The following is a 71,043-nucleotide window of genomic DNA, read 5'->3' as shown; positions in this document are numbered from 1 at the left end:
CCCAGCAGCTGCTCTCAAATACTTCTTAAACATCACAAAAATGAAAAGGTGATTTTTTTTGAGAGATCCGCTTAAAAGCTGTCGGTGTATTTAACGGCATTAAATCAATTCAGGGAGAAGAGACTATGACATTCCAATCTGAGGAGCATGAGCCCGCAATTTGAGGACTAGTCCCCCTATTTAAAAGCGAGGAGATGAAACCAGTGAAAGGCTGAGTCCCTGAGGAGAAAATAGGGAAATGCAAAAAAAAAAAAAACCAACCCAGCCCGTGGGGAAAGCCAGAGCCTGAGGCGAGGCTGTGGGAAGGTGTGTCCTATGGACCCTCTCCAGCCTGAAACGAGGAAAGGCAATGGGAATGAAAGATTTGGGAGGGAGTTAAAGGACAGAGAGGGGAGAGGGGCAGAGCACTGCCAGGCTGGAGACCGTCAGCGAAAGCCTGTCCCAAGGTAGAAGGTAGCAACACAAAGATTGCGTGGGATCTTGCTTTTCATCTGCAGAGAAACCTCTATCCTTTCATATACAAAACCAGGTTTTACAAATATTTTGGGGTGGGCTCTCATTGAATTTATTTAAGTTGCATACATATTTTCTTATGGAAATAAGAAAAGATGTACCTGTTTAATATCCCACATGACTGGTCCTTTCAATTAAACCGACATTACGCGATAACTAATGTATCCAGTGTTAAAAAAGCAGCCAGTGTGTGCTCAATTACTTAATGTCATATACAGTTCAATAACAAAGTCGTCAGAGAGCACCGCAGGATGCCCCGTAGCAGGTAAACCCTCATCTAGTTGTTTCCCAGCATAATGGCATTACTTTTTCACCATCAGGAAACCCAAGTATCACTGTGACAATAAAATAATTCAACCGATAAAACCTGGGGAGTGGTGGACCCTGAGCCCCAACCTGAGGCACCTGAATGAGGCTTTAGGAAATGCGTTTTTTGAGCCAGACCCGCCATGCTGAGCCTAAATGTCTTCCGATTTACCTAGAAAGCTACCTAAGTTGAACTTACAGCCCTCCCAGGTCTTCTACCTTCGTTTTGAATCTCGGTGAGCATCCAGGGGCTCAGCAGCGAGGCGCCCGAGCCCGAAAGGCCAGCTCTCTGCCTTGGCTCGGAGGCATTTAGCCTGGCAGGGAGGGCGAAAGCTGCGCTTAAAATCCGCCCGCCAGATGAGGGCTGTGTCGGGAACGCTCTTTTCAATTATGGCGGTACGTTGCAAGATTTATGTCTGACATGAAAGCAAGCAAGCGCAAGCCCTTGGGGTGCGGCTGCTGTCACGCCGCCGCTAGTTTGGCTTCTTGTCGCTATTCTTATGCCCAGGAGGGCTGTAAACCCCCTCGGGGGCCACAGAGCTGCCCCTCCAGCTCTGACGGCGCGGAGAAGCTTTTATGCCAAAATACAATACACAGAAGGATCATAAACACATGTTATTATGGCAAGGTGCTGCCATGGAAACCACCCCCAGGTTTTCCACTTCATCCGAAGAGGTGCTTTCCCATCCTGCATCCCCCGGTCCACTTCCAGGTTCACTGTAATTGTCTCTGGAGCCGTCGGCTGATTTTCCGATGCTCTGGGGGAGCCGCAGCTCCGGTTGAGGCTGGGACCTCCCATCACCTCCAAAAATCAGTCTTCTGAGAGAAAAGAGGGAAATAAAAGAAAAAAAGGGAAAGAGGGAAATAAACTCTTTCAAGTTTCGAGGGAGAAAAGAGGGAAATGAACTGTCTTGGCCGCATTCCCAAGAAAAATCGGGACGTGGGTGAATGGGTTAGGTAACAAATTGGTAGGTACGGTTAGGTGACCAGCCCAGCCTCTCTGGCTCATCCTTTGCCAGCACTGCCCTGCTTCCCACTCCCCGCCTTCCCCCGCTCGGGCCCATCTCCTTCGAGGGCACCTCCAGCCGAGCCCAGCCGTGCCGGCCCTGGACACCAGGGAAGGTTTGGCTTGCGTGGCTCCCATCCCAAACTCCACGCTCGGCCACAGGAAAAACCTTCTCCCCCCCCTTCCCCGTCCCCCCCGCCTCCATCTTCCAACTCTGTGCGTGCTTTTTCCCACAGTTGTTCCCGTTGCCGTAGACCCAGCAGGATGGGGGGGATGCTCCCGCTAACAGGGTCTGTACCTGGGATGGAAGGAACTACCTCCAGGATGACGAACCTGGCAAGAAGCAGCGTCCCTCCTCGAGGACCGTAGAGGGAGCATCCCAGTGCTGAGCCACCCGAGACGTCCCTCCCGCTCCTGCGTGGCTCGCCATCGAGAGAGGGGAAGCGCATCCCATCCATCCCGGCCTTTTGAAGAGCTGAAGGCACCTACTCCAGCGCTTCTTAAAAGCGGGAGAGAAACCGGGAAGGACAATGAGACCCGACCAGAAAAGACAGAGAGGGCGAGCGAGGCGCTAGCCTTCTTTTTTGGCATTCCTGGAGTTTAATCATTAAAAGGGGTCGTTAAAAGAGAGCGAGAGTGAAAAACCCGCTCCCGACGGGCTGCCCCACACACTGCCAGCGGATTGAAAGGCTCCCTCTTGTTTTGTTCCTTCTGGCCCGTGGCAGATTTGGGGGGACACAGCTTCATCTTGCTGGCCACATCAAAGCAGTGATTATGCAAATGCGCCCACTTTTTTTTAAGGAATTATTTATCACACAATAACCCCCCTGCCAGGGGGGGAAACAATAGATCAGGCTAGATAGCGCTGCTCGCCCGAGGCTGCGGGGCCGGGGGGGCGAACCCCCGCACGTTTTATTGGCCTAACCTAATTTCACTAATTCTCTTTTCACACGTTTTGTTGGTTTTTTTTTTTTCCCCTCTTCCCCCCCCCTCCCCGCTCCTTTCGGGGACGTCGCTCCAAGGGCCGGGTTTCACGCTCCCAGGATCCGGGGGGCACCGGGCGGGATTCATGTGCCGCACATTTTATTTAATTAATACATTCAGGCGCCTCCGCTGGTTTTTTAATGATTTCCAGGTGTTTGTACCCAGAAGTCACAAAGTGCTCCCGGGCGCGCGGGGGCGATGATTGAAGGGCCTCGGCGGTCTCCAGCATCCCCCCTCCGTGGTGACGTCCTTGGCCGCGTGCTGTTGGTACCCGCGCTGTGCACGGGTCCCCTGGGAGAGCCGAGGGGTGCTCTGAGCCATTGACCCGCACCCCCTGGACTTGCCTGTGACTTGGGTTTCATCCGTCCCTCGGAGAGACAGAGAAAGGAAATTCTTCGTCTTCAAACCCGTGCCTTTTTTTCCTCAGCAACGTTTATTTCCTACGGCCTCCTCTGCGAAATCCGGGAGCCACCAGCCTGAAGAAGCGCGATAAGCAGTTCATCCATCCATCACGCGTTTGCTGCGCAGCGTCTTCTGTACCGAGAGGCAAAAGTAAATGATGGGTAAACTTCCACCGAACTTAGAGAGAGAGAGAGAGACTGTGCTTAATGCTGTTTTCCTTCGCGACGTTATCAGCCGCACGAGGAACCCAAGACCAGAAATGAAACGCCACGAAGAGAGGCGGAGGCCGAGTTGCGCGTGTGTTGCTGATGGTGCCCGTCCCCTCTAGAACCGGTCTGAGGCTTTACTGGGCTGGGAGAACAGAAGTGGATCCACAAAAAGAAATGGATCCAAACCAATTTTTCTTGTTTTGGATCCACTTCTCCCCAAGCAGCTTTACACCCAGAGAGTGCCCCACTCCTCACCCCCCAGCCCCACTTTGGGGCTCAGCTGACATCCCCAAGAGTTTAATCTTATTCTGCAGAAAAAAAGGAGTTGTCTTTTAAGAAGTAAAGAGGAAATTTGGCGTCTCTGAACCCCGCGGGCACACCCGCGCCCTGCTGCGGTTTTACCGGGAGAAGAAGCTGTTGCCCGCCTACCCGGTGTCAGCGGCGTTTGTCACCGTAAGGCCCTACGTGCGCCGGCAGCTCCCGCCGGGACCCGGTTTCACCGGAGGCGAGGACAGGCGCTGACCACCCCCCCTGTCCCGTAATTCCCGGCAGACGGCACGTAAACCAGAAAAAGCAGCAACTCAGAAGTTACGAAAATTAGAGATTTTTATTTATATTTTATCACAAGAACAATCCCTTTGCTCTTCAGCTGTAAATACATACTAGAATAAACTCTGTAAATTATACAAAAAAATACATCTTTTCCATGAAATCTTTCTTTATAATAAATAAATGTGAACACGTGTGTGGCTGATCGCTGTAATGTTCCGTGTCTGTTTAGGTTTTCAGTCTGTTGATTTATTTTTAATCTCCTGAAAGAAGGGGGGAGTTCCTTGTCCCCTAAAGGTCGAAATAAATAATGCATGAGGAGGTCCTCCCTCCCCATTTCCCCCCCCCCATGTTTTTTTTCTTTTGATAGAGAGTTCAGCCTAAATTTCCACGCTTGCATTCAGCCCTCACAAAGCCTACAAATTATACAATGACTTCTAACCTGGACCCCTAACAAAACAATTTACTTTTTTCCCCTTTCTTCCCCCCCCCCCGGCCTATAAATCATAAAGGACAGATGGCAAAGGGGGGGGGGGGACGGGGAGAGGAGGGGGACACACGCACACACACACACGACAAAAGCCCTGGTGACAGATCTGGGAAACTGGACAAAGTGCACATCGGAGAGAGAGAGAGAGAGTGAAAGTTTGGTTTGGCAGGTGACGTTCCCACAGCCCTCCGTGGGAAGCGGGCAGATGCCACCGCCCCGGGGAGGGCGGGGGGAGGTGGGGGGGGAAGAGCCCCGGGACCGCCGGGCCGGGCTAGAGGCAACGGCGGGAAAGCGGCGGCAGCGGGGCTTGAGGAGGCGGCGGGACGAAACGACCCGGCGGGGGCGGCCAGTGCTCGGCGTCCGAGGCGGAGCCGGTGGGGCTGGCGGGCGATAAAGTGCAGGCGTAAGGGGAGGCGGAGGGCGCGGGGCTGGCGGCGCCGCCGCTCCAAGAGGAAGCGGGAGAGGGGCTGCCCTCGGCGGTGCCCCCCCCCGCCGCCGCCGCCGCCGCCGCCGCCTCGGGGCCGAGCCGCGCCGCCCCGGCCAGCCGCAGGGTCTCGGTGAGCGCCCAGATGTAGTTGTGAGCGAAGCGGAGCGTCTCGATCTTGGTGAGCTTGGCGTCCTCGGGGAAGGTGGGCAGCACGTCGCGGAGGGCGTCCAGCGCCGCGTTCAGGTTGTGCATGCGGTTGCGCTCCCGGTTGTTGGCCTTCAGCCGCCGGCTCCGCTTGATGCGCTGCGCCGTCTCCGCCGTCCGAGCCGTCCGCGGGTTGCCGCGGGACCGTCCCGGCCGCCGCTTCCCCTCCGGCCGCCGTAACCCCCGGGCGCCCGGCGCCTCGACGGGCCGCGCCGGCGAGGCGTCTCGCAGCTCCTCCTCCTCCTCTTCCTCCTCCTCCTCCTCCTCCTCGGCGCTGGACGGCAGCGAGGGCGAAGGGGCGGGCGAGGCCAGGCCCAGCAGCAGCAGCTCGTCCTCGGCCGGCGGCGCCAGGCCCTCCGCCTTCACCAGCATCCTGCGGGGCGGCGGGACGGGACGGGACGCGACGGCCGCGCTCCCCTCGCCTCACGGCCGAGCCGGGGGCGACGGTTGGGCGGCGGTTTAACGGTTCGGCGGTTTGACAGGGCGGCCGGGAGGAGGGAGGGGGTGGTGGTGATGAGGGGGGGGGGAAGGGGGGGGAAGGGTGTGTGTGTGGGGGAAGAAGCGCGGGGGGGCGCGGCGCTGGCACGCGCCCCGGGGCGGCGGCAGCGGCGGCGGAGCGGCCCGGGGCCCGGCGGCTGCGTGTCTGGCACACGACCCTCCTTAACACCCCTTATATACCCCGCGGGGAACAATCAAACCTACCCCCGGGGCCCCCGCCGCCCCGCCCGCGCCTCCCGCTTTTCTTTTCAGGGCGCCGCCGCCCCCGACACCCCCCCCCCCCCCCCAACTCCCCCCCCCCCCCGGGGGCCGGGGCCGGGCCGGGGCCGCCGCCGCGCCATTGGTGCCTCGCGCTCGGCTGGAGCGTGCCGCTAATTTATTAATGAATGGGGAGGAGGGGGGCGGGGGGGGAGAGGAGGGGGGGGGTCGCGAGGCGCAGCTGGCCAATCAGGGCGCCCCGCGCGCCACGCGCGCCGGAGCCGGCTCCCTTTCAGCCGCTCATTAAGGGGCAGCGGCAGCGGCGGCGGCCGGGAAGGAGGGGGGCATCCCCTTCGCTGCCCCCCCCCCCCGCCCTGTTCCCGGGAGGGCATCGCCTTTTTTTGGGGGGGGTGGAGGTCAAGGGAAATAACGTCTTCTGCTGGGAGCACGTCTGCCGTGGTTTACAGCCCCGAGGGAAGGCGGAGGTGGGTGCTGGAGGGAGACCCCCGAGGTGTGTGTGGGGGGGACACGACAGAGCGGTGCGCGGGAGAGGAGCTGTGGTAAGGGCACACAATTAATACAGAGCTTGCGGGGCGGGGGGGGGGGGCGGCGGGAAAGCCGCCCTTAGTGGCCGCGAGCAGTGATACCGGGCTCCCCTGGAGGCAGCGTGTCCCGGGGATGAATCTGCTCCCCAAGGCCGGGTGCTGAAGCACGGCCAGTCCGCCGGCGCCTGGGCTGGCCTTGCCTTTTTTTCCCCTCCGTGTTCAGGAGGTTTTGCAAGGAGCAGAGCAAGCCCGAGGAGGGAAGAGCCACGCGCCTCTTGACATCTGTGTTTTGGCAGTCGGGAGAGCCGCAGTCCCGGCGCACGGGCTGCGATCCTCGCTCAGTGCTGTCAACTACAGCTCTGGGATGCAACACAGGCTGAAGAAGACTTTTAAAAAAACCCCCACAACTTGTCAATCCACCAGGAAAGCCTTCCCCCCGCCTCCCAGCCCCCGCTTCTCTTCCAGACCACCCTCTGGGGCAGAAAGCCCCAGTGAATAGCTAGGCCTGGCGACATGCCCCCGGGGTCAGCAGGCTCGCTCTGCCTGACAGACCCACGGGGAAGGAGTGACGGTGAGGACGTACAAAACGAAAAGCATAGCGCGGTGTCCTCCCCGCGCGGAAACTCCGTCACCGAGGCACTTTGGTGGAGTCGGGCTTTGAAACAGAATTTTATGTGCAACCGGCAGAAAAAGCCCAAAACGGATGAAAGAGCTAAAATCTCAGCAAACGTCTCGCCGAGCACACCGCAAACACGCACACGATTCAGTCCCCTGCTCTTGCTGCCCGCTGAGTTTGTGGCCCCTGTCTCACTCCCTGCGAGAGCGATCGTGGCCGGGTGGCTGCCTCAAACGGCGTTCGGTGTACTCGAGCGTAGGCTTTCACAGTCCGGCTCCACGTCGTCCTCCCCTCTGCCGCTCCGCAGCCGAGGGCTGTGACTGCATACGTCCTCCTCTAAGATCAGTGACTACCCACTCATTATGATTTAGCTGATCTATTGGAAAATCTCTGTGACTTTACCAAGAGATTTTAACACACCCCTCACCTCCTTTTGAAAAATGGGACATCCGTAGGTCCCCTTGGCATCCCGGGAGAGTGACACAAAGGGATCTTCTTTCTTTTTCAGCACCTTAAAGTGTGGAGCAGAGTCACCTGTGACTGGGCCAGCCCCGTCCCTCCATCCCCACCCAGTCTACTGAGATTTCTGTCCTTCCATCCCTGACGTGAACGCAATGGAGAGGTTAGGCGGAGGCGGGGAAGGCGGCTGCGGTGCTGGGGGGGCGGCAGGAGGGCGCAAGCCCAGCTTTTGCCAGAGCCGGGGCATGTAACCCCTCGGGGCGCCTTTTCAGGGTTCGGCCCGATATCCTGCCGCTGGCCCCCCCCGATGCAGCGGTTTTCTCCGCAGCGTTGAGCACAAGGTGATCGAGGACGAGTCGGCTACCGAGTCCTCGCAACCCTCCCGGCGCGGCAGGTCCAAGAGGCGCTTGTGTGGTCTGCAGCCGGCCCCGGCAGAGCGAGGGCCGAGCTGCTCTGCCGAAAGCCGTGGGGCCGAGAGCGGCGGGGAGAGGGGGCGGCGGGGGGCGAGGGAGCGCTGCTGCTGCTGCTGCCCACCGCCTGAACTGTCCTCCAAGGGTCAAACTGTTCAACTTCAGCCCCTTTGCCAGACTCAATCCTACTTTACGGGAACAAAAGCCCAAAGTAGGCGACGATCAAGAAATGGGAGCACAATGATTTAAGCTTATCACACAGCCCAGAAATAAAGGACACTGAGCTTGTGTGCGGGAGAGGGGGAGACCTTCAGAAAGGCTTTGTTTGCTGTAAGAAGATTGAACTCTCAGGCGACCCAATAGCCCTAAAAGTTTAGGGTCTGTGTTGCTGAGAGACCTTTGGATACAGCCCATCCACACTTCGACCTCACAAGTTGTGAGCCAGCATTAATGGCTTGCCTGCCCCAGGTGAATGGGGTGCGATGCCCCCCGGGGAAAGGGGGGGCACAAAGCTCTGCCTCCCTCATACCCACCAGGCCCGAGGCCCCCCCACGGCTCCCCTGAGGGTTTGCGGGACCAGGGCTGCCCACACCAGGGTACCCCCTGCACCCCAAATCCTGGGGTGCCCAGCCCTACGGCAGCACCCACAAACCCCGCGAGTGGGATGGTTCTGCTTTTAAACTGGGGGTCAGAATACGTCCCCACCCAGCAGGGTACCGGGATGCTCTGTGGAGGGGAGAAATCAGAGGCTGCTGCGGTGTGTCCCCCCCACTCCCGAGCCAGGTCTTTCCCAAACCCCCCAGGGCACGCTGCAGCAAAAAGTGCTGCAGGGAGGGACGGGATGGGGACCAGCCCGCCCCCCCCCCCCCGACTCCCAAACCACACTAGCAAGTTTGGGGTTCGTTTTGGGATCAAGGCGAGGAGGGGTCCCCAACTCAGAGCACTGCCCCGGCATCCTTCCCTGGAGCCCCCCTGCCCCGGGCGGACGAGCCCCTCGTTGGGGGCTGATTGTTCCCCGACAGATTTGCATGGCAGGTGCAGGCCTGCGGAGCGATTTTGCCGTCCCGAGCCCCGCCTGGGCCCCCCCCCCCCCCAAGAGGGTTTTGCCTCCCCCCCTTGTGAAAAAAGGCCGCCGGTGCCTTCCTTTCCCATGAAGAAGAGAAGAAGCTTGAGGATCGCGTGAACACGCTTCAGTTTTCTTATTCTTTTCTATAGATGTGGGGAAAAGAACAGCCGATTGTGTGAAAAACCCAGTGCCTGCAAAAAGGGACATTGGCCATCCAGGCGAAGGTGCGCGAGGGAGAGCACTAATCGCTGAACCAGGAGACAAATACGATTACCAGCTCCGAGCCTTGAGTCAGAAAGTCTCATAGACTTTAAGATGTTAATCCCCAACATAATCCTTCCTTTGGCGTGTAGGAATAGTGCAGCCACAAGAGTTGTTTTGTTATTTATATTGGCGTTTAATAAAACTCAGCCAGTGGTGAATGGGCTGCCCACTCTCCAATGGTAATTAATTCCCTATTTCAGTGACCCAATTGTGCTGGGATAGAGCAGTGGGACAGTCCCACTGCCCCAACCCGCCTTTGTGCAGCTACACGGCTCTCGTGCTTCAACAGCTATGGAAACTCATTCTTTTGATGTCATTCAATGAGTTTTCCTTGGGCATCTTCTAAACTTCAAGGACCCTTTTCTTTCTCGAACGCCTGAAAAGCAGGACTAGCTTGACCACCTCTGTAGAATTTAATGATTTGGTGAAAGGGCCTTTTTGGGGGTTTGTGTAAGGAAAGAGAGAAAGAAAATTTGGCAGGCTGCTATCAAACGGGGGGCTATCCAAACTCGAGCGCGCCGAACTCATTCAGCTCCTAATTTATACAGGTCTTAAAAGCCACTCTTCCTTACTCAAAATACTTCGGGGCTTCTCTTAGCCAAGGCATTTCTAGAAGGGATTTGCTAGTAAGCAGATATGCTGTTTCACACACGCCACAAATTGAAACCAGGCTGCGGATGAGTATAAGCAAAACAAACCATGTTTTAAGAAGGCATTTCCATCCACCAAAGGGAAAAATGACAAGATCCCCGGAATCGGTTGTGTTATTGTTAAAAAGCGTGTCTGGGGCTTTATCTTTTGGCTCTTAGGCAGAGCGGTAGCGGTGAAGTGGCTGCAGGAGGAGTGTGTGAAACGAACACGTGAAGAACATGTAGTAACCCTGCAAAGCTGCCCTGGTACAGGCAGCCTCTTCTATGTCTTTATACACACTTCCAAAAAAAAAAACCACCCCCCCCCAAAAAACCCCTTCGCAAGTCACAAACAATTCAGGATTCAACTAAGAAAACACAGGGTGAACCATATGGCCGGGGTGGCTCGAGTTGGCTGCATTTTCCCCCAGACAAAGAAGGGATTGAGAGTTGAAGGAAAGGAGAAAAAAACCAACTTTCCGGCTGATGAAGCTGTTGTCTGGAGGCAATGATCCCAAATCTCAAGGCTTTATTCCAGGCTCCGACTGAGACGTGATATGTCATATGATTAGCATCTTTCATATTTACAAGAGTGGTACGGGCTGCCAGTCTTTAGAGAAAGGTGAGAGAAAGAAGGGGCATATGCTGAAATGGATTTAGCATTTGAAAGAGAGAAAAGAGAGCGGATAAATACACTTAAACGAGGATTTAGTTTTACTCCCGTTGAGTTCTAATGGGTTGTTGATTGAGATTTTAGGGAGCTGTAACAGAGGTGTCAGCAGTAATTTAAAGGCGCTATTCAACCCGCCGCTGCTCCTTCTTTTTTTCCCGCTTCGCTTCTCCGCGCCCAAGCGCCCGGACTTCTCCAGAGCGAGGAGCGGTGCTGCGGCCCAGAGCCGCCGGCTGCCGCCGCCCCCCCCCGGGGTCCCTCCCGGAGTCCCTCCCGGTGCCGAAATCCCTCCCGGGGTCCCTCCCGGTGCCCAGGTCCCTCCTCCGGGAGTCCCTCCCGGTGCCGGTGTACCTCCCGGTGCCGAGGTCCCTCTCGGGGTCCCTCTCGGGGTCCCTCCCGGTGGCGGTGTCCCTCCGCGGGCTCCGCCGGGCGGGCGGCGCCACCTGGCGGCGGCGGCGGGGGGAAGCGGCCAGCTCCCGCCGCGCCCCGAGCCGGTTGGAGAGTCACCGGGCAACGTTAAAATCGATGGTTTTCACCCGTCAGCAGGGACACCTTCCCCTAAGGGTCAGGTTGCTCAGAGCCCCCTCCAACCTGGCCTTGGACACTTGCAGGGATGGGGCATCCACAGCCTCTCTGGGCAACCCGTGCCAGTGCCTCACCACCCCTCAGCGTAAAAAAAATTTCTACCTTCTATCTAGTCTGAATCTGCCTTCTTTTAGTTTAAAACCATTAGGCCCTGCTAAAAAGCCTGTCCCCATCTTTCTTATAAGGCCCCTTTAAGTAGTGAAAGGCCGCAATAAGGTCTCCCCGGAGCCTTCTCTTCTCTAGGCTGAACAACCCCAACTCTCCAAGCCTGTCCTCATAGGAGAGGTGCTCCATCCCTCTGATCATCCTCATGGCCTCCTCTGGACTTGCTCCAACAGGTCCATGTCCTTCTTATGTTGGGGGTTCCACAGCTGGATGCAGTACTCTGGTGAGACACCCCCACAGAGCAGAGTCAAGGGGCAAAATCACCTCCCTGGCCCTGCTGCTATCCTGGGCTGCATCTGAAGCAGCGTGGGCCACAGTTGGCTTTCTTTTTTTTAGGGTTAATCTAATAAAATAGGAGCGTAAAGCAATGGGCTGTGTTTGTCAAAGGCAGCCTCTGCAAAAGCACCTGGGCAACAGTCTGAAAAAGCTGTCTTAGACTGACGGCTACGAGTGCAGATAGGGTTTCAGGCGGATACTAAACAATACGTTTTGCCTTTGTTTCCAAACACAGCAATGAGGTGGTTTAGGGTTTTTACACAACTGTTAGCCATTGCAGATAGTAGGTATGAAATTAATGCAGAGAAGGTGACACACAACAGTCCTCTTGTTCCTGCAGATGATGATTTTTCTTCCGGTTGGTGGGACTTGCTGTTCAGCGTGAGCTGCGGCTTCTCAGGGACAGGAACGCTGGGTTACAGCTCATTATGAAGGGTAAATGCCACACTGGGGAAGGTAAGTTCTGCAAGAACTGTGGCCCTTCTGGCAAACACCAAGAAGGTGTCAGTTTATGGCTGGAAGAATACACTCGCATGTCACAGGCATAAACTATTTTTTTTTTTCAAGGTAGGTACCACCGAATCCCTAGGAAACAACTACCGTCTAGGATCAAAACCATAACCTATCTAAAATCCAGTATCCTCTCGCTCAGCCGAGAACCATCAAAACAACGTTAAAAGAAACAATTAAGAAACTCCAGAAGAGGATATATAACTGGTCCCTCAGCAAGACTGTTCCTTGCCCCCTCATAGCGAGGCAGCAGTAGCTGTCGCTGTCCTTCCCAAAGGCTGCCTGAGCACCCACTGCTAGAGCTACAGCACGGACCCTCGCCTCCAGAGGGTGAGCCAGGGCAGCTAAATAAGATTCCTGGTCCAATTCACTCCCAACCCACACACGTTTACTTCCATAGCAAGAACCTCAATTAGCTCCCTTAAAATAAGCTTTCCTTCTTTCCTCCTTATCCCCTCTCCTTACGTCATCCTGGGCTAACCAGTCCCATCGTCAGCTCACATGCTGCAAGTGTTCTGAAGTTCAGTGTTTCCCACAATTCTGCTTTCCTTCCGGGGACAACTGCATCACTGAATGCAACAAAGCTCCTCACCAGGTGATTTATTTCAAAGCTGTGTAAAAAGAAAGCAAAAGATTACTTCGAATAACTTCAGTGCTGTAGGGATGGCTGGCTTTATGGCAGGCTCTCCGGCGTGCCTCAGAGTCTTCTCTGGAAGAAGTTGAACAGCGTGGCAGCATCTAGAAATTTTACAATGTCCATGCTTAGCCCACTTCTCCCCACCGTTCGTACATTAACCGCTGAGCCTCCTCTATATGCCTTTGCGACAGCCTACGGGCAAAGTTTTGCCATGGTAAAGATGATGAACTTTTTTTCTTGTTGGAGAGTTTCTGACACAACAGCACTCTTTTCCAAACCAAAATCATTTAGCTTTTTTGTAGTTTCGAAACACAGCTGAGTGATCTTATCCTAAAACCTGTAAAACATCTAGATACAGGTCAATCCATTCTCATTTTGTTTTGTTGACATCCGACAATTTAATAGACCAAGGACATGTAATTTTTCTTTGAAGAAATTACTCAATGTTTTATTTATCCTTTTAATTGTTTTAGCCATGCTCCTTCCTAGATGTCACCGATTCATAAATATGATGTTACGTGTATCTGAAGAATAATGAAACACTAATATGCAATTAGGTACTTTGTAAGCATCAAAGGATTTCAGTTACCAAGCAGACAAAGTTACTTTATACATTTTTACTCACACAAACAAGGGGTCAAAACAGAAGTGTCAGTGCACTGAGATACAAACAAAAATTTTCCACATTAAATATAAATACTAGATTTGCAATCATTCTGATCATTTTTATAGAGACGCAATTCATATTTTCTTCATAAAATAGGCACACATTTTATTTTTCCTTTTTCTTACTCTGTTCCTCTTCCTTCTGTTTCTCCAAATAACACTTAAGAATGTTGTTTAGCTGCTGCTCGCACTGGCTTACATGTTGTAATCCATTTTCCCATCCTAAAAGCAGCAATAAACAGGATAATTACATCTCCCTTTAGAGCATCCATCATGTAATCAGTCTGTGGTGACGCGAACATCTATTTCCCCAAGCCTATCAAATGGCGACTTTGAAAATTGTTCTTCTTCGGAGTTCAACTTTGATGCCAACCAAGTAGGTAAAGAAAATAATTACTCTTTTGGTACCTATTCTTGCAGTGATTCGTTATCGAATCGTTGCTTTAGAGGCTGAGCACTCCCTTTGTAGTATCTGCTAAGGTAAGGGAAGAAACAGCAAAGGGAGAAACTATGACCTGTCTTTCCAAAGTATGCATACCGCAAAGAGGAAAGAGATACACAGAACTAAGGGGCTGTTCAGGCATGTGAAACACCTTCTAGCAGAGCTGCAAGGGGTGGAGACAGGCATCATAAGGTTTTTTGGTTTGTTTTTTTTTAAGCAGGATTAGCTTTCAAATATGTAAGTACTCGGTTGCAGTAAACGTCACAACAAATATGTGGAAACTGTAAAAAAACTGATTTTCAAAAACTGCATTTCCCTCTGTGGTCCAATAAAACAAACACATGTATTCACAAGACAGTGACCTATAAACAAAGCAATCGGGAATTACTTGGTAGAGTTAGCTGATCTCCAACAGCATTGGTTTTTTTCTAGCAGCTCAAAATTTATCTTCCAAAACCAATGAGCCCCTAGTTGCCTTTTTCTATGCATTTTTCTTTCCTTTATTTAAGTACTATCTATTCAGAAATATTGCTGTATAGAAGAATTTGTTTGTAACTTGTTTCTGCCTGGGTCTACTGTGTGAAAGCAAACTGGGAAAGGACTAGAAATGCAGCAATGGGTTTCAGCTCTCCTTACTAGCATGCTCTTTGTGTAGCTATCTGGTGGCATCAAAAGAAGAAGTCGTCGTCCCATCACTGGATAACAAATACCCTTCAAGTATAAAACCAATTTGCAGATAAAACTGCAAGCATGCAACTTGCACGCTTGCAAATACTTGCAGTTTCCTGCAATATACTATATTTTATATGTAATAAATATACTGGTTTATATAGTATGCATACTATATATATTATATAGGATGTATAGTGTATATATACACTATAATATATAAAGTGTATTATACATAGTTTAATTAAAGAAGATGAGCTGCATGGTTTCAAAAATACAGGAATATTACCTTTGCAGTGATGAATTACTTGTCCCCACAGTCTGTTCCTACTTAAACAGGCCAGATTTCCAACAATCAACAAATGCCTCTTTGCTCTCGTTAGTGCAACGTTCATCCTCTTTTCTGAGTCTATGAACCCAATTTGTCTTGTTCTTACACACGACAAAACAATGATCTCCTTCTCAGCTCCTTGGAATGCGTCTACAGTGGACACCTGGACAGCTTTAGTTTCAAAAGCCTCAGAGTGTACGCCACTCAGCAAATTCTGAATCTGTAGACAAAGGAGTATGGATAGTGATGAGTTATGCTACTCACAGTCAATCACTTGTCTTGAGCAAACACACTCAACAAGTCTGAGTCTACACAAGATGCGAACTAAGAAACTAGAGAATGCAATGACAGTAAAACCTCAGCTAATCACAGGGAAGTACTACGCAACGAACCTCTATTTGACAGAACACTGGTGCATTCAGTGTGGCAAGCAGTGCTTTTGCTTACTAGTCACAGCAGCCCATGTCATGCCTTGGATGACTGGGTGAGGTACAACTCCAGCCTCGCTAAGCAGAGGCCTCTGTTACCTGTCCTTGTCACACATACCAGTTTGTAACAGCCCCTAAAATAGTACATAATTTTCATAAATGAATTAATTTGCCATTTTTCTGAGTGTGCATGTAGAAGAAAAACAAATGGAAAGGTTTTTTTAATCATATGTTGAATTAAAAGATTTTGACTAGTTTTAGAGGGAAAAAAATATAGATTTTTTTTTTTTTTTTTTAAATAAGAAAGAGAAATTACGGTAAACTCTAGTTTACCTATCCAGCATTTGTTTCTCACTTCTAGTTGACTCTTCCTAGTTGAAATGGAGCCTATGTTTAGAATAAACAAATACATTTAAGAAAACGGTTTTATTGATGATAGAGTATACAAACCTTACACATCTGTGATTTATAAAGAGTAATCACACCAATTGCAGATCCTTCTATTCCACTTGCAATCAGAGACTGGATGAGCTTGACTGTAAAATGAACTTCTGCCATGTTATAAAAGCTGTTGTCTCTTTCAATCTGGAAATAGGGAAGAAGATTTCCAATTTAGCTCTCACAAACAGCAGAATGCAAAAAGAAATAGAATGGAGAAAAAAGTACAATATTGACTTTTTATGTAAGAAGTGTTTAAAAACTTACTTGCTCTACCCCATTAACACTATAAAAACATAGTGTTGGAAGCCAATCCAGTAAAGGACTTCTGTCTTTCTCGGAAACACCATCTATCAGATTTCCTTCATAGAACAGCTCGTTGGCTATGGCACTAATAGCAGGGTGACATCGGTATTGTGTCCGAAGAAGTATTGGTTTATGTCCCTAAAGAATTATGATACAGAAAGTGTGACTAGGAAAAAGAACTAAATATTTTGCAATGCCAGCTAGGTAAAACAAGAAGTATGTGGGAACAATTCCTGCAGTAAGCTGGCTTAACCTTCATACATTCACTTCAGCAAAAGTTAGAACAAATACTGTAGCCCCTGATTCTTCTACCTGGATTGAAAACTGCACAAAAAGATCAGAAGGCAGAATCTGTCATCGTTTTTCAATCCATTCGTGTTTTACATTTGTTATGCTTACAAATTTCTGTGCACTGTGAAAGTCACATTTACAGAGAAATGCACTAGAATGGAATCTGCTTAATTAAAAAAAAAAAAACAGGCTGAAACACAAGATCTGACATCTAAACCAGAACTCTTTTAGTGACCTCAGTGGACCTACAATTTCACCCTCCATCTTTTCTAAAGATGTGGTTAGTAGTACATACCATCAAGCAAAGCCGGTCAAAAAGAGTCTGCTCCAATCCCTTTTCATGAACACTCTCAGACCCTTGAATAGTTGGCGGTAATTGCTTAGGGTCTCCAACAAGGACTAGCTTTTCACACTGAAACCTAAATAAGAATGTTAAAAAATAAGAAAAAAAGTTCTAAAAAGAATGTCAAACTAGTCATAACAAAAGCGTGTGCTGTGTTTATATATCACAGATTGTTTTCCATCAGGCTCCCTTCTCCATCGCCCTCTTTCCACAGTTAAAATAACATGGTAACTCAAGGAAGACACCTAAGAGCAGGCCTCACTTTAAAATTACTCTTCTTGTTTTCTGAGGTGAGACCTCGGAGTTCATGTTCTTAAAAAGACGTGCAAGTTTGGCAATTATTTGAGGTTGCGTCACTGCTAACTAGAAGTTATTTCTCTGCTGAAACACAAAAGGAAGGCTGTACCTTGCGATGGGAAGGAGAGAAGCAGGTTCAGTCATCTGACTGCACTCATCCAGCATCACTACAGGAAACTTAAGAGTATTCAGACAAGGGAACGGGCAGGCAGCACAGGTCACTCCAACCACTTTTACCTTTGTTATTAGTGAGGGGAAAATGGGTAGACAAAAAGTTAAGATCATTTAATAGTTAATCTCTGTGCAGTACATAACTATAGCTTTGGCAGTAACATACACCTAAATTAATTTTTAGCAGTTCTCCTGCATGCTGTGTCATACTCACTGGGTCTCAAAAAATTAGATTCTAACTTCCAGTAAAAGGCACTGTGTACGCACAGAGATGGATCCAATGTTACCATTTCTTATGCTTGGGGTGTTTATACATTAGAATCATTCAGAGATTCATGTATTTTAAGACCTGGTATTCTAATCTGGTCTCGTAGAAAGAGAGTTCAGATTACACAATCCTCCAAAACCGTCTGAGCCCCAGCAGCAATGACCACTAGGAATAAGCACAGGAAACAAATTGCTCGGATCTGCTTTGTTACAATTGCTGTACAACAAGCTAGGGTTTTTCGTCTAGGACTGAGGAGAAAAGGCAAGTAACTGGAACGACCAGAAATTGAGAAGATTTTTCTACAGGAAGTAGTAATCTTAAAAGGTAATACCTTGATGAAAAGTTACTTAAAATATATTTGAAGTCTCCTTGGCAGTTGATACTCAACTCTAGGATAGATTTAGCTCAATCCTTATCTTTTACCTTTATGACTATATAAATTTTAATTTCAAGGTGACAGTGCAGACTAGCTGTGCTCAGAAATTTTTCTCTCCCCATCTTGGAAACTAGATTGATAATATTAAATCAGATTGCAATAAAGTTCAAAAAGGGTTTCTGTCTCATAATATATAACTAAACAGGAACTGCAAGTTCAACTCGGAGAAGTCATACACAGGTAAGACACTAAGCTATACCTGCGGTATCAAACCTGTCCTTGTCCTAACATTAGTTTTATTTTTCAAAACTAGGAGCTTGGCAGGGGTGAGAGGGGATTCCCAGTTGCCATTTGCTGGGCCTTGTGGATAACACATAGCAAATCCCCACTTTCCCATCCCATCACTTTGACTGTACCTGTTGCAGTATAGTTTTATTGGTCCCCAGTTTATGTTGCTCAATACTCTTCCTTACGTATATTTTTTCAACTGGAGTTAAATCTTCTTTCATGAGAGCAAGCAGCTCTTTTAACTGCTCATTTTCATTTCCTGAGCCAGCATGTAAACTTCAAAAAGATTTTATAACGTGCATTACAATGATTGAAAATAACAGTGCTTTCAGTGTTCGGTGAACACCCAATATCGAAAAAGAATCATACTTTATACATAACAGTACTTTACAACAATGTACTAACCTATCCCGAATCCGGCTGAGATAGACTAGTATAATACCTGTTTTAAAACAGACCTTCATCCCAGCAGCTCAGACCTTGCCACCCCAGCCAGAGACATACATGTAGTAAATGACTTCTGCAAGTACACGGCTGATTTCAGAGTGGAGCAGAACTGAGGAGGTTTTTCATTCTTATACCATTTTATACCCTTGGTATGCTACTGACACCAAGGAATGGAAATTTAATCTTTATTCATCTTGAACTTTACTTTGTTCTCTCAAATTGTGTTGAAAGTACTATGTAGATTGCTTGCTTTTAAGTAGTTAAAGGACAAACCCCAGAACACTATAGCAAAGATAACTTGGGTAAGTAGTACAGAATTCATGAGTTGTTAATTAATTCTCTGAATATTAAATTTATGATTACTTCCTCCTAGTTCTTATCACTACAGCAGTACATACCTATTTCAAGTCTGTCTGTTTTGCTTTTCCTCTTTGTGTAAACTCCCAAATCTGTAACTGCCATTATTTTGTTCTCCTCTGCTACTTCTCATTTAAAAGCATTAGCTCTATTGAGCAACAAGTGACATTCCCAAATCAAGGTAAAATTTCTCCACCATGCGGGGAGGGGGAGGGAAAACCCCCGAGATAGACATATTACAACCACATTTTGAATTACTTCAAAATAGTAATTTTACAGCATGCATACTATCATGACTCTTAGAATCTCTTCAGATCCCTCAAAGATTAAGATTCTTACCTATGGGGAAGAATTGCTTTGGTGATTTTCCTAATACTTCCCACTCTGATAAAATCCTCAAATCCAAGATCAAGTAGACTTCAAAGAAAATGAGATGATACACATTACAGGAATGTAAAAAGATATTTTGAAAAATTTAAAAATGGTTCTAAAAAGGGTAACAGACACATCAGAACACTGAAGAACGCAAACTTCTGCAGTTAACCAAATGAAGTAACTTGGGCCACAATTCAAGTAAATCAAAGTAAATTACCTTATCACGATTTGTCTCAAAAATGCTTAATGCCTTTATGATTCTCCTCTCATAGTCTTCCATTTGTACTTTCCTTTCCTTTATCCTTCCAAACTATGAGTTATATTTCATGCTAGCTTCATGCTGAAGCTTCCCAAGTCTGACTCTCTCTGCCTCTCCCTCTCTCTCCATCCCTCCTTCCCCTGCCCCTACTTTTACTTCCTAAAGGTTCCTGAGCAATACTACTTTCTGTCATGACGGATTTTAATAGTAAATTTGATGAGAGTAGAGCCCAATATTAGTCTCGTGTAAATTTGCGCAGCTAGCCTTACAGTCTTTTAGCATATGCATGCTGTGCAAAGAAGCAAGGGTAAAATTAAAGCCCACGTGTGACACCTTCCAGAGAAAGAATGCAATCTTTTTGAAGTGTTACACTGGAAACACAACTATCAACACAATTATCTTTACCGTATAAGTGCATTATTGTTTTTGGAACAATAGTCTGTAAAAATCTCAGTAACCTACCCCAGCAGTATCCTGTCAACGGCAACGTTAGTGGAAGAAGCAATCAGAAGTTTCCATGGAGCTGGCCTTGGACCTTCCGTAGCTTCACTGCTTTCAAAGAGCTGTACTAGGAACAAGATCACAACAGACAGCAGATAGCTCTTTCCAGCTCCAAAAACACCTGGTATTTTGGAAGAAAAAGCCAAAGTTACAAGTGAAAATTTTCTATAAAGTACAGTTTTAATCAATTGTTATAACTTAAGTTTATCTTATGAAATAGTATGCTGTGATTCCTGTCAAAACATTGCACGTGCTTGCTTCAGCAGCTCTAAGTATCCAGCAGCAACCAGTTGCCTTACACTTCGCATTTACTGCCTGCGATAAGTTTACAAAAAGCTACAGAAGAGGGGAAGCTAAGGTATTTTTCCTAAATCTTCTAGTTGAATACATGCATTACTTGCTAAGGAGTCTCATCAATACATTAAAATAATAGAAATACAAATATCTGCATGCACATCCCTCATACCATGTCCTCAGGTACAGAATGAGGAATTTGAGAGATGATTATTTTGGAATGACTAATAACTTTAACTAGATTAATATGCCTGACAGCCTAACAAAAGCTCAGGCAATTCAAGTCTAATGATATCTGTACTAAGACTGTCATTATTGTCAATGTATTTACTTTGACAGGATCTGAAAACTTATGTTTATGGTAAGTGCTTTTCAATACTGATTTAAAAAAAAAAAAAAAGTCTTTGAACTAAGATGTTACTAGCCTTTTTGTATGTGTTGAAAAGGGATAAAACAAAGATGGAAGTATAAAACAGCAAGGAATAATGCGTAATAGAAAAAATTTTATATGATAATTTAGCAAAGCTGATACATGACAAAAAGTGTTTTTAATATGAAAAGAAATAAGCAGAAGACACTAACTCTGATTTTGTGTATAGATCTTGCTAGGAAAGAACTCTGTACTTATGTAAAATCCTGCAAAAGGCAGAATGCAAATTCAAGGATCAAAAGCTCTGTGCTGATAGAATGGATGTTATAATGTCAAGGACATTTTCAGAGGGTCCTCATCCAAGAAAGGAATTTTCAGGAAGTGCATGAAGTAGGTGAGAACAGTAGCGTTACAAAAGAGTTTAAAAGGATATTCTGTACACAGAGGCAGTTTGTTCAAGCTCATCTTTTGCGCTACATTTAAAATAAGTCAACGTTTACCTAGACATAAGAATCTTCTTTTAAGTCTGCCTGGAATTGTAAATATATGATTAAGGAAACAAGTCTACTGTTTCATCACTGAGAGAATTTAGGGATATTTCACTAACACTGGCATTACATATTAATTAGCATTTTTGCAAAGATACGATAGCAGCAAATTTCACAATTATTTGTTATATACCACGTATGATTGTGATAGGGAAGATCTGATGTTCTTCCACTGCTTTGGTATTTTCACATGAGGTCATCATCTGAGCTATCTGAATCAGTGACGTAGCTTGATCCGGGTTCAACGAGAATGTTTGGATCATCTTTTCAGCTATTCCCATTGCCACTTCAGTGCTGACAGGTCCATACATCGTTGTGCGTTTCAGGCTGATGGCAGGTGGAATAAATTTTCTTTTGTTGACTCTACTGGTAGCATTTTTAGAATCAAAATTCCTAAGAAAAATACAATGGTCAAAAGTTGCGGTATAATACTGTATACATATAATTTGTATCTCACGGTTCCGATATTCTTAGTCACCTGACATTGAAATGCTGAGGCTTTATGATTAACAGCTGACATAATTAAAGGTTGCTGCACCCTGCACCCTGACATACACCTAGGCTGTATATTCCTGCCCCTTATTACTTCCCTGGGTGAAAGCTGGATCATATGAAACAGTCTTTTGGGTTTTATCATTCTTGCTGTATGTTAACGCTTTCAATCTGACTTACTCCAAGGCCACGAGACTGACAGAACTAGGAGTGGTAGAAGAACGTAGTCAGAGGTAGCAGGGATTAATTTAATTACTTGTTTTATACAGTGAATCGTAAGCAGTCTTGGAAATATCCCTACATTCCTCCGATTCTCCAAGAAAATATTTTATTTTTAGGTTTTGTGTCAAGTGACTCTAAAAATTGGGAAGGAAAAACAGTTCCACTGAACCCCTGTGAAGCATATACATTAACTTAATACAGATCAGTCAGTGACTGTACTATCACTCTAATGGTCATCATAATGCCCAATATTAATCTCTAGGTTGTAAGATGTGGGCTGCAGGTAAGTTTCAAGAAAAAAAACACCTTACAATCAAGCTAGAGTTAAGCAACCGATATATTTTCATTTCCACATAAATGAAAATTGCATTGTCAACAGTTCATTCCTTGCACTATTTTTCTGATTTTAGTTTTCCTCATCCGCTTTTTAATAGGGCAAACTCAATAGTATTTTTGTTGGGTTTTTTTCCGTACCTGTTGACATATTGAACGTTCACAGTATCACTGAAACAGTAACTTACATTTTTAGTAGATATGGTATTAGTGGTAACGTAGATGGATTGAAGTGCTCCTCCATATTTCTTAAAGATGTAAGCTCACCACTAGCATTACAAACCAGCAAGGCATGAACAAATGCTGAAAAGGCCACAGAAAATCAGGAAAAAATTAAATTAGCCAAATTTTCAAATCAGCTAGATAAATGAGTTACAAAATGCCAAAAGAGTAATTAGCCTCCTGTAACAGAAACCTAGTTAACCCAATTACCATGTCTGACTTGATATTATAGATGAGGAGAGACCTATTAGCCTTTCTTTTCAAGATGTGTTATTTTGATGTATTTGTGATTCCAACATTAGGAACCTTCTGGGAAGGAAGCTTAGATAAAAGTCCTTACTCATTTTAGAAACACTCGAGATATTTAGAAGGCTTTGGAATTTAGAAGGTGAATTTTGTAAGTAATAAGCAGATGTTTTCTTAAAAAAGACAAGAACGTAAGAACACCTCCAGTGGGCCAGACTCAAGTTCCATCTAGCCTGCTTCCAAAGTGTACAAAAGTGGATGCCTGGGGGAGAGTATAAGAACAGAACAAGTATTCCATTATATTTTTCTGAATTCACTGCCAGTTTCCTAAGGTTCTGGGGCTGAGGGATTGCCTAAGTAACAGGTTTCTAATATGCTTAGTAACCCACATACCTCTATTTTGCTGTTGTTTATCACTGCCAACAACTAAACATTACTTAAAGCTTTATTTTCATACAACTTAGGGGTTTAGTTTTGTAATGGTTATAGAATTATGAAATAATCTGTATTTATGATCACAAAGAAAGTTAGGACCAAAAATTTCCTAAGAAAAAATAAAATGCTGTGATTCAACAGCATTAAGACTGAAAAGCTATATATTAACTCTTCCAGACCCAGACTGCTCGAGAGATCCAGTCCTGCAATTCACACTCAGGGAATAAACAAAACCAAACCTCCAATTGCATTTGAAGCCCATGATTTTGATAGCATGTATGCCCATAAAGAACTTGTGGGCCATTGTATTTTTTTTTCCTGTATTTTTTTAGTCTTCTGAATGTAATTCAGAACAGGAGTTTACTGTAGGCTCACTGAATTGCGCTTTGCAGGAACTCTCTCCCTAATGATTACATAGAAAGCCTAAAAAGACTAATTTGTTAACTTAAAACACTCAATTTACCTGCTTAAGGTTACATGCCATGAATAAAGCCTCTTGTGATCAAGCACACAATTTTCATATTGCATTAAAAGAAAGTAAGCAGAGGTATATTATTACTAGCTCCAGAATGACTACATAATGCATTCTTTATCTCTTTCTTTTACAAAAAAACCCAAACCAAACCCAGAACTTTAGCTGAATTCAACAGCAAAAATAAGAAACTTTTGCATCATGTTTGGCAGCACATTTTGTCATTCTTCTGTGACATCTATAGCGGACCCACACTGTTTCTCTCTGCACTTAAGGCCCACTAATCTTACTGTTTCCAAAACACTGATGACAAAATATTACAAAGATACCCCAAACAAAAATGTTAAAACCAAAAAGAAGGACGGCTGCAACCTAGTTGGGAATAGCTTGCTAAAGAATAAAAAGGTCAGCAGTTCATTAAAAACCATCAGTGCTAGGTTTAGTAATATTTTCTTTTTAAAATACAATGATGAAAATAAGTAAAACTAGACAGATTTGTTTCTTCTGAATTTTGAAACACCAATTTTTTAGTCATTCTAGACTGTAGCAGCAAAGGCACAGAAAGGAATGACAGGACAGACAGATCACAGATTTAATACATGGCTTTTTATATAACTATAAATTTTCCATAGTGAGTTGTTTGGGTTTTCTGTTTGTTTTTCAAGGACAGTAACAACATATTCCTGTTACATGCACTCTGACAGTCAGTTTGCATTCTATATTATATTATTTACTACATTATTTATATTATCCTCATTTCTTCATCACCCATTTAGAATTTCTTACCAGCTGCTTTGCAGGTTTAATTGCATTACGTACTGTATTCAAATTACATATTCAAAGGTACAAGGAAAAAAAATACTGTAAATAAAAATCATGTATTAGATTTGAGAAATTCTAATCTCATGCTTCATTGCTGGCCAGATTTTTTCCTCAATAGTTGCTTCCCACAATTCTGAATTATTTGGTATAGAACTCACTATTTGATCGCCAGTTTGAGGGACAGTAGCCTCTCAGTGGTAGTAATTCTACTTCATTGTTGGAGGATGGTCCAAAGAAAGCACTACTTGCAATGAAAGTATCAAGGGGATCAAAGTTCAGAGTCTTCGAAACAACCCAAATATCATCTGTCAAAAAAATACAGAGTTCTCATAAGCTGCTTCTACTGCCGTCTTTAAAAGAAAATGAAGCTGGACAAAATAGCTCAGCATTGACTATGCTGCAAATTAAACCACTGCTAATGTGAAAGTAAGGGGTAGCAGAAAGTCCTAAGTAAGTGTTAGTTCAATTCTAAAAGAACGAATAAATAATTTGCAATTCTTCTAGTACTTACTGTCTGAAATTGATGGTAACTGTAAAGTTCTCTCCTGGTGCACTTAGCAGTGTTTGACTTTTGACAAATCTGAAGTATTATCAATTTTGAGAGTATTTGGAACAAATCACTGAAGTATACTACAATTCTAGTTAACCGCACTTTTGCCAAAGAATAGCAAGTACTGAAATAAACGTACATTTACCCTTCCCTTTCAAAACCAACACATACTGGAGCCTGCAAATGTTCTGTTTTATTTGGCACACCTGATGAGACTAAAGCTCACTACACTATTCCTATACTGTATATTGCAGAGCACAGCAAGGAAGATTTCAAAGTTAGGAGCAATAATGGTGCATAAATATATTTGCCTGTAACAAAAATGATCAAAAAATTATCATACACAAGTAAAAGTTTTGCCTATGCAGAGCTTCAGAATTTAAAGTTACAAAACCCGGATTTGTTAGAACATTTCAGTCTGTACATAAAGCGTGCACAAACATGTTTGTTTCTGCCTAATTTCCTTTGTATCATTTTCAACACCAAAGTGAACAAACTATGAAGATAGCGGTATCAATTTAAAAATTACTGAAGTGAAATGAACTATTGAGGCTATCTGGATCAAATCACTGAATGTCCTCCAACTTTGTGACATTTCAATAATTTAGAAGAGATAGGCAACAACTACTGAAACACCAGGTTTTACATCAAGTTTTCCTTAAATATCATCTATTTGAATAGTAGGCTTTCCTGAAACTTCACAATCCACAGAGTTAATACACTCCAAACCCAAGGACATGGAATTGATATTTTTCTTAAGGTAGTTGAACATTTACAAGAAAAGATGAATCAATGAGATATTTCATTGCCCTTCTAGAATGAGAATTGAATTATCAGGGTTGTCAGGAGTTTAAAAATAGGATTCAGTTTTTCTCTTTAGATTACAAATTAAAACTTTAAAAAGGCAAAACATGGACAATTCTTCCGATGCTTAAGATTTGCTTACCTTTGCTATAGAGAGAATAATGCTCCTTTCTGTTTAGTTTGAGGTATAATTTGTTTTTGGAATCGCCATCAAATCTGGCAGGTGTATTCATAAATTTCTTGAACTTACTACACCGCTGTGTTTGAATTTCAAAGGCTTTCCTGTGAAATTGTAATTTTAAGAAAAAGTATGTAAACTATTAGAACATTTTGGATTCACCACCAAAAATAAGAAAGCTCCACAGACTGGACCAAATTATACAGCGCAGATCTTGGTGGTTGTTCATCATCTTACATTACCAAGTTTTAAATACATTTATCTTGACTGCAAAATACTTCTCTCATATTCAGCAATAATTAAATTGTTTCCCCTACAGTTAAGCAACACAGAATAGCCTTTGATACAACTTGTAACATTAAAATTAGAATCACTAAGAGAATAAATCAAATTCTCTTATGAAAGATTAAATGAACAGTAATTCAAATGCAACAATCATAAGGCATTTCATTAAGCAATTGATAAGTTGCTGGTAAGCAGTTTCGATTCTTGCTGAAAAGAGCGCCAAGCTGAAATGCCATTGCTGTGAATATTATTCCTTCACTAATTTGGCTTTTGCATTTCTACCCAGAACCGTAGCCTCTTTAAACATACTTAGTGAAAGTGTCTGTTAAATGCTATGGAAATCTAGAGCTACTGGAATATTTATAAATCCTGCAATTCACATAGCACTTGTGAAAAGTGCATAGCGTTTCCAAATACCTCACCAAAAGCTGGCATCCCTCATAGAGAGAAATCTTTTGACTTCTGAGGTATGTCCCAATACTTTTTATATCATGAAGCACTACAGTAGGTCTGGATTTTATCTGTGCGGGGTTCACATCTTCTATCCACTTGAAAAACAAACACTGCTCAGCTTTTGGGGCATCACAGGTATAGAACAAACGACCCTAGGAAGGGAGGGGAGGGAGGGAGAAAAAAAAAAAAAAGACCATTAGCACATTAAAACAAGGAAAAAAAAAAAAAAAGTAAAGCAAATGGACCAGTACTCACTGCTATAGAAATAATCAGATAAACACCTGGGGTTTTTTTCACTGTGTTTGGCTAAAAAACACACGTGTGTTCCCAGAACTCTCAGCTTCTGAAGCCAGTGTGTGTAATCATACCTTACAGAAATCCCATATAACCTAGAAAATTATAAATTCAGGTCTTTCTCTCTACATATATAAAGCTGTTTCTGCACACAGAAAACTATTACATCAACAATTCCGGACACTAGTGGAGACTACAACTGATCTTAAAAGAGGTCTCTGTAACACATCACTTCAACCTGCAATTGTAAATCATACAGAATTGCCCTGTAATTGTTCACACAATGAGGTCTATATGCCAAACAAACACCCAAAACTGTAAACAAACAAGGAATAAACAGCACCTTGTTTTGACCTTCTTTTTTAACCGTAACAAGCTTAGCAGGACGCATGTGATTGCAGAGTGGAACGCAGCTTTCTTTGCTCTCACTTTGCCCATCTTTCAATGAAGTGTAAAATGATATATCCACTTTTGAAAGAGCATTGTGTAATCTTTGTGACAACTCAAACAGCATTATGTTTAATTGCTCTTGACATAGAAAGGAGAATAAAAGAATAATTAGCACAGCCTTAAAGTGGTTACACAAGTGGTTATACATTCAACCAAATACATTTTCATTTGAAACTTTCAATCCCAAATCTAAATCAAAATATTTAATCTGAGTCCTAAAAGAAACCATTGACCTGCAAAATTCACATATTGCACATGTAATTAATGTGTTCTAACTGCCTTACTTTCATTCATATCACATTTAAGTATATGACTCCAAACGATCCAAACACTAAATAACTGTTAAAAAAAAAAAAAAAAGCTTAGATAGGAATGTAAAGACTGGTAAACAGGCACAAAGTTACATAGTTGAACAGAAGGGTACTGGTCTTTTGGTTTGTCTTTGCAATTTTGGGTATAGACTGAATATGTTTCAGTATATATATCCAAAACCATATGCACACAGTTGTTCCAATAGACGATGTTGATGATCTCTCTCCCTCTCATCCTGCTTTGTGAAGCTTCAGAAATACACTGTTTAAAAATGACAGCATTTTACATAGCATGGTGTTAGACGTACCTGTCAGAGCAGCTTTAAAAATCTGTTTGTAGTGAACATGAGACTGAAACACAGTTGGTATGGAAATCTTTCTTTTAGGAAGAGTAGCATATTTGACTTTATCCGCATTAGGAAAAGACAACTCGGAAATCATTATGTCCTGAAAAACAGAAAAATAAACCATTAAAACTTGCAAAACCTTAAATGAGACAAATTTGGATAAATGGCTACTGTACAGATATGCCAAAACCTATCCATTTTTCTTCTCTTTTTCCTTTTTTGCTTTTATATATTGTGCTCTATAAGTACAACTAAATAGAAAAAATTCAGGGCCTTATTCTGCAACCAGAAGTTTCAACATGAAGACTGTCAATGAAGAATCAGTTTTCTAAAAGCAAAATACAAATCCCCTTAACTACAAATGTTTGCAGACTTTGTTAACTGTAAGCACAGGAGCATGTATTCAATAGGACTGCCAACAGGAGTAAAATTAAGTACTTAATTTAAAGTTAAGAAGTTAAAAATTGCCCCTTGACAAACAGCCTGCATTTATAACAACACAGATAATACTTTCACAGGCTTTAGAGTAAATTATGTAACTCACAATCATGTTTTCAGCCCTAGACATGGGGAAGGAGCACACAAACCCCATTTTTAACACCATTTCTGGACAGAAATAAATCCATCAGATGAAACTATAGCAAAGGTAGTACAGGCTAGAGAAGGAAGAACAAGACCAGAGAGCTTTGGTGAAAGCGTGCATGCCACAAGCTATCCCTGTGCCTGCCATCCCAGCTAGTCCTGAGGAGCTTCTTCCATCTATCTACACTGCAGTGAGCATCATAATGATAACTCTCTTCATAAGCTTTTTAAAACCCAATACATATGGATAATATATATACACACATATAAACACACACAATGTGTATACCAGTGTGTATGAAATATACTAGTTATTTCCACATCTCTATTTCACATATTTTACTGTACAAACAGTTTTAAAGAACTAGAAAACATAGCACACTAAGTTTGCATAAAAAAAAAAAAAAAGAAAAATCTAACATTTTCATTAACTCTCAAACACAGCCATTTGACAACTTTTAAAACTTGACTTGTGATTGGTTTGGGTTTTTTTCGAATTTACTCCATTTGTTTAAGACAGTCTACTGGTCACAAAGAGCTGTGCTAATTTTTTTGGTGCTTATTCAATGCCGTAACTTACTTTTCCACAATTAAAACTGAACAAATTTAAAATATTTTAAAATCAGAGACCAAGCTTTGACGCAAGATATGGGTGTTCATTAAAACGATGCTGATTTCACAAGTAAGAAAAACACTTCTTGAAAACACGTTTTCACCAATTATAGATGACAGAACAGCCCAATAGCTTTTATTTCATCTTCCTGCCGTCAACATTCAGGTTAAAAATCTAAATCTGGCACTGTGTGCGCCAAGGAATTACCTTTACAAAGGATTAGTCACGTCACTTAAAAAAATACATTAGCGGCTGCTGTTCTGTAGCGGAGACTCTTTTGTGTTACTACATATGTAGAAACATTTCATCCAATCATACTGATAATATCTTGCAGGAAATCGGATACATGCAGTTACTTTGTCCAGAACAATGTGTTTCTGTCACTTATAACTGTATTTGCTTGAACAGTTACACACCTGGCCGTCTCCTGTTACAGTGTGGCAGCTCAGATGACTTAACACCTTTTGTGTTGCTGCAGCCAAAGGTGTCTGACTTAAGTGCAGAGAAAGTAACTTCCCCTCTGAAATCAAATCTTGGTTGCTGGTATTTGCACAGCATTTACCAAGCACGCTCTTTGCTGTCAGGAGAGGTGCAGAGCCGGGAGCACTTTTATTCACAGCACTGCTCTCTCCTGTGTCACCCAGCGGCATTCCAAGGACGTTCTCAGCACAGATGTCATCAGTCACTTCCCCATCATCGCTGTTTTGAGTTATCAAGTCACACTGAGCACTGTTTTGATATTTTAGCCACTTGCTTTGTCTATATTGTGAAGTCACATTAGGAAACACTGGTTGTATGGATTCCCTTTCTCTGTCTTCTGTATCATCTCCAAACACAGAGGTTTCATAATTTCTGTCCTCAGGGCCTAAAGCACTAATAGGAAATACCGCTGACTTGTTGCCTAAATGGACTGCTGAAGAGCCGAAAGATTGCTGGACCTCCTCGCAGTCGGTTGGATAAACTGCGTCAGAAGTCTTCTCAGGGGCAGGAAGAGTGACAAATGGAGTTCGTGTTTTAACTGTGGGTTTGAATCTTGAGAGGTTGCATTCCTCTGGATAGCCGGGTTTCTCCCGTGCTGTAGGGCAAACACATCTTACAAGCAACCTGTAGCACTTACGGATGGCACATTAACTTCAGGTGTACAAAAAACTAAGATAAGGAAAGAATTCTAAGTTCTTCCTTCTACATCCTGTCTCCTAATTGGCAAGCTCTTTGTATCATGCCTGTGCAGTACCACACTAAATTTCCATATGACATGAATGATTTCAGCTGTGATTCTTTTACTACTTAAATCCCCATATTCAGAACACATTTTTGTAGGCACTCTGCTTGTATAAAAGAAAATGTTTGGTAGAAATTATTTAAACATTATTGTGTTTTGGAGGTCATTAATCTGAAATTCTTGGTAGGTCAGTGACAGCTGCCAACTGGAAAACAAACAGCTTAACATTTGCTCCTTTTTCCAAAAAGATCACCCACAAAATTGTGTAAATTAATATTAAACAATGTGGATAAATAGGCTTCTAGTACCACAAGCATCCTTTTGAGTAAATTCACTATCAATAAGAAATGACAGTCATTGATAGGTGTCAACTGGAAGTGGGTCAGAGGGCAGCTGAATATAGAAGAAAACTAAAAGCAGGTAAATAAATGAAAACATTAGTATGGATTAGAAGCTTAGCTTACAGCCTTTTTTCCCCCAAAATTTGAAGCTGATTTTTTGTTATAAAATTAAATCACTCTTCTGAAGTCTCTTTCAGGAGAATATAATTGGGGGGGTGAAGGCATGGAATTCAAGGCTAATTCAGCTGATTTGGAAAACACTGTTTAAAATCGTGCTTAAAAAAAGTAACACACCTCCCTATGAACAACGTGTGACAAACACAAATCAAACTTTGTAGTTACCCAGACATATCTCAGTGTATTTCAGCGCCCAGGGTAACTGTCTTTTATAGTGCAACTCACTGTGCTTCAAAAATCCTCAAAGATTTTCTAGCAAAAATATTGTAAAGTGCAATTATAAACTATAATTTCTTACTGAAAAAAAATTCTGAAAGTTCTGGTTCACTTGGCAAGATCCTGCGTATCAGGGGCTCCTGGATGTCTCCAATAGTTTCCTCACTTCCTGAAGCTGGAGAAATTGCAGAGTCTGGATCAAGTGAGGAAGTCAGTTCTGCTGATGAAATAATCTACAGATGATGATTTAACATGTCAAGTGAATGATGGGGAAAAAAACTTGATTATAGCTCTTTTGTCACTATTCTCTCTCTCATCATTCTACAATTGAAATGTCTCTCAGAGTTGAGATAAAACAGTTTCAAAAATAAGAAATTGCTACCATGAACACACAGGAAATAAAGCCAAAAAGATGTAGAAGAGACAGTCAATTCACACCTTGTCAGGTTCCCATGAAGTCCACTGCGTTTGTCTCAAATCAGAACGTGAAGGTGAGACTGATGTTGTCCGTGGTGAAACTTCAGAATACACATTCGATGCCAATGCTAGGAAAAATATGCGAAGGACAGAAGTCATGCAGAATAATTGTTCGGAGGCCAATTGCTGCCATTCTACTTTCACTTACAGGACTGATCTGTTCTTGACTCTTTAATAATGTTAGACTTCTTTTGAAAATTCTCTGCTCTGATAAAGTTGATATCATCCTCATGAAGACTTCTTGAGCCTGGAGACTTTACCAAAAAAGTATAAGCAAAAACTTGTTAGAAATTAAACTGCTTATCCTCTATATAAATATTATCTTTGTGTGAATCTTATTTCTAAATCTGATTTCTAAATATGATTCTTCATTCTAGAAGTAAAAAATGAAATATCAATTGTCTTCCATTATTTTAAATACTGAAATACACACTGCATTAGAAATTTTTTTTTTATTTAACATTGCATGTCATGTTTCTTTGCATCCTGGAGGAACAGAATCATAATCCAAGAAAGAAAGTTTTAACTTTTGCTTTGGAACTCTCTAACAATTATATAACCAAATTTCAAATCCAGTTGACGTGAATATTATACTGCTAACACCAGGAAACAATCATTATAAAAGCCCTCTGCCACTTTTCTCCAGAAGAAATCTCTCTGTTTAATATCACACATTATGACCATGTACATTTTTCAAAGTGAAACTGATTAGAGGAAAAAAAAACAAGTTACATCTTGCAAATGCATACTCCTGTGACAAAAGATGAGTAAAAATAATTGTCTAACCGCAAAGTTTTAACCACAAAGCACTAAGTTCAGTTCTTAGCGATTTTGATATGATTGTAGTATTCTAAAAATGAACTCTCTTTTATCCTACATTTACAGGACACTTTCTTGCACTAAAGTTAGTAAGAATAACTTTGAAAAAAATGTTTTACCTGTCTGAAGTCAGAAAGGACATAATTGCTTGAAAACAGGGGTGACAAAAATCTCTCAGCTGCAAACTCCGTATTATCTGCGTACTGCTGCCATCCTAGCTTTGAGCAGGGAGCTCTCAACATTATCTCACTAGCTGCTGATCCCTTTACTTGGTGCCCTTGAAATGCAACAGGCTACGCGATATATTGGAATTATCATTAACTGAAAATAAGTAATGTTCTGGAACATTACAGTCAATAAAGGTACTTTTCATACATACAACAGAAATAATCTGTTGGAAACTGCAGAAGAGGAAAAAAAAAAATCTATGCTTTTCTCTTTCTTTCTCACGCACTCCGGCAACTCAGCAGCAATAAAGTTTTTGCACAAATCTCTGTCAACAGAAAATTGATATTCGGATGTAGTACATTTAGTCTTATTTTTGCATTGTAAAATTTGAGTTTAAAACTCTCAGTGGAAAACTTCCCACAGACAAACGTACTAAAAAGTGATGAGAAGCCCATTATGAGACTGGTTAAATATGTTAGGACTTCTTGTAATATATTGCAAATAGTAAACCATTGAATTGAAATTTAAGAAACACTATTCATTATACTTCAGTTCCACAGAAATTGTACCTTTGGTTGGCAGTCAGATGTCCTAGGGTGTCTTTGGGCCGCTGCTATTGGTAGAATACATGCCTCTGTTTTCTGTAATAAATTGTCCACACAGCTGGGCTGCATATAAAAGTATCAAAAGCTAATTTGTCTAACAATTTAATAACCATTTAAAGTGAAAAGTTAAGCTAAGAAATCTCTTGTATTTATACAAGAGAAAGCATTTTTAATTACAGCCTTTTTATTTGGAAGCCAGAACAATCCATGATAGGATAAGAAACTATGTTTGCTTTTCAAATGGGACAGGAAAAAGAGAAGAATTTAAACTAAAATCTTTTTTTTCCACTTTGGACAGGTTGAAAGAAAAAGACTATTAATAGCACTGGACAAAAGTCAATGTGAAGCATCAAGCACAAACAGATTTGCCAGTATATTTCAACCCAAGTGCTAAAATTTGTAGGAAAGCCATGCATTCAGAAAGATAGTGAAAGAAAGAATAGATGGTAAAAGATGGGGTAGGGAAGGAGAAGTACCAGCCATACTAATGTGATATTAAACATAACTAAATATTACAATTTGCATTAAGTTTCTTGTCATACATTTAGCCTCCTGAACATTTATTGGCAATAAGGTCTGCAAGAGGACATCTTCTGTTTGCTATCAGCTTCTTAGTCGATGCCTCTAAGCAATTTCTAGCTCAACCTCTATAGTTTCATAAACCAAGGATTTTATTCAAGAAGCCTGGTGGAAAATGAATTTATCTTGTACAGATAGATATACATAGTCAAAAATTGGTTACCATAAGGCCGGAAGAATCAAAGTATGAACAGGAAGATGCCTGTATACTTTCTGAGTAAGGCATTTCTGTAAACTGTTTTATAGCTACGAGAGATGGAAAAGCATAATAAGTTACAGTTATAGTATTCTTTTTACATGAAAACACCTGAATATTTACTGGGCTTGCAAACCTTACCCATGCAAATAATTGCAGTTAGGATTTAGCTATACTAAAGCAAACAAAGACACAGACTTGGAGCCCACATTGTTGCTTTAAACACTAAAAATTGCATGAGGGAACCTTCGTAACACATCACTCCAAAAGTATGATTTCTGAATATGAATTGTCCAGCAGGAGAGATAAGAGTACAGAAGTCAAAGAGGTACAGTCATACAGAATTCACTTTAAAATAGAAGCTGACCTAACCTTCATCTTTCACAAGAGGTTCAAATATCTCTTTAGAAGTCTCTGCTTCATATAATATGCTATTATTTTCCTCCATCTTTTGTAAGCTTTCTAATGCTGTGCTATGTTGAGTTAAAGCTCTTAGAAGAGCGATATCATTTACCAAATCAGGAAGATCTGACAAATTTTCAGCCATTGCTGTGCATTTCAGGCAATCCGTTCCTATTCCTTCACCTTTGCAGGCTTCATGAAAGGCATTTATGCTCTCTACATTTTCAGACTCAGTTTCACCTATTGCTGTTTCCTCTGGAGACGAATGGCCTTTTCCTAAAGGATAGATAGAACTTCTGGAAATGAGATTATCTTCCTTATGTGAAACGCCAAATACCTTTTGATGGTCTTCTGCAATATACTGGAATGAGCCATAGCTAGGATCTGATTTTTGTGACAAAGCCAGCAAAGGACTACCTGGTTTAATGTCATCACTGTTAGTATCCCAGAAGTGTTCTAAATCAACATCTGGGGATTTCATGCATCCAAGCTGTATAACATCTTCTTCGGTCCTTTTGTCCATTGCAGAAATTATTTTGCTGGTAGAAATACATGAAATACTTTCAGTTTTCTCAAACATACTGGTTTTAGGGTGACATTCATTAACATCTGTGTCACCAGGCAAAAGGTCAGAGCGCTTGCTTTTTATCCATGATGTGCCATCAATAGCAGGCGCTGCACAGCCATCAAGATCCTTCTTATTGTTTGTGGCTTCAATATTTAATTGACTTTCATTAATCTCTTTTATGTTGTGTCCGTCACCCAAAAGTTCCACTTGAATTCTGGTCCGGTTTGCCGAATCTCCTGCAATTCTCCCTATATCTCCAACATTGTTGTCACAAAGCTGAGACGGTATACCCTCAGCGCAGTCATTTCCCTCGTTCTCTCTGTCAGATGTTGAACATTTGACTTCGTTTTTACTGTGTGTCACTGCTTCACAGCAAGAATGAAGTCTCAATGCAGCATTTTGTGTTACATCTTCTCCCTTTAAGCAATGTGGACTTTGTGAAAGCATGTCTCCTTCAGTGAGCTTATTCACATCTCTTTCACACAGGTCTTCATTGTCTGTGTCATTAAAATCAAAAGCCTCCATTAGATTAAAGTTAACCTCCATCACCTGTTCATCTGGATCACAGTCTTTGCCGTGCGTACTTAATTCCTCCTTCACAATTCCAATTTCAGTCAACGTTACGTCCACAGAGAGCTCCAGGTCACTAGGCACTCTTCCTGAATTTTGTCTTGGCTGAAGCTCACCTTGCAACTTCACAGATGAATTCTCCTTAAGACCGTTAGTCACTGAATGCTCTCTGTATCTGGAGAGATTTTTTTCAAAGGTGATTGGACTTGCTGAACACAAAATGTCACCTGAGGATGGGACAAACTGACTGTCACTCATTCTACTTATGGTGGATTCAGGTAGGAAGCAACTATTTGTATTGCAGGGATCTTGTAAATCTTGACTTAAATTATTTGCCTTTTTGTCATGTCTCTGTCCTGTGACTTCTTTATCACAAGGTTGTTCAGCTGAATTTAGAAGCATTTCAGCATTCCATTCCTTCTTATCATTTACAGTTCCCTTCGTAAAAGGCAGGTGCTGAATATTTTGAATGAGTCTTTTGGCAGGGTCACCTGAAATAGCAGGTAGGATAGTGCTTTTTTGGTTATATAAACTATCTGTGTCTTCTGATGCCTGAAACCTAGAAAAACATTCTGTGACTTCAGTTGTTGCTTGCTCTCTGCATTCTTGTGTTGGTTTAGACTTCAAAAGCGCTATTATCTGTGCTGTGCTCCTGATGTTGTGTGACACTGCCCTGTGACCGACTGTCTGACTACTAGATTTGGCGTGCCCCATAATTAGAGGAGATTCTGGCTTCACAATGGTCTGATCAGAGTTTTGCTTCTCTGTCTCCTCACATCTGTCAAGGAACGGAGCTGAAAGCAGTGAGGAGAGAGACACGTGTTCTCTATCATTATCCGTACACGCATCTTCATGAAAGTATGTGGACAGATTTGTTTCTGCATCCTTCTTGCAAATTGTAGAAAATAATGGAGAGGTAATATAAAACTTGGATGGAAAAGTACCCTGACACTGCTTAGATAAAGGCAATATTGTTGGTTTTTCTCCATCTTCCATTGTGGATATTTTCTTTTCAACTTGGCGTGGCCCTTGGAAACCCTAGGAGAGAAATTTTAAATTAATTCTACTCAGAAATCAACTTCACATTCTGGAATCAAATGTTGAGAATAGGGCACACTACATAAAATATATTCTGATCAAGTAGCACATGACGATTCTGGAGGTGTATAGAAATAATCTCAAGCCCTTGCAATTTTCACTGCAGCCTTAGCAATCGCAATCCTGCTAAACCAAACAGATTTAGTAAACTCTGGAAAAAATAGCTACCGGTAACACCTTCTGGCTTACAGTTCCAAAAAAACCAGGCAGACATTATCTATCTATTTACCATTCATTAAAAGATGTGCCCTTTGTGTTTTAAAATGCACGTTAACATCAGACATAACTTTTGAAACAAAGACTTACTGTAAACTTCCTTTTCAAGCCGACAGACAGTTGTTTTGGAGGCAAAACACCAGGTTTTACACCATTTCTATCCACTGCTGGAATTTCTGCTTTCCTTCGCTGATCTTCAAAAGATTTTTCATTCGCTTTCACTGCTTCAACTGTGATCAAATATCGTTCACTTTCTAAATTATCTCCAGCATTCACCTAGAAAAGAGAAAGCAGCAGTGTGTAAGTAGTACTGCTATAAAAGAAACAATAGATCTTCTAAATAAATATAGTCTTCTAAATACTTACATGTAAAAATTTCAGAAATTTACACCCAGTATATCACAGCTGCCATATAAATACTTAGATTAAAATATACATATACTTGAAAGCATTAGCACTTAGCTTCAAGTTATGCTTATTTAATACACCACTGTAATTTATTCCTTTTGGGTAAAAGGAATAAAATTCCATAAATCCTCTACATTGGTTCTGGAAAAACAATAAGACTTATCAATAATTAGAAGCTGTTTTCGGTTTCAATTATTTGCATTGCAGCAGACTTTCATATCCACAATAAGAAAAAGTACTGCCTTCATTACCAAACAAGTTTGAAATGCTTCCTGAAACACAAACCACAATCATAAGCATAAAAATAAAAAAACCCCTCTGAACAAATATACCTGGGATTTTATAAAAATACTCTCCAAACATTGTCCTTTATCATCAAACAAGATAGCCTGCAATGAAAAAATAGAATTTTAAATAACTAATTTTATTTCACAGATCAATTAGATTGCCACTGACAGTCCAGCAGTAGCAGATGATATTAAATCCAACAGTATTAAATCTGAGTTGTTCACCTTATTTCCATCAGTTCTAATCCTCAGAACTCCATCTTGCCACGTTTTTGATTTTTTCATTTTTTGGTGAGTGTATAATACCTGTTTTAAATGTGTAAAATGTTGAAATAATAATAAGTAAGAAAATGTTTAAATAATACAGCAGCTATAGTGTATTTTAATTTATTTCTACTTAATTGTTCACAGTGTTAAAAATTACTTACAGTAAATTCTTGAGAAGCCATTGCTTCGGCAAAACAGTCATCCAACAGCTTATTTCACAAATATTCACATCTTCATGCAGCCTGAGAGACAAGGAAATGTTCACAATCTACCAGAGCTGTGAAGGAAATATATTGACAAAAAATACATGTCCGTTCACTTTTTTTTTTCCCGTCAAAAGAAGAGAGCTAGATGCAAGACAATATCAAAACAGTGGGGTATAGCCGATGTAGCCATTTTAAAGAGAAACCTTGAAAATAATTTAACAGAAAGACTACTGGTAAAAAGTGGCTTTTTTATAGATGCCAACATATTTTCTAACTTTCAGGGGAATTCATTCATTCAAATGAATAGCTGGCAACTCTGAAAACTCCAGTCATCATACTGCTATTCAGAATTAACAAATTATCCTAAACGCATTTACTTGCGGCAAAAAAAATACCATAGAAGCTATTAACAGAACAATTCTGTTGCAAGTTTATTGACTCTGGACTTGGTCATGCATGCTTAATTCACATTAAAGATAACTGACTCTCAAAACCAGTTAGCCATGAAGTCAAGCCTCTTTACATATTTACAGTTAGATCGCAATAACGTTCAAAATAGCCTCTGATGATGAAACCAGGAACAAATCATTATAAAAGCAACTCGTATCCAGAAGCTGTGACCTACTGTTGTACATACTGGCTTATAATATTTGATCAGTACTGCAATTTGCATCCGTGTTTGGAGAGCTCCACTTGCAACCTTAGTTCAATCCGTTAACAGCACTGCAATGAAAACGATCACAAAAGACAAGGTAAGATTGTCAGCTCCTCTTACACTGTGGATTAGCAAGAAGCAGTTTGTATTACGAAGGGAGGGAGATTCACGCCGTTTCTTACGACTGCCACCTTCTTGGCAGTCCCCGGGTGTTTAGTAAGGTGCGAAACCTTGGAAATGGACACCCTTAAAGGACACAGAATTACTCCTTTAGCTATTAAAAGCAGCTGGATGAATGCGAACGCTTACTGTAATTCACTACGGAATGCCATGGGAACAGGGATGAATAGGAACGCTGCTCGCACACATTCATACAGATCTGCTAAACCCACTTTCTCCACACGGCCGAGATAGGCCCGGTAAGCCCTTTTTAACCCATCGGCCATAAACATTTCCCTCAGCACGGCGGCGTTTGATCCAAGGCCGCCTCCCCGAGGGCTTGGCTGAGTTACAGCGAGCGCAGCCCCTCCGCAGAAGCTCGCCCGCCCCTCGGGGGACACCCGCCGCCGTTAAGCTACCTCCCGACCCCCAGGGGCTGATCGCTCCGCCTGAGGGACCCAACGAACGCCCACGACCCTACTCACCTGTCCCGGGCGGGCGCGCAGGATCATGGCCGCCCCCGCCGCCGCGCTCCCTCCCCGCGTTCGAAAATTCCCGCCGCAGCCCGCGTGACGTCACAGCGCCCCGACGCGAGAAGGAAATCACGTGCGCCGAGCGAGGCGCGCCCGCCGCTGCGCTGCGCATGCGTGGGCGGCGCCGCGGGGCTTTTCTCCCTGCGGGGGTCGCGCGTCGCGCCGGGACTGACGACGGCGACGGCGGCGGAGACGACGGGGGTCGCGGAGGGGGCAGGGCCCGCTGCGAGAGGCGGGCGCGGACGGCACGGCCCGGTGTCCTTGCGGTGACGTCGCCTGGCGAGCCCCTGCGGGCGCGGCGGCAGGTCAGTGGTGCGCGGCGGGGGGCAGCCGGTTGCGGTGGCGGCGGCGCAGGCAGGGGGCGCTGCAGCCATCCCCCCCCCCCCCCCCCCCCCCCCCCCCCCCCCCCCCCCCCCCCCCGCCTCTCCGGGCGCATGCGCCGGGCGAGCCTCGTGCGGGCAGGCGGGGCGGCGTCCGTTGGGCTGAGGGGGTTGCGCGTGCTGGGCGGTTGGTCGGTCCCCTCAGGCGGAGCGCGGGAGGGAGCCGTCTTGGCGGGGCAGCGTCGCTCCCTGCGTGTCGCACACGGGTGCCGCCACTCGTGTCCCTTCACCGTGCCCTGGCCTCGCCTGCAGCGGCCATCTGCCCACTGTGCTCAGCTCCTGGGCACCCTTCCCTCCCGGTGCCCACTTCTCCCGACGTGTGTGGCGCCTTTCTGTGAGGCTTTCTAACCGCCCCTGCCCCTCAGCGTCTCCCTGGGGCTCTGTGGTGACTTTGCCTTCAGGTGGCAGTGCTGGCTGGGGTGCTTTCACACAGGGTCAAGACTTGATACCTCGTGTTGGAGGAGAGGGTCCCATGTTGAGGGGGGATATGGGGAGCGGCTGACTTAGGGGTAGCATGTGAATGTTTGCTTTACTATTTTATGCACACAAGGTCTGTGAGCAATCACAGCAGCAGTGCTGAAACCTGCAGTCATCAGTACCTGTGCAACTGGCACATGTATGGCGGTTGGCCTTCTCGGGAACCAGGATTTAGCCAGTTGCTACGCTGGCAAAGATTAAGTCAGGGCTAGAAAAATGTATTTCACATTGTGTGTTTCCCCTTTGTTTGAAGGGTAAAGGAGATGAAGTTCTCCTACAGTTGTGCAGTGCTTCTGGGCCAGTCTGTGTGCAGCTGCTAATAGGGCAGGAGAATGTCTTGCTTTTGTACCCACCTCTATCCTGCTCCCAAGTGGTTACTCCTGCTGCTTCCCTTCATTAGCTCTGCTGCTTATTCAGCTCCTTAATGAGTTGGTTTAACCCACTCGTCCAGCAGGGAAGGACCAGAAAATAGCAACTTCTCAGGTCACAGAGTTGAACTGGCTTACCAGAGGGTGAGATACTCTGATGGAGGACTGTGTAGCAAGTAAGATAAGAGAGCTGGGCTGCCCTTTTGGTGTCAGTGAACTGTTGGTTCATGTACGTGAATCCATCTAATCGTAGTCTTGTGCTGCGGGCCTGCATTTAATTAAAAACCCACTTTCTGCCTCTTGTGATGAGAGGGGAAAGGGTAACCACGGCAGGACTGACACAGTGGGGTCTGCCTATGTCTGGAAACCTCCTTAACACCCATCACTGTCATGTGGAAGCAAAGCCTTTTCTGCTTGTAAGCACACTGGTTTCGTGACATCTCTTAATGCCTTAAGTGTAAGTTTAAAATGATGTATTGGTTTCATTGCTTAAAATGGGGAAAAAGCAGGAGGTTCTCACTTTTTAGGTTAAGAAAATTGTGCTGGTCCCCATGTATTAACTTCTGTCCTTTCTTAGCTCGCTTTCCATAGAGTGAAGTTACAAGGCAGGATAGGAACTTAAACTGCTGCAGCTTTGCCTGTGTGTATGTTAGAGTAAGAACACCCAAGGTGGATTACGGAATGCATCTTTGAAAGTAGTTTCAGGTTTGCTGAATACTTGTATTTATTTTGGAGTAAATGTCCAGAAGAGGAAGTGTTGCCACTGACTATGTGGAAACATTTTCATAGTATAAAAAGTATTTTGAATTATTTTTTCTCCTCCCTCCGCCCCCCTGCCCTTGCCCCATTTTGCCATTTAAAATGCTCAAAGCAAGCAAGCGTTTGCATCAATGCTTAATATAAAAGAATAAAGGATATTTTATAGCTGGAACCGTGTTTCTTCCAGACCCTGAATTACAGTTAAATTTGATTGTGTTTTTCTAGATCTTTATAACAATAGAAGTTGGGTTTGGAACTTGGCTGTGTACAGGTTAGCACCAATGTGTTTTTTTTTTTTAAAGAGTATAGATAAGTTACTATAGATTTGTATGGACCTGTATTATTTTGATTGACATTATCTTAGCTTTCTTATAGTTCCCTCCCCCTGCTTAATTGTCCCTCCTTTTCCTGGTTTCACTCTCGCACATAGAGACACTGTGATTTTATTTCATTTGAGGAAAGCTAAGGGATGGCAGCTGTTTTGCTTTAACAGAGTGAAGTTTTGACCCTGCTTTTGCTTTCTTCTGATTTTAATTGTTTATCAGAACAGTGCTTGCAGTTGTGAGGCCGGCAGTGCAAGAGTTGGCAAGTCAACAAAAATGCACTATCTTATACCTTGGCATTGCAGTTTTCATTGATGAGTTGAGGTTTGCAAGAGTAATGGCGAATGAAGAGAATACCAACAAAAAAAGCAAGTGCTATGAGTTATTGACATGCCTACTTATAAACAGTATTTTCTTAAATCCTGAGTTTTAATCTAGTGTTGTCTCAGGTATGGCTGTTTCATTACTAAATGTGAGATTGTATACAGATTCTAATTACAGATTCGTAGCTGAGTTTGCCCTGACTCTATATTTCCAAGCTTCTCCAAAGTAATTTTCTCAAAGCTTCATTTCTAAAGCAAGTAGCACAAAGTGGGGGGGGAAGCCCAGAATACAGCTTGCAGCTGTTTTTCTTTAAGCTTGAATGAGAACCTCTCCCCTGGGAAGGAAGTCCCAAGGCTGAGTGACTCAAAATGCATGAAACACTTAGATGGCTTCTTAAAATAAAGCTTTGCTGTACATAAGCCACATTGATTATATGTCAGCGTGGTCATTTAATACTGTTCAGCCACTAAAAGTATCCCATAATGACGCTTTACCTTTAATGGTGCAACTCACTATAGCCCTCAGCTAAGTAGTATATTGTTTGGCTGATTATTAATATAAATATCTTGCTGAAGGCCTTGAATGGAGCTTGAACTTCTGCTTCGGTTGGGAGTTTTACCTGGCTTATCTTTTCAAGGTAATTGTTGACCTTTCACTATCTTGAGTGGTCAGCTCACAGCAGGGAGAGAAACTGATATCCGGCTAAGGAAGCCTGATTTGCACAATAATTTGAAGACCATTTCCATTTTTGTCATCCTGTTGTAGAGGTGGGCTTCCTCTCTGACTGTACTCATGTTTCCTTCTAGGTTGCCTTGGCAGAGAGCTGAGAAGTCTTTCATATGGTGATTGCTACATTAATTACTTTAATTTTTGTGTTAATTTCATTTTCAAAAAGCTGTCTGCTTTTGGCAGTATGGCTTTGTTTTGCTCATGTAAAATGAAGTACTGTGGTGACTGGCAGTTTTCAAGGAGGACTGACTAGGTAGAGTGAATTGAAATGTGAACAAAAAAGATGAATTGATGCATTAAAAAGGTTTTCTGTTTTTCAAGGTAAATCTGTACATTCAAGTCACTTCCCCCTAGTTAGTCCCGAATTTCTAGGGGCCTGCTTCTGAGGTTCTGACAGAACTTGGTTTGCCATTAAAATCAGTGACAGTTGATGAAAGAACCATAACCAAAGAAAGGAAAAATGTCTGTTTAAGTGTAGCACATACTGATTGCCACAGGGACTTGCAGGTAAGAATGTGTTAGAACATATTCAAAGGCAGGATTGGAAGATTTTTTAATTACTGCTCTTTGGTAGGACCTTGGCAATTGACAGAGTGGTTTACTTTTTTGACATAACAAAGACAGTTTTTAAAAACAGACCTTACTATTACCAGACCTGCCATGAGTATCAACTATGTGTTTAAGTATATCTTTACATTGTATTTATTTATAAGGTTTAATAGATGCTTCTCATTTGGAGGTCATACCATAAATTCTTGCAGCGAGCTCTTCAGCTGCTGTGTGTGTGTCAGTGTAACCTGTTTGCAACCACTGGATTTACGATATATGCCTGCTGAGCCCGGTCCTTTGGCCAGCCTTTTCAGAAGTCTTCTATATAATCCAGCTTTTTTTTTTTTTTTTCCCCTGCTTTGCCTTCTACATAAAAGGGTAATTTCTTAAGTATATAGTGCGCTGGGGTTTTTGTGTGTTCTTTCTAATGGTTTGTACTGGGAGATTTGGGGAGTAGAGAACAAATTATTTCTGTCTTTTTTTCAAGTCTAAGAAAATGTATTTATTGGGAGGGAAATTGTCTGCTTTTTAGATTTAGTTTTTGTAGCCTCTCTTTAGCAAGTACCTTGCTTTTCTGGTAACAGGGAAGTTATGTATTATTAAAACACAGTTTGTGACCTGCACAAGTGCTTTAAAGAATTCACTTATATATATGTATTTTTAATAGCGCTGCTTGTCTGATAATGTGCAAAAGCAATTGGAACTGTGAATCCCGTGACTGCTGCTGAAATGCAAAAGCTGCTGTTAGAAATCTAATGGGGAGGGCAGACAAGGCATTCTGAATTAACACAATAGTACAAATTTTAAATGAAAAGCCTGCGGTTTGGTACCAGCTTGCGTCCAGTGAATCTCTGTGGCTAAAGGGCAGTACTAGGTGCCATGAGACATGAGTTCCAGCCTAGTCTTCACCGCACAGTTATTGTGTGACCTAATTTTCTTCATCGTCTGTATGCTTTGTATTTTTCTATGCTACAGATAATGAATGGCACATAGTCTTACAGGAGATACGTGAAGTTTTTAATGTAGGATAAAACAAGAATGTTTACTCCTTGAAATAAGAACATTTTGATTTTTCTCAAAGGTTATATTTCACTTTTAGTTGACAGAATGACGGGAATGGAGACTGAAACTGCAAGAGACAAAGCCATGGAAGAAGAAAGCACTGAACAGAAAAAGGAGAGAGAGAAAAAGAAGAGGTCAAGGGTTAAACAGGTGCTGGCAGATATAGCGAAACAAGTGGATTTCTGGTTTGGCGATGTTAATCTCCACAAAGATAGATTTCTCCGAGAACAAATAGAAAAGTCCAGAGATGGGTGTAAGTTTATATTCAGTATATTTCAGTCAACAGATATGTTTAACTTTTCTTCTTCACTGTATTGCTGGTGACAGTTACAAGTTATTTGGAGGTGTGTGTCTACTCCTGGGGAAGGCAGTAGTTTCATGCTGAAAACCAGCATTAGGATTAGCAGCTCAGGAGGCAGAGCTTGGTACTAGTTTTTAGAAATTGTATTTAGTGTTTCTCTTTTCCTTTACTACCAGCCATAAGTTAGAGGCATCTGCCAGGGTACAAATGACTGTTTGGGAGACCTGATTTTCTTTTTTAACTTTGTATGATTTTAAGAATAAGCAAACAAACGAAGATCATATTGCCCTTGGAGGGCAAGTACAGTACTTGGCTTGTAGGGTAGATACATGCAGAAATTAAAATGTCACTTGGATTTGTGGTTAGATATAGATGCTTTTTTGTGTGTGTTTTCTGCACAAGTTAGATATGTGAGAAATTGTGTATTTGCATGTAGGGCTACTGTGGGTCTCTTGACAATTTTTTTTACATGGTTGATTTGACTTCGGAGTAGGAAATTGAGCTTGGTTCTGAAACTATTTGCCAGTTTCTGAAGAAATTAATTTACACATTAGCTGCAGTGACTAGTATGCCTTTGCTTTAAAAAGCAGTACATGTGTGGTAAATACAGTCTATCAGTATAATTGTTCTATTAACTGTGTTATGCCAGATGGACTAGAAGTGTGGTATGTCTGTAAAAAGACGTGGTCCTTTTCCATCAAAACAAAAAAAGCAGTTTCCACAAGTGTTTACTTATTTTTGTTTTCTTAAGGAGTGGATATTTATTTGAAGTGTAAATCATTAGTCCAGTTGCATTGTGTGAAAAGTCTAACCTTCTGACTGCTTGGTTTAGTCCTCAATTATATTGAACTTCAAGCCACTTTTAAAAAAGGGCCTTCAGAGGAATAAAATTTACCCTATGTTTTGTAGAGGTATTAGAGCTTGCATGTCTTTTAACATTTTTATTAAGACTAATACTGCATAATTTTCTGTCAAGGTTTTAGCAGCATGACTCATTGCAACTGAAGTGCAAGCAGGGGCTCTTTTGTGTTGGGAAGGCTGGGTTGAACACTTAATTGAGTACTTGAAGGAGAGTCATGTTTTCAATGCAAATTGTTTTTGTATTGTAAAACTACATGAGAAAGGGGGTTTTCTTCCTTTCTTTTCAAAGACAGTTGTTATCAGTGGGGAGGTAAAAGAACAAAATTCCTTTGATAAAGGTTAGCGCACAAGAAAATTTAATATAGATTTACTTGAAACTTTAATTGTGATGGTAAAAATTTTCTGTAAATCCTTGGCAGCATGGTTACATACTGCACTTATGACTTCCAGATTGTTTTACAAAAATACTAGCGGAATCTTAATGTCAGATTAGAACACGTTACTAATGCTTTCTAGATTACCCTGATTTCATCATTTGAACCTTTTTTTATCCCTAGATGTTGACATATCACTTCTTGTTTCTTTCAACAAAATGAAAAAATTGACTACTGATGGAAAATTGATAGCTCGAGCAGTTAAAAGTTCATCTGTTGTAGAGGTATTTAATATTTCACTCTTCTGTATTTGCTGATGCTGGAGTAATAACGATAGTGGTACTGAAGTAGGCAATAATCTTATGGAAGATGCTTGTTCGTTTCTTGTTACTTTTAGTTGGATTTGGAAGGAACTAGAATCAGAAGACGCCAACCGCTGGGTGAGCAACCAAAGGATGTGGATAGTCGTACAGTCTATGTGGTAAGGTTGTACTTGTATATGCCTCGTGTCTGGCAGAGTGCTTTATTTCTAACTGTGGAAACTCTTTTAAACTTTCTTGCTGTTAATTCTTCAAGAGTGCAAAACCCCCTGTGTGTTGTCTATGACAATCTAATTGCATAGTATTGTTTACTGTATTAAGAACAACAAAAACATAAAGCAGCCACATAGTTTTACCAGAATTAGAAGGTAGATTTTATTTGAGAACATCATGGATTTAGTACAAGAAACCTTTACATAAAGTATAAAAGCTAATAGAATTTGATTGTCTGGTTGGTTTTTTTCCTCCAAAAGAAAAGGACAGTGTGAAGGAGGGAAATGCATTATAGGTGTACTGAACTTGTAATGTTAAGGCCCATAGAATGGGGTCAATGTACATGTTTAATGTAGTAAATTTTTTTGTATCAGAACTGTATCTGTGCATCAATATTCTTGTTAAAGCAGGGAGGGACTGAGCAGGTGGCTGGCTACTGTTGCTTGTGCAGTGTACATAAGGGGAAAAAATTAAGCGAAGGCAGGTGAGCACTGGCAGTGACCATGGCAAGAAAGGGATTAGTTTGGTACACCGATTTCTTGTACCAGCTTATGTCATTTTAAATGCTAAGCAAAGAGCTGCTTCACCTGCTAGTAAGAAAAGATGCACTTTCATTTAGCCATTCCTGCTTTCACTGGGCTTTTCTAGTTAATGCCACTAGAGGAGCAACACTGCTACCAAGAAATATTTACAAATGACATTAATGTAGTCAAAGCTTCAGAATAGTAACTTTATTAGTTTTATCAAACAGGATCTGGCTGAGTTTGCAAGATAATCGGGTACTTTCTAAAGTACAATCTGTTTACAAAATCTGTTACTGCAAGTGCCTCTGGTTTTTTGTAACATGCAGACATCATTCTTTTAAAGGCAGAATGTACCTAAATGAGCTAGTCTTATTTTTAGGAGGCTTTTTAAAAAAAAAAAAATAAAAAATCCTCCTAATAGCACACTATCCTGTGGCTACCTTGATACTGAAATGATTCATTAAATTAAATGAGAATACCTTGTGCTGCTGGAAAACCTCCACATTTCAACGTGATGTTTCAGAAGTGTCAGAGTGAAACAGCTATTATCATATTGTTGAGCCACTTAAGTGGTAGCATGGAAAGAGATCTGATGGTTGAACTGTCATTTATTTAAAATCCTGTGCAATTTTTTTAATAGAATTGAAGCCAATGTGGAATTCTCTTTGTCTCTAAAGAAAGCTTTTCATGACTAATGTCAATTTAGGTATATACCTGTACCTGTTAGCAGCTGAATTAGTAATTTCAAGCAGGCACCAAGCTTTGTGTGATGAAGATACGTAATAATCGTGCCCAAAATGGCAGCCCATCCAGATAAAGAGAAGCTGGATTACTCTGATCATTACATTCTTTAACAAAAGCCCAGAAAAGGTTATTAGTTGTTTTTTTTTAAGTACAATGTGCCAATCATAGTATTTCCCTAACATGATTACAGGGACTGCTTAGAACTTCTCAAATACTTCGTCTATATCATTTTTGGAAAAGATGTTCTAAATATAATGAGCTACGTAGTCTATATGTAGCTTAAGTACATAGCTAAATGGTTTTTAATTTTAAGCTTTTCTGTAAGACCAAAATAGATAACTGGTGTGTTTTGTAAGTTACTGAATTCATAGAGATCTTATTTAGAGAATATGTAGCAACCCATTATCTTCTCTTATTGCTACCAAAAAGGGTGGGGTTTTTTCCTTTTTAAAGACTAGTGTATGAGGTATCTGCTCTTTATACTGCAATTACAGAAATGTTGAGACATGTTAAATGACTGGTATGTAGCCATAGGGGGGAGCAGTAGTTGTCAAAGTGTTGGTAAGTTCTGTTCCATTCTCGACTAGGTGAAGGATTTCTATGTTGGGTTAATACAAAGGTTACGGTTAAAGCCTGCACTGTGAAGGATTGTCTCCAACAGGAATATGTTTTCTGAATTTATGCAGGAAGTCAAAGCTTCATTTCTGAACTAAGAATTGAGACTTAAAAATGTATTTCTTTAAGGAATAGTAACTTCATTACTTTATTTTTTATCATCTCATTTAATTTAGGGGAAGTTTTCATTAAATTTCTCTGAAATAATCTTATGGTTAGTGACTTCTTTTTATATGCTTTAACATAAGCTACACTTTGACATACACTATTTTCTACTCATCCCATAATATTTTTAAAGCTTCAGGTAACTGGCTTTTCAGCTTTATACCAAACCACAATGAAATGTTTTTCTCAGGCAGGCAAAGTTCATGCAAAAATAGTTTTCTACCTGAATATGATAAATGTTTTCCTACAAGGAAAACCTTTTGGTGCAGTAACTTGCCATGAAAAAAATGAAGTGTTGCTGACTCTCCATTGTTGTTTAGGCATGAATTTGAGAGTAGGGTTTTAAAGTGTTCAGTTGGGTCTATTTGATTGGTGAAGGGAAGTGTTTAGGAACTGATGCATGATATCTGCCAGCTGCTAAAATGTGTTTCTATATTAAGGAGGTTATATAAATAAAAATCAGACAGTTTTATCATCCCAGAAGCTGGCTAAAAGTTTGTGCTGCATCTGATCAAGTAGGCTGTAAGTGCTACCCGCTAAGCTTTAAAATGTCAGCTGCTGGCAGGAATTTATCAGTTTGAGTAGTGACTCTTTACTGACCTACGAGAATTCTTTCTGTGATACCTGTATTACCAACAATAAAAAAAAATCCTTGTGCTTTGCAGTGGATACTTTGAGACAATGCAGAATTAAGTTTGCTTGAACGTCTTAAATTTACAAACATATTTCATGTTGCAAAGATGCAGCTGCAGGTGAGGTCTTGGTATCTGTCACAGAAAGAAGATAAACATCTAAATTAAATATATGATGTATTTGTTATAGGTATATGAATGATTAGAGATCCATTCTTCAGATCACTTTTTACTACCTTTCGACAGGAATACTTACTGAAATAAAAAAAGTTTCTCAACATTGTCACATCTTAACTACATTCTGTTGTAACAACTTTTTAATTAGAAGATGTAGTAAACCATCTGATACAATGGTAATACAGTAGTGAGAAAATGACATTTCTTTCTTTCCTTTTTTTTTAGGAGCTGCTTCCCAAAAATGTCAATCACAGTTGGATTGAGAGGGTGTTTGGGAAGTGTGGTAATGTAGTTTATGTCAGTATACCCCGGTATAAAACTAGTGGCGATCCAAAGGGATTTGCTTTTGTTGAATTTGAAACTAAAGAGCAAGCAGAGAAAGCTATTGAGGTGAGTAGTGGTGCCTCTGGTCTGTTAACATTCTTCCTGATTGTCGCTTTGTGATATGGGTGGTGTAGTCTTTACTAGTTCACCTACTGAATCTTAGAGAAATTCCTAAGATACCATAATTTAAAAACTTAGCAGGAGTTATGTTCCTGTCTCCTACCCCCAGACCTCCAATCGATTCCACAGTTCTTTAAAAGTGCAATTCTGTTAGTAACCTGGAGACTTAGTAGAAGCATAGTGGGTATTTTTTGGAATAATTTCGTTGGCCGCTCTTGGCATCTTTTACAGAAATAGAGAACTCTGTGTAACAGTACAGTGGCTATTAAATTTCATCAGACAAGCATGGTCATACTTAATTTTCTGTATTTAAACTTTCAAATCACATTCAAAAACATTTATGTTTCAATATCATAATGGTAACAGATGCATAAGGGTATCACACTAATAATGTGAAATCAAGCAAGCTCTGCACTTAAAAAGCAACAAACAGCAACAGCAACAACAACAACAGCAACAAACCCACAAAACCCACACCACTGAAAGTACTGAAAGAACAATGTATACCTCTGGAGTCACGGGGGACTATATCTTTCTTGAATGAATATAGGACTGCTGTTTTTAACTTGGATGGAGATTCTTTAAAAAAGAAAATACGATATTTAGTAATGGTGTTTGGATTTTATTTTTTTTTAAGTTTTTGAATAATCCACCAGAAGAAGCGCCGCGGAAACCTGGGATTTTCCCCAAAACAGTAAAGAATAAACCTGTTCCTGCACTGAATACAAGTAACAGCAGTGTAGTAGGTAAGTGTTATTAAGTTATTGGGATCAAGAAACAAACTGTTTTGTGCCTCAACTTCTGAAGAGAGAATTTTGAACTGCTGTGTTACTGCAGTCTAATCTCACATTTCTTAAAAACTTTATAAAAATAAAAATGCATGTTGCTGTTTTTTTGTTGGCCAATGTAGGCTTAAGAATGAAAGTGTAAAACTAAAATATAGTACCTTTCTGCCTTTTTGTTTTCCTGCTTGATAAAGAACTTAATTTCTTTTTTCCTCTGTTGCCAGCTATCACCATTAGTCATTGTTAGGCTGGCAGAGCAGCTTTCAGACTGTACAATAAATCATTATCTAAGCATTTAGCATCAGCAAAAGACAAATTTGACACGGATTGTTTTAAAAATATTTAATATTGAAGGGAAAGATACAGACATAAGAGCAAAATTATACTTAAACGTTAGTGCTGTTCAGGTGAGTTTGTGATCATCTGACATATTTCAGAGCAAACCTTGTGGTATTCTTCTCTCTGCTGAAACTTTCTGTGAGAGAACTATGAAAACAGTGGATTTTTGCCTTTCTTCCTCTTTGGAACTCTTGCTATTTGAGCAGAGCAGTCTATAGCGGAATGAACTTCTTAAAGCGTATTTACAGTTACGCTTACATGATTCATAATTACTCATAAAAACCTGGAGGATATTGCTGAGAAAAGATCCTGAATTCACAGTTGAGCATGTTTCCAATAAATACAATCTACTATAACTTCCAAAGCAGCATCGCAGGATTATGTTGCAACTTTGATCACTGAAACATTTTTCCTTGGTTCTGATGATGTGATACAATTTCCCAGACTTCAGACATCTTCCCATCTTTTTCATAAGCATGATGAATCATATGTTATATTCCATACTGTTATCACTAATTCTTTGTTATGCCAGTAACTATTAGGATAAAAAAAAAAAGCAAAGCAAAACCATGCTTTTTAAACCATGCTTTAAACCCACTCTCTACTGCTTCATCCTGCATCCTGCCTATGACAACTTTGAAGCAAGTAGACAGTATTGAAAATAAAATTTTTTTTTTCACATTGGTTAACATTCTTTAGTAGGCAAATAGTTGTTCATTACATGAATAATGTGATAGATTAATTGGGCTGAGTATCTCCTTTTATTCTCAGAATACGAATCCGCAGTCTTTTTTTATTTTCTTGTCTTTGTTGTTTGGCCTGGAAGGAGGAAGGTCTCCCTTTTCTCAAAGACAAGTAAGGGATGACATAACAAAATGTGCATTTGTTAAGGAGAAGCAAAGAAGTCTAGCTCCTTCCTTTTTAATTTGAGAGCAAGTACTTCAGGAATCCTGTAGTTAAGCTGCCCTTGTGACCCAGAGGTCTTTCTCACTTTGTGAGACTGAGTATTATCTGTGGTTTTTTTTTTTTCCTCTTCTGCTTAAAATGCCTAGAAGGAACTTTGGGACAATGTATCGCATCTCTCCTGTAGTTAGAGATGGCAGAGACAGGCATTTCATTTAACATCCCAGATTATCATGACATGCGGTATTGTGTTTACTTAGGTCAGTTAATCTAATGTAGTTTTTGATCATTGGCAGTTTTAAATATTGTATTTTTTAATACAGAAGAGAAGAAAAAGAAGAAAAAAAAGAAATCCAAAATCAAGAAAGAGAGCAGTGTACAGGCAGCTGTAGAGACAAAGGAATCGAACACGAACACTACAACAGAGCAAGTACCCAAGTCAAAAAGACATAGGACTTCATCGGAGTGTTCAGAAATGGAGGGAACTGGGACTCACAGGCAGCCCTCAAAGAGAGAGAAAAGAAAATGGGACAGAACAGAAAGCTCAGAGGTACCTTGGGAAAGCAGGCCAGGGAAGAGAAAAAGAACCAGCTCTGGAGATGGTGAGACATCAACTCCAAAAGTCAGGAAAACTGTTCAAAAGGATGAAGTTCGTCCTGTGAAAGAGGAAACAACAGAAGCTCCGAAGGACTCCAATGGTAAAGCTTGTTGCATGTCTGTTTAGTATTTTCATGATTTATATGTGTGAATGAAATCAAATGGTAAATGTATCTCTTAGAGGTGAAAAATGGTAGGCTTAGTAATGAGGGAAAAGTCTAGATAAAGAGAAAAGCTTGAGTTAAAAGAAACAGTGTTCTTTGCAATTGATATTGTATTTGTAGTGGCCTAAGAAAATAGGAATTTAATATACTAGAGGGTAACAAGCAAGTGAGGAAAGGGGGGTTGCAAAGAACATGGCTGGAAAGCAACAAGAAGTGTAAGTGTAATCTGTGTAATACAAATGCATTAGTGAACTGACTTTTGGAGGCTAATAGGTTTATAACTTGGATTAAAGATTATTGAGTAAAACTTTCAAGTGCTGATGAAAGATTCAGACACAGAATTTCTGTCTTTTGAAAGACTGAAAACTTAACTGGTGAAAGGTTGTTCTGCTTGGGTCAGTAGGTGAAAAATGGTTGATGTGGTAGAGGCATAACAAGGTCAGTTTAGGAATATGTGATGTTCCCTGCAGTTAAATTTAAACCTGGTAATGAGTCATTCCAAGGAGATAAGCTGCATGGAGAATAGGGAAGAACTTTCAACACTGAAGCAGGTAAACCTCATCAGGAGTAAAAATAGTTCACAAAGAAGTTAATATCAAAGTAAAGTATGGATTAAACAGCCTAGGCAAATGGCGACAGTATAAGAATCTAGATAAGTAAGATTAAAATACAAAAGAAAAAGCTGATGATCCCGGTTTCTTACATGAGATAAGAAAAAAAAGCAATAGCTGGGATTAAAAGCTGCATTGAAATCACATTTGGGTTGACAGGAATCCATGATTAGAGGATAAACTCGGGTAGTTGAGAAAGTGGACTAGAAATAAGTAGTAGGCTCAGATTTTTGTGAAAGGGTTTTCATTCAGATTTGAATCGAAAAACCAGTGTTCGTTAAACTGTTCTTGATAACAAAGTAAATACTATGCCTTTTTATGGAAATATTCAAACAGGCTGTGTTATAATGCCTACATCTTTAAGTATCTGTCAATATTAGAACTAAACATTTTTCTTTGGACTTTTTAATATAGACATTTCTGCAGAAGATGACAAAGATAAAAAAGACACATCCCTTTCAAAATCTAAAAGGAAACATAAGAAAAAACACAAAGAAAGACACAAAATGGGTGAAGAAGTCATTCCACTCAGAGTACTCTCCAAGTAGGTTATGAAACTGATCTGTGTGACTAGCTTACGGTACCTGGTGGATGGGGAGGCATTTACTGTTTAGTTGCTTCATAGCCTTTTTGTAGCATGAGAGCGTTCCATTTCCCATGGTTTCACTGAGCTAATTGATTTTTATTTTCTTTCCTCAGTGGTGGTGATGTGGAGTAATTCCTTTGCCTGTGTAGTGCTGGGCTGGCATAACAAAACCTGCCTTATTAGAAAACTCTTCTTAATTTCAATAATGAACAAAAAAAAGAAAGCAGATCTACTGCTCCTGAGTGAGACCAAGGCTAACAATTCCAGCTTCTTCCATTTGATTTATCCACCATCTCCAGTCCAGGATTAGGCACAGGCTGGGTGCGCTGAGCTTCCTGGTTTGTTCACAAATTATGTAATAAATTCTCGGTGTACTGGGTCTCTTGGCAGTACAACTTTTTACAACAAATTTAGTTTTTTTTGTTCTAGTTTTAACTGCAAAAGGCAGTAGTGATGGCCCTCTGGCCTAATGGTAGCTATTTTTTTAGCTAGCCAACTTTTTGCCTTTCTCCAAACCTCGGGCATTTGGAACATTGTTCTTAGTCTTGTTGCTTTGTGGTACCTAGTTTTAAAATATTTTAAGTGTTTTTTTTTTTAAGTGTGTTAGTGTTTTCCTGGAGTATGCAGTTGTAACAGGAAACTTTTTCAAAGCCACAAGTTTTGCATACTTTATTGAAGTTAAGCATCAAAAATTCAATAATTTCACAATGTTTCCAACCTTTGGAATATTTTAATTCAGACTATTTAAATCTTTGTATGTCTGACAGTCCATCACCATTGCTAAAGTGCAATTCCAATTTTTATACAACAGAGTTGCATATTAGCAACAGTATTAGCCTGTAGCTGAAAAGCTATGTAGAGTTCTGCCTAGAATTGTTCAGCCGCAACAGTGTCTGCAAATCACCAATTTATACCTGGTTCCTCAGCGGTTAATACGTGGACCAAGCCATGCCATTCCAGAAGTTTCAACAAAAATATTCATGCCTCTAGCTGTTGGGCTCTTAGGAGTCACCACAACTAAAACATGGAAGCACTTACTTTTTAGGCATCCAGCAAGTACCTCCATGTTAAAGTAGAGGGGATCCTTGCCATCTTGTGCTATACCGTGATGCAAAATTGTGCTTTATGTTTAACACAGAGGCCATGTGCATTGCAAATACATCTTTCGTTTTGGTATCTGTTTTGATATATTTCCTAGGAAGAGGGAAGTGTTCAGTTGAGGAAAAGGATTCACCATCACTAAAACATGGAAGCACTTACTATTCAGGAACAAAGCAAGTACATCCACATTTAAGTTGTGGGGGTCCTTAAGTGGAGACACTAATAATAACAAAAACTAAAAGAAAAAAAAAGCATGGTATATACAGAGTTCCGATAATGCAATAAAAAACCACATACACGTATATTACTGTAAGTAGGCTTTTTTGAGCTGTAGCTAATTTCTAGAAACGCGTTCAGGAACAGTAGGATCCACCGCCACTGAAACATGGAAGCACTTACTTTTTTAGGCAGCAGGTACCTCCATGTTAAAGCGAAGGGAGTCCTTTAAAATTCAAAAATTGCTTCAAATTCTTTGAACATACAGGCCACTAAAAATTGTCTTGTTCAGTAACACTTATGGTTTTAGTTCTTGTTGGAGAAGCATGCCTTCCATCTGCTTACAGCCAAAATTCTTCATTTTTCTTTTCCCGGTTCTAAAAATCTTCCGACTGAAGGTTTAGACAAAAAAGAAAAATCCTGGATGGTATTTCAGTATTGCGATCAGGATTCACCTCTACTAAAACATGGAAGCACTTACTTTTTTTAAATCACAGAAAGCACCTCCATGTTAAAGTAAAAGGGGTCCACAAAAAACGGTAGTTATCAGCGATGCTTGTATTCTTCCACTGAGATTCTGAGACCACTGCATCAAATACAGAGGAAGAGTTTTAAATTTTAGTTAACTGTACCAAAGGGGGGGAAAAAAGTTTTAAAAGAGCATAAGCATTGCAAATACTTGCCTGACTCATTCCCCATGGTCTTCTCTTCCTTGGAGTCAAGTTAACAACAAGTACCTCCTTGAGCTTGTATTTATACCATACCTTGCTATGGAATGGTGTTGCCTTTTTATCTCTAAGAATCATTACGTGGGTCTTTTGTTATTTTAATGTCTTTGCTCTGTTGAGAATGTATGATCCTGGGTGAGTCTGGATGCTTTTTTGAAGTATACAGTTGTCAATGTTAACAGCTAAAACCATTACCACAAGATATCCTCCTCTTTAAAAATCCTCTATCAGCTTGTTTGATAGCACAGATTAGGGTAACAATGAGTCGTTCTCACAGTGGCACTATAGGCATTGTGTTTCTGTGGAGCAAAGCTCTGGCTGTTTGCAGAAACATCTCCATGTTAAATGTATGTAAATACATAAATTGCTTCCATGTGGTGGTATTTTTTAACCAAAATGCATTTGAATAGTAAGGAATGTTCTTATCTCAGTAGGTTTTTGGTGAGTTTAACCAGTTGTTGATTTTCCATCAATGATTTTTCTAGAAAATAAATGAATGATTCTTAATATAGTAACACAGGAGAGGGTTCACTGAACTAATTCAGTGAATTCAGAGTTCACTGTCTCTGAATTAACTCTGAATTTAGTGCCTATGTTTTGTGTAGTTCCAGTAAAAAACACAGTTTACCAAGCTGTTCTGTATGCTTTCTGAATACGTAAAACAAATTTGGGAGTCACTCTATTTGAATGATAGGTTGATCTTGTTAGAACTTGCCTGGAATATTAAAAGCTAAAGCAAAAAAATAAAAATGCAGGTACTTACAAGGCTTAATTTGACCTAAGTGCAGGGAGATCTCTAATGGTAAGAATGGTCTGCACTGCTCACCAAGTTCAGCTTAAGCTATTTGTAAACTGTTTTGTCTTAAGTTGTGACTGAGTTTCTGAATGCTATTTTCTTGTTTACAACTGACATCCCATGCCTGTGTTGCCGCTTATAGGACCGAATGGATGGATTTGAAGCAAGAATATTTGGCCCTTCAAAAAGCCAGTATGGCCTCCTTAAAGAAAACAATGTCTCAAATCAAAGTTGAGCCTGTGGGAGAGATGGAAACGGAATCTTGTGCACAGAAAAAGCCTCAATCTGAAAATGACAAATGTAATCCTGTTTGTGATGTTTTTTGTCTTGTTTTCTTCATGGTTCTAGTACACAGACATAAGTGATTTAAGACACTGCTCCTCCAGAAACACTGCAAAATGGTTTTATTTTCTATAATGCTGCTGCTTTCTTTGAATGCCAAATGTTATTAAAAACAACCACCCCTCATTTAGATAGATTTGGGACTAAGGAATTTTGTAAGTAAAGGCTAAACAAGTAATTTCAGCATATTCCAGTAGCACTTCTTAAGCTTAAGGATCTTTTTAGGTAATTGTAATTATAAAAGCCTCAGAGAGGTAAATCAAGAATCAGCTTTTTTGATGATGTAACTTGGGCCCGATTTGCTTAGCGATTTACAAAACCGTTTCTCTAAGTAAAGCATTCAAAAAATGGCTTGCAATTGGGTTTTGTCAGCTTTATGGTTAAGAGTAGCTTTGTAATTATGTCCTCTTAGTGAAATTTCTACATTTTTTGGAGCTAGAATTGGTCTTTTTTGCTCTGGATCCTCTGTACTTCTCTTCACTAACTTGAATACTGACATTTCAATGCCTGTCTGCTTATTTTTAATCACTCTAGAACTGAGGGTTCAACTATTAACTGTAATCAATAGAATATAAAATAGTCCTATAAGAAGACCCTGTAGGCTGTAAAAACTTCTCTAAGACTCTTCTTGGAGGTATTTTCTTTTTCCTTTTTTTTTTTACTCACATTGACTTTACCTTGTGAACAGTCTTGATCCTAGATTTAAAACAAAAAAAAGACTTAATCTGAAGTAGCAGTATTTGATGCCCCTTGTTTCATTTCTTGTGTACATCACGTTGCTTATGTGCTTTCATAGCATCTTTAGTTTGTCAAACTAATAAATGTAAAAACTTTCTTTTTCTTCTCTCTCCCCCTCCGTTTTTAAATTGACCAGCCACCAGTGAAGATTCTGCCCCTCCTGCCAAGGCTAACACAATGGGGCCCCAGTTCGTGAGTGGAGTAATTGTGAAGATCATTAGCACTGAGCCCCTGCCGGGCAGGAAGCAGATCAAGGTAATGCCTTTGTAACCTCAGGGTAGCTGTTAGCCTTTCCTCTTACAGTGCCCCCCAAATGTTTGAATATGGAATACCATTTAAACAAGTCTTACTGTTTTTTTTTTTTTAATTTGTTTGGCCAGTAGCTGTGTACAGATTCTTCTCTAGTACCTGTTAATGGCAGATTTTGCAGCGGCAAAATAAAGAGAATCTTTCAAAGCAAAAATTAGCCGTTAGAGTGCTTCAAGCAACCTCAAGTTTATAATGAAAATAATGACAAAAATAAATAATGCTCTAGAGGATGACTAGTTCTTTCCAGTTTAAAAAGGGAAGTTGAAGACAAAGTGGGTGCAGTGTTCTGTATTTGTCATGGTGCCAGTCATTCTGGCACAATTCAGATCAAGAAATCCGTGCCAGTTTATTGGGGTATTTACCATTAACAGGAATTTGGGGGCAAGAAAATGTTCTATGGATGAGAAAACAATTGTCTTTTTTCCAGTAAGAAATTCACAATTCCAAAAACTCGAGGTCAGTGAGAGTGACAGCAGTAGATCTTGTCCAGTAATTCATTGACCCATTTCTTTCTTTTCTTTTTTTTTTTCCTTTCCCCCTGTGGCAAGTGCTCTTTTTTCTCAATTTTAAAAAAGTGGTTAGGATAACTTAAATTTCGTTTCACGTCATGATATGAAAGTTACACATGTTAAGTAGAATTTTTTTCTTTTAAGGAAAACAGCAGTTTTAAGCTGCATCCTTTTAAAATGGAAATATTGAAAGTTTTCCAAAGGAAATAACAGGCTTTTTCCAGATACTGAGTTTTCCATGAATGTGACACAGGACATTTTCTTTCACAAATTGCACTTTTGGATGAATAACAACTGGAAAGAATTTGAACAACTTGAACTCATGTTGTAATAAATATTCAGACCACTCAGGACAATGAGAGAACGGTTCAAAATCTGAGTTTTGAGGTGACCTATCAAACTACCTATATTTATAACTGACTAGTACATTTGAAGTCACTGGCTGCTTGCAAGCGTGTGAAGTTTAGTGTGTGCATAAAGTTAAGCAAGATGAGAGACGTCTCTCTCTCTGAAAACAAACTGATGATAGGGTTTCAACTTAATCAGTCTTATCAGCCTAGGTATATTTGTAGGCAGTTGTTTGAGTGCTGGAGACACTGAGAGAATGTAGTAGTTGTCACTGTAGCGTTTCAGGGCCCCTTTGACTGCAGTATACACCTTACTGTGTTAAGTTTGTGCCACAACTTAACATATTGTGGTCAGGAGGTAAGCTTACTGTTTCCGCAATAGCTAAAAACAAACTTAGTTTGGTATTTCCAGTTATTTTGGTTTAGTTTCAGGGAAGTGTTTCAGGGAAAACTAATGTTTTGTGAAAGTAAAGGAGGACAAAACAAGATTGAGATGGTCTTTGCCATTATTTGTATGTCTTTGGTTCCCATAACAAGTAGATAGGCAAAATATTTTACAAAATGTTAGGAAACAAATAAGGTTTTTACGGAGACATATAATTGCAGAATACAGCTGTAGTTGGAAGAAGCAATAATCTTTAGGGTGCACCAGCTCTTTTTCGGGTCAGCAGTAGAAGCTGCAAACTGGACTCTACACTTACTGGGTTTTTCTGGCCGTACTAGTTGCTTTTATGAAAGGTGTAACTATGTGACAAAACCTCGCTTTACCTGTGTTCCTGGACTGTCATAGCTATAGCAAACACTGTCACAAAGGAATGCATCTAGGGTTTTTTCCTTAATAAACTTCCAGAATTGATCTGTGTTTCTGATTGTGTGGCAGGCTTAATTACCTACACCCACTGGAAAGATCTTTGCAAAGTAGTTTTAATATTATTTTGATGTTTTAATTTTTTACTTCACTACTTCCATATTTTGCTATTAAGGCACTTCACAGAGATCATAACATTTGCCAACTCCAGTAAACTGTTTGAGTCATTGTGGTTTTCCATGTAAGCAGGACTTTGGGATACCAGAATTAAGAGTGGAACGTAGCTTTGGTTGGCTCTCAAATGATCTCAGCAGCATTGGCACTTAATTTTTGTTTTAAGGCTGTCCTTGGTAGTGGAGGGTTAAAAGCTGTGTGTAATTCTTGAATAGAAGCATCTTACTTGAGCTGCCTGCTGTGAACAAAATTGACTAGGAATGTGTGGTCTTAGTTAATTTCCCTAACAGCAGGTATTGCAAGTGAAGTACTTCATCTGAAAGAGCATGTGTGACTCTTCTCCCTTCAGCTGTCAGTGAAAATTTTCAGGCAGAGGTCACTTCATAAAGATAGGAAGGGTTGGTTTACTACTACTCATTTCTCAAATAATCTGCCGTGAATGAGCTTGCTTTTATGTATTTCATGCATAGAATGAAGTTAGATATTTTTCTGTTGGACCGACATATATTAATATTATAGTCCACAAATAATTTTTCTTTTTAAAAAAAGTCCATACAGATACAGTATTGAAATAAATGGATAATTAGTGATGCTCCATTAGTAAAATTATTCTTATGCAAAAAAAAAAAATCTTTGGGAATTACTGCTTTAAATTTGTTCTTGGAGGGCAGGATCAGAGATAAATAGATGTTGTAGGCTCATAAATCAGAATTCAGTTATAACATTCTTGGGAAAATTTATTAATTAAAAACTATTTGACAAGAGATTCATTGGTTAACTGAAAAAGTTCAGTTATTGCCGCCTACTTCATGACCTTCTTGAAAATGTCAGTGATCTACAAATCGTCAAAAAGTCACTCTTTTTTTTAATATTCTTTTTTTAAAGTCTGGTTTATGGTCTGTGTTCTCTCACATGCTTTGATAGGATGCCTTGGCAGTGCTGGCTGATGTCGCTTATGTTGACATGCTGGAGGGAGACACAGAATGTCATGTCCGTTTTAAAACTCCTGAGGATGCACAGATTGTCATGAAATCATACAAAGAAATACAGATCAAAAACAACTGGAAATTCGAGGTTCTCACTGGTAAGACTTCTTTTTTTAATGGTAGTACAGGAGAAGACAACTACTGTGAAAAGGGTTGTATCGCATAGTAGCTTTATGGATATATTTAGATATCTTGCTTGGGGAAAAGACTGCATTTTTTTTTTTCTGGGAGTCCTCTCATTTTGCTATTATAGTGAAATTGGTAAAACAGTAAGGGTTTTTATGCCGCTGTTCAGAGCAAAATAATGGTTTTGCTTGCCTTTGTCAACTTAATTCTGTTCTTTTGAGATTGATTTATTTATGTCACTTTTAGTGGCAGTGGACTATAGAACTTAATTCACATTTCAGCTTTATGGATATAACATTCTGATGATGCAGAATAACTTAAAATGAAGATTTTCTTGAAAGTACTGAACTTATGTGTGAAATAACAGGACAAGGATCTAACAGCATGGATATGCTTACAGTGGTTTTAGCACTTGGCTTCTAATTAATCTTTCTTTTTTTCAGGAAGTTGAATAACTTATGCCAGAGTAATGCCTTTTTTAAATTGTATTTACACTAAAATTTTTACTGGCTTACTTTGGAACTTCATCCTAATGGGTGTTATTTTTTTCTGAAATTACTCTCCTGTTCTAAATTTGTATCTTGTATTAGATTGGACTAGTCTTCCAAGTGTAGAGAAACCTCTTTATGGAAGTTAGAAGAAGGGGGGAGGGGGGAAGTATCTCAAACTTTGTTACAGTATTCATAAAACTTGTAAATTCTAGATGTGCGCTAAAAACCTAAATGTGCAAAAAACAGGTAAAACAATCCAGATGAGATTCTCTCATCTGTGTATTTAAATGTTACCACACTCCTGCACAGATCCTCACATAAGGCCCAGTTCCGTGCATGCAGGGATGTAAACCCTCATAAATGTCAATTAAGGATTGCAGAAGGAAGAGCTATAATGGAAGCATCAACCTTCATAATATCAAAGTTAATTAAAGTTTGAGACTCACTGAATGCTGCTAATGTTATTTGGAGATTTGTCTCCATATTGTTCTGTGTTCCAGAGATCCAGAAACAACTTGAAATATGGCATTTTACAGCTGTGTGTGTATTTGTCTCTGGTTTTGTATCCTTATGTAAAAGTGTAGTAGTAGATTGGGAGTAAGTACGACATTGTATGAGCGTTCCATTCATAGTCTTAAGATTATTTTTTTTTTTCAAACTGGCTCATTGAAATGAGAATGGAAAGGCTTCTGAAGAATGCAGAAGCGACTCACAGTAAGGATTTCAGCTCTTCTTGGTGGCATTAAGGTGAATACAGAGAATAAGAATAAGGAAAGAGTCTTTAATGCTCCCTACTGTAGGGACTAAAGCTTTCCCAGTAATATTTTACTTTTTAGAACTTGACTTTGACTAAATGTCTTCAGTTTTTCATCTGACAAGATAGTAAACATCTATGGTAATGTTTAGATGTTATTGTGATTGAATGTATAAATAATGCTGTTAAAATGTATGCAAAATTGGTTCTCAGAATTATTAATTCCATAACTTTTGAGGGAATGTTTTCCAAGATCACTTGGAAACTTCCCTGTAACTGAAGATTTCCCATGAGACCGTACAATGTTACATCACAAAAATCCTGTCATGATAGTTACAGCACAAACCAGAGGAAACAGTGGCAAACTGCTTCTTACGCAAAACAGCTGCTGAAAAAAGCTGCAAAATTATTTCCTCTCATATTGCCCCCATGTTCAAATATTTCTAACTGCCCATGAAGTCCCCGGGGTTTGCTTATAACAATGGTTTTGATAAAATAATCTCAGTCATTCTTACAGTAATTTTTTCTTTTTTCTGGTTGATAGTTTGAAATTAGTCAGAGGCTGAGTACATCAGTAAATCAAAGGCCCTCCGAGTGCTATGGTGAAACTTTAGCTAAAACTGAGCTCCTTCTGCTAATTACATGTGGAGAGTGGTGTTTGCATATTTCCTCAGTTCTTCTTGTTAAGTTTATAAAACTCCTTGCTCAGGAAAACTTAGATACCTTGGCAATCCAGTCCTAAAGTTAATAAAATGCATAGGACCTTGACTGAGGTCCTGTCCAGCTCATGTGAACAGAGTCCCCAGTGTCAGCTTTAAGCTTCTTCGGACGGGGTTTTTCTTTTCTTTGTTTACCTCGGTGTGTGTTGGTCAGATGTTGCAATACTGTATGACTTCTCTGACTATGAAATTTAAGACTGATGGGGAAATACTTGTTAGGTTTCCCTAACAGGTATTTTCACATGTGTTTACCTTAGTTAGAAAAGATTCCTTCTCATCACAGTCTGAAAACACTGCATCCATTTGTATTGAATACTTTTATTCATGTACTGTAATGTTAATTTGTTTTTCAAGGTGATCATGAACAACGTTACTGGCAGAAGATTTTAGTGGACAGACAAGCTAAACTTAACCAGCCTCGAGAAAAGAAGCGGGGTACTGAGAAGGTAATCTGCAAGTCATTTTTTTTGCTGTACAGCCATGGTCAAAAACGTGACTCTGTTTCTGTGTAGGTCTACATTTTTTGATACTTCAACATTTGGCTCTGTATTTAATCCAGTTAAATCACTTTCTACTGACTTTGCAGGAGAGTTTTACAGCCACAAAATAGAGAACGTGTGGCTGTCCTGGTCCAATTGCCAAATGCAAGGCTTGTCTTTATGGAGACAATCAGAGAAAGTTAAGCCCATGACTAAAGGCATGAAGTTAATTTGTAAGCTGGATTTCCTTTAAAACCCTTCCTGGATGAGTTCATTAAAAAGTTAAGTAGTCTTGATTTGCTCTAGTGTGATAAAGTCTAGTGCTTTAGTCCCTAATATGATAAAGAAAATGGTTTTCTTCAGAATGGATCTCTTTTTTTCCTCTCAATTTACACAATTTTTTTAGTGTATAGTTCTGTGCTATGGTGAACGCTGGTGTGTTCCTAGTGTAGTCGAGAGTCTATGCACCAGTGTGTCTATGTTCTGATCTAGACAAATCTGAATGCCTCTGCGAGCATCCGTAGCTGAGCAGCTTCCAGACCAAAACTGCCTCCCATCTAGTGAAACTTCCTTCCAGCCTTGACCTTGGTGTGCCCATCAGGCCGCAGTGTTGAGGGGGTGTTGCAATGAACTTGCAGGCTGCAGTTCCACTCCTGCCCCAGAAGATCCTTCCAGGCATGAAAGGTTCTTGATTAAGCCAGTCAGATCCTTTACCTGACAGAGAGGAGCCAAAGAGTATTTCACAGACGTTTTATTGCTAGGTTTACTTCACACACATTGCAGATAAGGTTTCTGAGTTGGCTTTAACCTGAATCTTTACGTTGTTGCTTGCAAAACTTCAAAATCATCTGACTTTAATTATTTGCTGGTGACTTTGGAGACTTTTTGTTTCCTAGACGCTCCAGTGATGCACATAACACCAAAAATTTCATAGTTGTTCCCTATATAATTGAAAAGAAATATTACATTGACCTAAAGGAACACCAGTTGTACAGGTCAAAACCTTGTCTTGTACAAGGCATATTTTGCATGTATTATCTTGTTTGTCTAAATGTTCTTTCAGAGATCCCGTAGACTAATGAATCTAGTCCTTTTAAACAAAGGTGTGCGTAAAGAATTTCCGCAAATGACTAATTTAATTTTCTTAAAAGCATAAAAAGGGCATTGGCTCTAGCCATTACTCTTTAATATAAGCAGTAGAGGAATGTGAAAACTGTACAGCTTTAGAGCCTTTTACTGAGTGCTGCCAGGTTTTTTCAATTTTTTTAAATGTACTTTTACTTTTTGAAACAAAGGGTGCCAGTGGCACCTTTGACTTTAATTTGGATTGTAGGTGCCCAGCTCTCAAGTTTCTGTTCTCCATCTTTTGAAGATTGGTATTTGTTGACCAAACTGGTGTAAATTGGCCAGTAACGTACCTCATCTAGGCTTGCAAATATAAACTGTCTCAGTTCTGCCTAACAATAGCAGCAGCAAGGATGCAAACCCCTGCTCCTCCCCCTTACCCATCACCTTGCAACACTGGGAGGTGTTAACTTCAAAGCTTAGTGAATACTATTTAAATGCTAACACTGTTAAGCAAAACATCAAGAAAAGAATGCCTCGCTGTAGTCAATAACTCTTAACCCTCTCGTTACTTTTTGACAGTCTGTATTCCGGAAATATAGACTGATAGTAGGAAAAAGTGTTTCTTTCTCTGTTCATTAATATTAATTTTAATCTTGTATTTGAAAATTCTTCCAAAGTACTCACAAGTTGACTTCTTTTGAAGGTCACAATAAAAGGAAGGAAAAAAGTAATATGATGATTCATAATTAAACATGTACAGCTGAATATGCCATTAGTTTATCTTTCTTGTAAAGATCTATTCTGTTAAAGGTTTTAAAATCCCTTACAAGATCTCTTTCAAGATAAGCATTTGCCTATTAGCTGTTTCATACTTCTAATAAAGACAGCATCTTATACTTTTTTTTTTCAATTAGTGTTTAGGCTTAAAAGTTACATTCATACAAGCTATATAGCTGCAGTGCTGTCAGTGTATCTGTAGTAATAATGAACATACATATTGTTGCATGGACTGCATCACATTACAGGCAGTACACACTAACAGAGCACAGAGATGCTTTTGAATGTAACTTTAGGCAGTTTCTTTTCCATGTGTTCTAAAAAGTATAGGCTTACTTGGCTTTCCTGCAATGGGTCCTGTGGCAGGCCAGGATAAAGGTTAATGATCACTTCAGCAGAAGGTTTCTGGTGTAATGCCTTCCCCCTTCCCCCCCCCCCCCCCCCCCCCCCCCCCCCCCCCCCCCCCCCCCCCCCCCCCCCCCAAAAAAAAAGGTGGTAGAGATTTTACTTTCTCTGGCATAGTTCTTAGAATAAACTAAATGTCCATAATAGACTAGATATCCCAAGGTTCCTCATAACTTGTGACTAATGCCTAACCATCCTTTGGAGTTAAAAAGGCGTTCACTGTCAGACTTTTCCCCCAGGCCTGGTCGTTCATTGTCACCTCCATGCTCCCTTCTGCTGCCCCTTCCAAATCCATGTTCTCTTTAGTCTGTTGTTCAACTGCACGATAAAACAACCTTAGTGATTTAGTGATAGGGATTAAAAACCTTGCCAGAACTGTTTCTTGAGGGCAGTGCCAGTTTATGCAGACCTAAAGCAATTCATCAGTCTGCAGCCTTAAACTTTCTAGGCTGATTAAAGTCTTCTGTTCACAAAGCAAAGGTATGAGTGCCTGCGAGCTTTCCCCTTGGGTACTTGTCTTCTGGGGGGAGGTGCTGCTGAACCTAGTTTACACCTTGTACACCCCCTTACACAGAAGGAAAGGAGGAAGTTTAAGAGGGTGGGAGTGGTGGGTAGAAGTGAAAGGCATTTGGTGAGGAAGTGCGAATTGGGTATTTGTGAAGGGTGGAATAATTTGCAGAATATATGGGAAAGGAGGATAGTGGGAATGCCTGGGCACAGCCCACACTATTCTCTTCTGATTATGCCTGAGGCTCAGGGGCTGTGTCCTTGCAAGACTGACCAGTTCCCTGTCTGTGCGTGGTGGGGAGAGGTCCTGCTCCAGAGCACAAATAAGCCCCTTTACTTGGTTCTCTGAAGTTGGTATCTCTGGAAGGGCTGGGTACCTGTTTGGAGACATGAATAGTGGTGTGCTTAGAAGTAGGTGCTGATACTGGATTGATTAGCTGAAAATGGGAATCCTTGAGGCCTCTTGCAAATTCTGAGGTGCTGGTATAGAAACACTCACTGATATGAACTGGATATTTCGCATCTTAGAGCTTTCCTTCCAGTGTTTGTGATTCTCCATTCCATATGTTGAACGAATGAGCCACTGTACTCCTCGCTTCTTTTGAAGAGTTTCTCTTTTAACCCATTTTTCAGATACCAGAGAGTAAAAGTAGCTCTTAGTTACATCTTTAGATAAATTTTCTTTCTGGAGAATGGTTGAGCAAGTCATCTCCCAGAACTTATGGTCTGATGCTGTTGAGAAGGTGTTAAGGATTGCAATCAAGTTAAATGCTGGGGGTTGCAGGAGGACTGTGGTAGTGTAATTACATTGCAGCACAGCAAACAATGCATCCGTGCAACGTCAGTGTAGAGTGTAATGCCTGACTGCCATAATCAGTGCAGCAGCATACCTTGCACTTCCATGCAATGCCTGACTGCCATAATCAGTGCAGCAGCATACCTTGCACTTCCATGCTGTGTACAAGATGCAGTGTCTGCAGGACATAGCTGTGACCACAGTCATACGGATAAATAGTAAATAATTTGATTTATATGTGAAGCTTTTCGAATCTAGCAAACTCTTTACTGGACTGCCTGGTGAGCAAGTGCCCCTTTACCTCAGCACCAGCTGATATGTTTTAGTAGTCTCCATCAGATAAGTTAATGTGGATTTATGCTGGTGTGTTACAGATGTGCCTAGATTCACAGGAGTTTCCTGCTTTCTCACTTTTTATTCAGATTAGGCAGCCTGTCTTGTTCCCTGCATTTTGTTTTATTATTTTTTTAAATCTTATTCATGTAACAGTTACCTCATGAGCTCTTGCTTATGATTAAGGAATCTTAGTGGGGCATCGCAGTAACAAAGCTCGTACCTTTGCTTTTGGGTATTTGTATGACTTTTTTGCCGTACTGTGGTTAAATCTGTGAATGTTCTAGTATGGATGTTTTAAAAACAAGTATGCTTTTAACGTGGTTCTCAGTGTTTTTTTTTCTGCCTGAAGACACAGTACACAGAAGTTGAAAATTAGCAGGTTAGTTATGTTCCGCAAGAGCATTTCTCATACCTCTGTGCTGGGAGCAGCTAACCAGGTACCTTAGTAATTTAGGCAATCTGCCTAAAATGCAACTGAAAACAAACAAATCCCTGGTCAGACAGGGTTTTGAGTTAGGGGTTCCTAGCATCAGTGTTCCTCCAAACTGCACTGTTATTTTTTGAGATTTATTCTCTGCAGGCTTGTGATACGTATTGTTCTGTTTTCCCAGCCTGAAGGATGGCCCCCATCTGGATTTCAGTGGTTTTGTTTCTTTGCTAACTGAGTGTGAAAAATGATACAATATTCCTAAGGCATTTTTTATGGTCTGACCTTGTTTTTCTTACATCAGTAACAGCATGAATCCAATAAAAGGATAGGGTTTTTTTTAACTTGGTGTATGAGACTGTGTGTTGGGATTTTTGAAGCTGTAGTTTTGTTCTCTTCAGCCATGTTGGGAGGAAGAAGGGATGGAGTGAAAGATGCTGCATTGTCCAGAGATTGAAGAGATGCCTTACTATTTTTGATGGTTCTGAGGCAATACTGAAATAAATTATATCAGGGCTGCTTTAACTTATTTTTTTGTCAGATGTACAGGTTAGCTCAGCAGTTCAAAGATGAGCTTTTTCTTATGCAGTTTGGTAAATCAGTGAATAATATATTCATGATTGTGGGATAAAATCATAACAATATAATTTTCCTCTAATCTTTGCTACAATATTTTTCCTGTTTGCAGTTGATTGCTAAAGCTGAAAGAATGAGACTTGAAAAGACTCAACAAACAAGTAAACATATTCGCTTCACTGAAGATAACTAACCAAGACTGATTGTGATCTTGAAAGTGAACTAGGTGATTAAAAAAAACAACAACAAAACAATGGAAAACAAACCCCACAAACACCACTGCTTACAGCAACTAAACCGTTTTTAAGATGGCATCAAAACCTGGTCCGTTTGATTCATAATTCTGCAGACTGCAAGTATGAAGATTGTTCTGAATCCCATTTTTAAATAGGCTGAATGTTTACTGCTTCTGAGCCTTTAGGTAAAGCTTTCTGGAAAAAATGTATTAAGAGATCTTGCTTTAGTTCACTTCTGTTTTGGTTTTTTTTGTATGTTGAAGTTTTATACACTAGGTTATGAAATAAAATGCTTGAAATTTTCAGTTGTGCATCTCTAATTCTTCAGTCTGCTTTATGACACTATAAATAAATAATAAAACTGGTTAATGCTAAATAAACCTCTCTAGGCCTCTGTTTAGTCCATGAGACTGTTAAAAATACAGTAGAATGACTATATAACCTTCCATGTGTTTTAAAGTGGCTAGGACTGTCAGAAAATCTGTCATTGACAAGTCTGGAAGAAAATTTACTTGCATGAAGTGCACACTAAACTGAATTTAGACTTTTTTTTTTAGAAGAATCTTCGGGGGAAGAAATAAGAAAACCTTTGTTTGTTACATCTGGTAACTCTAGCTCCAGAAGTAATTCTCACTTACAGATAAGTGTTAAAGTTGTGTAGTTCACAAGTTAAGATGGTGATCTTAATGCGCTTTAAAGTATTTCATTGTAGACTGGCAATATTTAAAAAACAAAAAACCTAAACATAGAACTGGAATGATATAAAAGGTTGAACTTACTTATCTATGACCAAGTCTGCTGTTAAAGCTCTCTCCATTAATGTAAGATTGTTTTAGTGAATTTTTATTGCAGGGCAAATAAGACACTAACACATTGGTTTATAAAAGTGTGAAACTTCCTTATAAGTAGAAGGATGAGCAAGTTATTTTGAAACTAGAAGTATGTTCCTAAAATACCATCAGAGTCTCTTGAAGGAAACAGTCAATGACACTCTAGGCATTTTTGGGGCTATAGATTTTGCTAGTAAGATAGGTTAACCTGTTTTTAAATTCTATGCTATCAAATTACTGGAGGTATTTTAATGATACATATTATAATAAAACAAAGTTTGGTGACACTGGTATATTTTTGCTATCTAAGAGAAGAGTCTGCATTATTTCTGCTGAATTCTTGAAAGTAGTGTGGATACAGTACCCACGGTGGCTTTGCAGTCAGGGAGAACAGGAGGCAAAGGAGGGGGGAAAAAAAAAAAGGAAAGTATTTTGCAAGAGATTATACCAAAGCATATTAACTATAATGAAACTGTCCAAGATAAGAATTAGTGTAGAGAAGCAGTGCAGTAAGAGCGGAGGAATGTTTATGGAGCAGCGTTTATGTGCTGCTATTTGTGATGTAGCCTAGTGCAGCAGCAATGGGAACTATTTACTTGTCCAGTCCGTAGGCTCACCACCAGGGTAAGTCTCCATCCTTCACTCCCACAAGACTCCAATTAGCATCTGAGCCACCAGCAGACAGCATCCCTCTCCTCGGGCGGTGAGTGAGTGAATGGAGAGGATTACCGCAAATCAATGGAGAGGGTATAGCAGCGATCAAACTAAAGATAGCAGAAATACGGAGGGGAAAAGTGCAAGATAAGAGACAAACTTTCGGGGGTGGAGGGGAAGAGCTTGCTAATGGTTCTTGGAAATTGCGTAAGGACAATTCCTCCCAGGGGACTGCAGGGGAAAGGGGGGGGAAGCTAGGAACTAACCTGTATGCCAGGCGCTCGTGTGTGGACCAGTATTCAGACGTTTAGTCCAATTGCAGGATTTTTCTAATTATTATTATTTAATCTTACATTCCTCTCTTATACGAGGTGGGTAAGATGTTTGATGACACAGTGGAGAGAACTGAGATACCTAGCTATGAAAAGAATTGATCAATTAATGTCTTCTAGGTATCCTGCATGAAAGACAGGAGATTTCCCCCCCCCCCCCCCAATTCTGTGATGTGAAGGGAGAAAAACCCCAACGGCCTACTCTGGGTAAAATGTTTTGGATTTTTCTGCTGAAATTCATTTAAGTCAAAAATTCATCCGTGTTATAAATAATTCAGATCATAAATGATTCGGACTTTTTATGTTTTGTGGAGACTGGAGCAGAATTGCAAAAGCATAAGTTTGGGAGTTTTGCTCTTTTATTAATAATTCCTGACTTGAACACATAGCAAGAGAAGTCACCCTTCTGTTCCTTTCCATATTTATATGGGCTAAATATTTACAATTAAATATCACTTTTCTTTTTCTCCTTTTTCAAACTAGTGCAGAAATCTGCTTCAGCAGGGAAGGGTGGTGTTTAGCTCTTTCTGAAGAAATTAATAGAATTTTTGCCACTTATTTCAGAAGTCATGTAGGGAGAGTATGGTCTATATGCTTTCACAAAGGAAGCTTGGATTCTTAAGTATGCCAGAATAGTTTATGTAATTTTTTTTGTCTTGAAGTACATGTGACAGTTAATATCTGCTGCTGTTATCCCTCCTGATCAGTGTATGCTAAGAAGAGGAGTCCATCTGAGTTTTACCATCCCAAGAGTTGCATCCCTACAGGTACTTCATATTTGACCTTA

At 40.9% G+C, this 71,043-nt stretch overlaps 3 protein-coding genes across 4 annotated transcripts; 1 reads left to right on the top strand and 2 right to left on the bottom strand.

The window, feature by feature from the left end:
- Positions 1-4,730: 4,730 nt before the first annotated feature.
- On the bottom strand, positions 4,731-5,462 carry NEUROG2 (neurogenin 2). Its single transcript, XM_050896491.1, has one exon. It carries the CDS (start codon positions 5,460-5,462, stop codon positions 4,731-4,733), a length of 732 nt encoding a protein of 243 aa, XP_050752448.1.
- Positions 5,463-13,220: 7,758 nt separating this feature from the next.
- Positions 13,221-38,000, bottom strand: ZGRF1 (zinc finger GRF-type containing 1). The gene is made up of 28 exons (XM_050896069.1): positions 37,972-38,000; positions 37,769-37,849; positions 37,589-37,645; positions 36,939-37,124; positions 34,367-36,572; positions 33,962-34,044; positions 33,184-33,282; positions 32,566-32,739; positions 31,776-31,881; positions 31,589-31,695; positions 31,233-31,383; positions 29,611-30,269; positions 27,961-28,099; positions 27,235-27,419; positions 26,562-26,749; positions 25,824-25,963; positions 24,486-24,632; positions 22,319-22,433; positions 21,217-21,476; positions 19,833-19,992; positions 19,076-19,153; positions 18,061-18,208; positions 16,939-17,066; positions 16,485-16,608; positions 15,860-16,036; positions 15,605-15,739; positions 14,685-14,946; positions 13,221-13,506 (listed from the first exon to the last, which is right to left on the bottom strand). The coding sequence occupies exons 1-28, from the start codon at positions 37,990-37,992 to the stop codon at positions 13,391-13,393; spliced, it is 6,432 nt and encodes a 2,143-aa protein (XP_050752026.1). The 5' UTR covers positions 37,993-38,000; the 3' UTR covers positions 13,221-13,390.
- A 1,587-nt stretch (positions 38,001-39,587) lies between these two features.
- On the top strand, positions 39,588-68,745 carry LARP7 (La ribonucleoprotein 7, transcriptional regulator). 2 transcript variants are annotated; one of them, XM_050896356.1, is made up of 13 exons: positions 39,588-39,668; positions 44,372-44,587; positions 46,054-46,154; positions 46,268-46,351; positions 49,486-49,650; positions 50,342-50,450; positions 52,055-52,429; positions 53,518-53,647; positions 56,673-56,830; positions 57,747-57,865; positions 60,682-60,841; positions 63,188-63,279; positions 68,317-68,745. In XM_050896356.1, the coding sequence occupies exons 2-13, from the start codon at positions 44,380-44,382 to the stop codon at positions 68,395-68,397; spliced, it is 1,782 nt and encodes a 593-aa protein (XP_050752313.1). In that variant the 5' UTR covers positions 39,588-39,668; positions 44,372-44,379; the 3' UTR covers positions 68,398-68,745. The 2 variants fall into 2 exon arrangements, with proteins under 2 accessions (XP_050752313.1, XP_050752314.1); XM_050896357.1 differs by lacking the exon at positions 39,588-39,668 and adding an exon at positions 42,801-42,836.
- The last annotated feature ends 2,298 nt before the right edge of the window (positions 68,746-71,043 follow it).

Source organism: Gymnogyps californianus, chromosome 4, assembly GCF_018139145.2.
Source record: "Gymnogyps californianus isolate 813 chromosome 4, ASM1813914v2, whole genome shotgun sequence".
In the NCBI taxonomy this organism is placed as follows: Eukaryota; Metazoa; Chordata; class Aves; order Accipitriformes; family Cathartidae; genus Gymnogyps; species Gymnogyps californianus.
The sequence above is the reverse complement of the archived record's forward strand: the minus strand, read 5'-3'. Positions and strand labels throughout refer to the sequence as shown.

Excerpts from the sequence above, each read along its gene's own strand:
- LARP7 (XM_050896356.1), top strand. The coding sequence starts at position 44,380 with ATGACGGGAATGGAGACTGAAACTGCAAGAGACAAAGCCATGGAAGAA. Across the intron at positions 46,352-49,485 it reads ATAGTCGTACAGTCTATGTG|GAGCTGCTTCCCAAAAATGT; the intron begins GTAAGGTTGTAC and ends CTTTTTTTTTAG. Across the intron at positions 63,280-68,316 it reads AGAAGCGGGGTACTGAGAAG|TTGATTGCTAAAGCTGAAAG; the intron begins GTAATCTGCAAG and ends TCCTGTTTGCAG.
- NEUROG2 (XM_050896491.1), bottom strand. The coding sequence starts at position 5,462 with ATGCTGGTGAAGGCGGAGGGCCTGGCGCCGCCGGCCGAGGACGAGCTG.
- ZGRF1 (XM_050896069.1), bottom strand. The coding sequence starts at position 37,992 with ATGGCTTCTCAAGAATTTACT. Across the intron at positions 37,850-37,971 it reads TGGCTTCTCAAGAATTTACT|GTATTATACACTCACCAAAA; the intron begins GTAAGTAATTTT and ends CATTTAAAACAG. Across the intron at positions 28,100-29,610 it reads CTGTAACAGGAGACGGCCAG|GACATAATGATTTCCGAGTT; the intron begins GTGTGTAACTGT and ends TCTGTTTTTCAG.